Raw genomic sequence first — 71864 nt, 5'->3', positions numbered from 1 at the left:
GAGTCACAGAGGGTGATGGGGGCAGGTGGTGCTGGGTTCTGCCTGAAGTCCACAACCATCTCTACTGTCTTTAGAGCGTTGAGCTCAAGGTTGTTCTGGCTGCACCAGTCCAACAGATGGACTCAGAGTGGTGTCGTCGGCAAACTTCAGAAGCTTGACAGACTGGTGACTGGAGGTGCAGCTGTTGGTGTACAGGGAGAAGAGCAGAGGAGAGAGAACACAGCCTTGGGGGGAACCGGTGCTGATGGTCAGGGAGTCAGAGACGTGCTTCCCCAGCCTCACGCGCTGCTTCCTGTCAGACAGGAAGTCAGTGATCCACCTACAGGTGGAGTCGGGCACACTCAGCTGGGAGAGCTTCTCCTGGAGCAGAACTGGGACGATGGTGTTGAAGGCAGAGCTGAAATCCACAAACAGGATCCTGGCGTAGGTTCCTGTGGAGTCCAGGTGCCGGAGGATGAAGTGAAGGGCTAGGTTGACTGCATCATCTACAGACCTGTTGGCTCTGTAGGCAAACTGCAGGGGGTCCAGGAGGGGGTCGGTGATGTCTTTTAGGTGTGAGAGCACAAGGCGCTCAAAGGACTTCATCACCACAGAGGTCAGGGCGACGTGTCTGAAGTCATTAAGCCCTGTGGTCCTTGGCTTCTTGGGAACAGGGACGATGGTGGAGGACTTGAAGCAGGCTGGCACATGACATGTCTCCAGTGAGGTGTTAAAAATGTCTGTGAAGACTGGAGACAGCTGATCAGCGCAGTGCTTCAGGCTGGCTGGTGAGACAGAATCCGGTCCAGCAGCTTTCCGGGGGTTCTGTCTCCTGAAGAGTTTGTTGACGTCCCTCTCCTGGATGGAAAGAGCCGTCCTCGGCGTGGGTAGGGGGCTGGTGGGGGGGAACTTCAGGGTGGGGGTTGGAGGTGCCAAGGCCCCTCTTGAGGTTGGAGAGATGGGGGTGGTGGATTTTGGCTGCAGCTGTTGGGGGGTGTCGTGGGGGATGGTTGCAGGACTGTCCCTTTGTTTTTCAAAGCGGCATGATGGTACACAGCTGTCCTCACAGAAGCTGATGTAGGAAGTCACAGCCTCTGTGAACTCGTCCAGACTGTTGGTAGTAGTCCTGAACACATCCCAGTCTGTACAGCCTAAACACGCCTGGAGATTCTCCACAGCTTCACTGCTCCACTTCCTTGTCGTCCTCACAACAGGTTTGCAGAGCTTTAGTTTCTGCTTGTATGCAGGAATCAGGTGGACCATGATGTGGTCGGATTGGCCCAGTGCAGCACATGGGACGGCGTGATAGCGTCTCTGATGGTGGTGTAACAGTGATCCAGAATGTTGTCCTCTCTGGTCGGACATTTTATAACATAAAATAAGTTATTTGTAAGGGAAATCTTTGTCATGATCTCTTGAAAAAGTTTCAGTTGAAATGAGACCAGGACTACCAGGTATGTAAAAATAAAGAATAGATCTTTTTTGGGTTTCTGTCACTTTTTCATGAGTGAAACTGTCCTATGTCAGCCATTTTTGGGGTGTTTAACACATTGAAATTAGTGTGGCATGCTTTGGATAACAACACCTGCAGGAAAGAGACATTTAAAGGCAGATTAGTCTTGCAAAAATCCATTGTAAAGCCATTTGAGGTTTGCAAATAAACACGTGTAAGTGGAAGGGCTTGTAACGACAAAAAAAAATCAACTTAAGTCAAAGTGAAAAAAAATTTGTATCTAACTTAAATATTAACCAAAAAGGAGCTGTGAGTGCACCTGCAGCAGCTTAGTTTGTTTTTTGGTTTGTTTTTTTTTTCCAGTGTATGACTTAGATCTACAAAAAGTAACCCTCAGACATGATCACTTTTTGGCAGGTGAAATACCCCCAAATTGTACTTTTGGGGATCTTTTTCAGTGTGGGAGGGTCTGTGCTCAGCAAGTTGTCCTAAATATGACACCCTAAATGAAATAAAGCAATTTTATGCAGGATTTCTTTTCCATGGGTCATAGAATAAGCTGTAATCACTTTTTGTCAGGTGAAATACCCATAAATTGTACTTTTGGAGATTTTTTTCAGTGTGGGCGGGCCTGTGCTCAGCTAGATGTCTTAAATACGATCCCCCTAAATGAAATAAAGCACTTTTAGACAGAAATATTATTCCATGGGTCATAGAATAAGCCATAATCAGTTTTCGGCAGGTGAAATACCCCCAAATTGTACTTTTGGGTATTTTTTTCAGTGTGGGAGTGCCTGTGCTCAGCAAGATGTCTTAAATATGATTCCCCTCAATGAAATTAAGCAATTTTAGACAGAAATAGTGTTTCATGAATAAGAATATAATACATGATCAATTTTTGGCAGGTGAAATAGTCCTATTTGGTCCATTTGGGGACCTTTTTCACTGTGGGAATGATTGTTTGTTGCAGTAAAGTATATTCCCTTTGAATGAAATAAAGTTATTTTAGACAGAAATTACATTTTATGGGTCAGGAAACAAGCCTTGATCACTTGTTGGCAGGTGAAATACCTAGATATTGTCCATGCTGGGCTTTTCTTTAGTGTGGGATGGATTGTGTTCAGCAAAATCAATAAAAATAATCCCTCTGAATGGAATAAAGTTATTATAGGCAGAAATAACATTTCAGTGGTCAGAGAACAAGCCTTGATCAATTTTTGTCAAACAAAATACTGCAATATTTTTCATTTTGTGTATTTTATTTAGTGTGGAATGGGCAGTGTTCAGTAAGATCAGTAAAATATAATTTCTCAGACTGAAGTAGAGCACTTTTAGGTTGAAATTACATTTCAACGGTCAGAGAAAAAGGCCATAATCAATTTTTGGCAGAGGAAAAACACCTAGATTTCTGGCTATTTTGCACAGTGTGCATTCTGAGGTCTGTGAAATTCAGCTCATCAGTAAAATAGTCATTTAAGGCAGAAATTACATTTCATTGGCCACAATAATTTTTTAGCAAAGAAAAACTTCGATTTTTGGGACTTACAGGTCCTTCTCAAAATATTAGCATATTGTGATAAAGTTAATTATTTTCCATAATGTCATGATGAAAAATTAACATTCATATATTTTAGATTCATTGCACACTAACTGAAATATTTCAGGTCTTTTATTGTCTTAATACAGATGATTTTGGCATACAGCACATGAAAACCCAAAATTCCTATCTCACAAAATTAGCATATTATTAAAAGGGTCTCTAAACGAGCTATGAACCTAATCATCTGAATCAACGAGAGAGAATTTAAGTGCACCCTTCCATCAAACATTTTGACAGGTGGGCGGGACTTCCGGTGAGGGCGGGACTTCCGGTGGGGGGCATATGGGCGCCATGTGGTTGCCATGTGGGCAGGGGGGGTGTGTCCAAGGGGCGTAACAGTGGATGTTGATTGGTTGTCGTCATTAGGGGCGATACCTTAAATGAGTCAATTAAAACACAGGGGTGTGTTTAAGGGTGTTACGGGGAAGGCCTTAAATGAGCCAATTAAAACACACAGGGGTGTGTTTAAGGGTGTTATTAATAATCTGTATGTTTTTTCAGGCGTTAATACATCTAAAAAACAAAACAACAAAAAAACATGCATCCTTTTATATTTTTTTAAAGGTATAATCAACTTAATGTTGACCTATCACATGAAATCCTAATAAAGGAACTGTGTAACCTGACAGAATTGTAAGTTAATTTTTGCTTTACAGCAGGACCTATTTGTTGAATATATGAGCCAGTCTAAATCCGTTCAAAATAGAAAAGACCTAAAAAAGTAAATAAAAAAAAATTGTGCTTCACTACATCGATGGAACGAGAAAAACCTTCAGCTTCTGCGTCAACATACTGGAAAAGCAGCTGAAAATAGGTAAGACGAATATCAGATTAACAGAAAAAAAAAAAGAACATCAGTATACTGTTTCCAAGTTACAAATTGACTAGCAATGATGTGTTTGTTTTTGAATCATGAGAGACTCCATTTTAGGAAAAAGGAATGATAATTTAAGTTACCTGTAGCTTTTCTAAAAAAACATTTTTACTTTTTCATCTTAGAGTTACAGGGGGTTACAACTGTTAGGGGCGATGTCAGGAAAGGGGCAGTTACGTCTGTTTCTTAGATAACATATCACCTTTGAACTCAAGAAGGGTTTTGGTCTTAAAAACATAGGCAGCTGAAATAGGTAAGACGAATATCAAATTAACAGAAAAAAAAAGAACATCAGTATACTGTTTCCAAGTTACAAATTGACTAGCAATGATGTGTTTGTTTTTTGAATCATGAGAGACTCCATTTTAGGAAAAAGGAATGATAATTTAAGTTACCTGTAGCTTTTCTAAAAACATTTTACTTTTTCATCTTAGAGTTACAGGGGGTTACAACTGTTAGGGGCGATGTCAGGAAGGGGCAGTTACGTCTGTTTCTTAGATAACATATCACCTTTGAACTCAAGAAGGGTTTTGGTCTTAAAAACATAGTCTTTGCAGTTGAGATAACACTGTCATGTTCTGGTATAAATACTGTGTGTAAATGTTGTTCGGGGGCTCTGTTTCACTGGTTAACCTCAGTGTCAGGGTCTTCAAATGCTGAATGTCATTGAACCATAACACTTGTTACATTGAAAAATACCAGTACTGACAAGAAAAAATGTCGGTAAATATTTCAGGAAACCCGGAAATTGTGGCTTCTACTTCTGATAATTCACAAAAGCACAATGACATCTTTAAACGTAAGTAAGTAAGTAAGTATCATTAAATGCATGTGAATGTTCTCAAATTTTGTTTATATATATTGTTTATATATATATATATATATATATTTTTTTTTTTTTTTTGTTTCTTTGTCATAGAACCCACCGCTGATGACCTTGATGATTTCATCTTGACACAATCAGATTATGGTAAGTAAATGTTAAATGCAATAATATATATATATATATATATATATATATATTATAGTTAACCCTTGACAATGTTTCAATTTATAGATTTGATGAGAGAGGTAAACCCGAATGATCAAGTTGGAGGGTTCAGCGACTGGAATCCACACTCCAAATTAAGAAGGCGAATTATTTCCAAACAAGAAAAACTCCCAACTACATCTGAACTTTCTTCTAACACAGAAATTACGACAGATTCTTTGAATACTCCTCCGCCAATTATCATCATTTCCCCTGAAGACACACCGGATAAGTTACCGGCACCTCCAGAAAGTAAGTCCTAAGAACTAACTGTTTTTCTTTGAGAGTGAATGTATTTTATTTATGTGTTATTAGAGACTTTTGTTTTAAACCTCAGATAAAACTGTTTACAGATTCGACTGAGAGCTCTGTGGAAGACATAGTTGTCGAGCAGGAGCAAGGTAAGGAAATAAAAATTAAATAAAAACAATATATATATATATATGTATTTTAAGCATAGTTCAATAAAAATGTCATATAAACCTGTTTACAGATACATCCAAAGATGCCACATTAAATCCGCCCACCAGAAGGTCGCTTTTCAAAGATCAAGACAGCTTTCAGCAGAACGGCACAGTTTCAGTCCAACAAGAAGTGAAATCTGGAGGTTTTACCGCAAAGAATCGGAGTAAGATTAAAAAAAAAACTTGTGTATTTTAAAAACTATTTTCGTTTTATTTATGAACGCTGTGCTGCGCAGCGTAAGATAACTTTTTATTGTCTTCTGTTTTTACAGAATATTTAACCCCGGCCAAAAGACAGCGACTCTTTGCGCTACAATCCCGAGCAACGCTAGTGAGTGGATTAATGAACGGTACGTTTTAATTCATACATACATACTGAATTAATTTTAATTCCCCTTTTTTTTTTTTTTTTTTTTTTTTTTTTTTTCAGCTTTAATGTGATTATTTTAATATATATATATATATATATATTTATTATCTATTTATTTATTTTTTTTTCTTTATCTTTCCAGAGGCGACGTTGATGGTGGAACAGATTTCATCGAGACCTGGACAGCGCAGGAAGACAGTCTCTACAGCCTCACGGGATCTTCGTAATAAGGCCTCATCGTTAACGCTTCTGGCTGCATGTCAGATTCTGTTAAAGAAGCATTTTGGTGACATCAAGGTGATTTTAAACTGAACTGATCACTGTGTTTTGTTTTTGTTTTTTTTTTTTTGTTTTTTTTCTGTAGGTTAGTTTTTTTTTTATTTTCGTTTCTTATGTTCATAGAAAATGGATAACCAAATCAGACTTGCCCTGGATGAAATAAGAAATTTAGTTAATGAACTTAACGAAATTCCCGTTAATGCAGAAGAAAATAGCACACCGTCTCCACACAGCATTGAGCAAAATGATCCACCTGACACTCATCATAACCCCTCTACGACACACTCCGCAGATCATCACGGGGGTCATTTCAATACGGGAGTAGCGGTTAGTTCTGATCAAGTAATCAGACTTGCCCTGGATGAAATAAGAAATTTAGTTAATGAACTTAACGAAATCCCCGTTAATGCATCTCCTGCTAACAGTGAAAATTTAATAAATGAACATCAGCACGGTGACGTTTTAAACGTAATCAATCAGGCTCTTTCCGATTTGAACAGCGAACCGTCTCCACACAGCAGCAGCATTGAGGAAAATGATCCACCTGACACTCATCATAACCCCTCTACGTCACACTCCGCAGATCATCACGGGGGTAATTTTAATACGGGAGTAGCGGTTAGTTCTGATCAAATAGAGCGAGATCCTCCAGCTGTGGTTGAACGTGAACATTTTAATAACCATGAAATAAGGAGACCTTTTACCATACCGCCGCCCTGTCCAAGTAACGTTCCAGATTTAGCAGCATTCTATACAGACATCATGCGTATTATAATTGAATTAGCCGACGCTGCGAGATCGTTAACCAGACGTAACGACGTTGTGCAGCTGGAATTAGTGGGTGAAAATCTCAATCGTCACATCACATTTACTGTTACAGATGATGGAAATATGATCCTGCCTGCTTTCGAAAACTTCCTCGACGATTTAGTACAATCGAATGCAAATATACCTGTAGATAATAACATGGAATTTGTTCTTCAGGTTGTTAATGACCCAGCAGGAGGTTCTAAGCGTAAAGCTGCAGGAACGTTAGACTGTGAACTGTTTAATAAGAAAATGCGTCATTTGTATATTATAAACAATACCGGTAATCAGTTATGTTTTGCAATCAGCCTCGCACACGTCTCTGATCCTGAGCTCACGGATCATCGTGTTGTAGAACTGGGGAGGAGATGGCAGCATCAGGCAGGCCTTGACGAGCAAACAGCAGTTACTTTTAGTGATATTGGTAAATTTGAAACCATTCTGAAGAGAAAAATTGTAGTGTTTCACAGAACCACGGGCTCTACTGCTCTGTGTAAATTTGAGACAAGTTTCCCTGATCGTTCAAACCCTCTGTTTTTGCTGTTATTTCAAGGTCATTACTATGGGATAAAAAATCTCAAAGGTTTTATGGGGTGCAGATATATTTGTAATTACTGTTACGCCAGCTTTCAGAATGCCAATACACACCATTGTGAAGGTTATTGTCCAGTGTGTCGAACATATACATGTATGCAAGAGATTAGCAATCCTGTAAGCTGTGCAGGCTGTCAAAGAATCTGTCGTAATTCTTCATGTTTCAGCAGACACAGGGAACCGCGCATCAGAAATAGTGCTGAAAGGCCTATCAGTGACTGTGAATTGGTAAAACTGTGTAAAGTATGCAAACGGATATACGTTATTCCAATCAGTAAACCGAATAAACCACACGTGTGTAATGTAAAATGCAGTATTTGCGGTGAAAATGTACCCCCCAGCCTAGACGTTACATGCGATGATCATAAGTGTTACATTCTGCCTTGAAGTGCAATTAATCAGCTTGATGATAAACTGATTTTTTATGATTTCGAATGCCTCGTCAATGAGAGCGGCGTGCATACCCCCTTTCTGGTCTGTGCTAAAACATTGAAAGGTGATGAATGGTACGCTTATGGACTGAATTGCACCCAAAAATTTCTCCTGCATTTCAGGAGGCCAATGTACAAAGGTTACACCTTAATAGCGCACAATGCGCGGGGGTACGATGGTTACCTGATTCTCACAGCAATGCTGCAGTTAGGCATTAAACCACATATCGTCATGGTAGGGAGTAAAGTTCTCTGTTTAACCGACCCTGATTACAGGTTAAAATACATTGATAGCCTGTCCTTCATGTGCATAAAGCTTAGTGCCATGCTGAAAGCGTTAGGTTTTACCGATCAAAGCAAGGGTTTTTTCCCCCACCTATTTTCCTCTGAACAACATCTCCAGTATGTAGGGGCTTTTCCTCCTCCATCCTGCTACGCTGTAGAACGCATGAGTCTTCAAGAACAACAGGTGTTTAGCAGCTGGTACAGAGAAGCGAGCAAAGAGGTCTTTGACTTTAAGAAAGAAGCTATTCGTTATTGTAAAAATGACGTTGAAATTCTTTTTCAAGGATGCTTAAAATTCAGAGACGAGTTCTTTAAGGAGACAAGTGTGGATCCGTTTAAAAGTATCACAATAGCATCAGCCTGCATGAAGGTTTTTGTAACCAATTTCCTTCCTCCTCAAACCTTAGCCATTCCATCACCTCTGGACTACAGACGTAGCAGTAAAACGTTCTCCAGCGCGTCCATTCAATGGCTCGGCTGGATTGCAGACAGCAGAGCCATATTTATCGAGCATGCATTAAATAGGGGTGAAAAGAAAATCGGGCCATATTCAGTGGATGGGTATGCAGAGATTAACGGTGTCAAAGTTGCGTTTGAATTTTATGGCTGTTTTTTCCACGGCTGTAAAAAGTGTTACATGCCTCATGACAAGTGTCCGTTGAGAGGGGTCGCATTTGAACAGTTTTACGCAGCCACTGTTGAGAGAAGCAAGGTGTTACAAACTGTGTACGGCCTTCGTCTCGAAGTCATATGGGAGCATGAGTGGATTGAAATGAAAAAATCAGACCCAGGGGTGATCAGCTTTCTTGAGAAAGTTAATGCACCCGAACCGTTATCCCCCCGGGATGCGCTGTATGGTGGACGCACCTGTCCTATGAAGTTGAGGTACACAGCGGAACCGGATGAAACTGTACACTATGTGGATTACACATCTCTGTACCCTTATGTAAACGCCAACTGCGTTTTTCCCCTCGGACACCCCACCATCATTTACAAAGATTTTGATGACCCCAGCAGCTACTTCGGTATAATCAAAGCTGTGGTCTACCCACCACGTAACCTGTTGTTCCCTGTTTTACCTTACAGAACATCCCAAGGTAAACTTGTGTTCACTCTCTGCCGCTCATGCGCTGAATTAAATTACCAGTCAGGTCCCTGCATGCATAATGATCAAGAAAGAGCTCTGACGGGAGTTTGGGTGAGTGTAGAACTCTGTAAAGCGTTGGAGTGTAGTTATCGTCTTGCTAAAATCACAGAGGTGTGGCATTTTGAAAAGAGAAGTGATACAATCTTTAAAGGTTACATTCATTGCTTTTTAAAGGGTAAGCAGGAGGCTTCAGGCTATCCATCTGATGCAGTGGATCAGGAGAGTAAGTCAAAGTATATAAGCGACTACAAACTGCATCAGGGCATCCAATTAGACCCTGAGAAAATCGAGATGAATCCTGCCAAAAGGCAGGTTGCAAAATTGTGTTTAAACAGTTTTTGGGGGAAATTTGCGCAAAGAAGTGATCTGTCTCAGACAACAGTCATCACTAACCCTGAAGACTTTTTCAGCTTCATGTTCTCGAGTAAATACAGGGTTAACTATTTTCATTTTTTCAACCCTGAAATGTGTGTAGTGCAGTGGAACTACAGCAAACGTGTCATATATCCACCAAGTAAGACAAATAATGTGTTTATAGCAGCATTCACCACCGCTTATGCACGTTTAAAACTTCTCAGCAGCATGGAGAAGTTACAGGACAGATTGATTTATATTGACACGGACAGTTTGATTTATGTGACAAAAAGTGGTGAAACTCCTCTGGAATTGGGGAATTATCTGGGTGATCTTACTGACGAGTTAGATGGTGACAGCATTTCGGAGTTTGCATCGACAGGACCCAAGAGTTATGCATACCAGACCAAAAACCGTAAAAATGTAATGATACGTGCTAAAGGCATCACTCAGACGCATGAATGCAGCGAGAGGGTCAATTTTGACAGCATCAAAGGGCTGGTCGAGGGCTACTTACAGAGGTCAAGTGAGGGTGTCATTGAAATCCCTCAACACACGATCAGGAGGGATAAAAAGAGATTCCGTTTGACAAACGCAACATTTCTTAAAACGTTTCGACTGGTGTATGATAAGAGACGTCTTTTTTCTGACGGGACAACTCTGCCTTTCGGTTATTAGAGTTGAAGAAGAAATAAAATAAAAAGTCACATGGATTTACAGGAGATTGATTTTGATCCTAGATTTAGAGTCCCTTTCTCATGTATGATAGTTGGACCCAGCGGCTGCGGGAAAACTTTCTTTGTAAAAAGTATTTTACAAAACTGTAATCATGTCATGGATATTGTTCCAGAAAATATTGTATGGATTTACACATCTTTTCAACCCATGTATGCTGAATTGCAGAAGATGAATAAAAATATTACCTTTGTGGAAGGATTGCCTCATTCTTTTGAAGATGAAAACCTGTTTCCTCCTGATCAGAATCATCTGATTATTCTAGACGATGTTATTGCTCAAGCCTCAGATGATGAAAACGTGATGAAGGTCTTTACCCAGTTTCGTCACCATCGTAATATGAGTGTTATGATGTTGACTCAGAATGTTTTTCATCAGGGAAAGTTCAGTCGCACTATTAGTTTGAACTGTAATTATATGGTGTTGTTTAAGAACCCGAGAGATAAACTCCAGCTGAATATACTGGCCCGCCAAATGTTTCCATCTCAAAAGGGTCTCTTCTTGGAGAGTTTTGAAGACGCAACGAGAGAAGCTCATGGATATTTAATCATCGATTTTACGCCTACCTGCCCAGAACATTTCAGACTGAGAACGGGGATACTTCCTCAGCAGTGGCCTGCTGTGTACGTACCCAGAACAAAGTAAGTCATCATGTCAGCGCGTATAAAAAGGAATTTACCATTATTCAGAGCTTTGTACCAGGCCTGTCCACAGAAACGTAAAGATATTCTTGCACACTGCTCTCCCGACTTTATTCAGGCTCTGTGCGAGATTGCACTGAATATCCTAAAAGGTAACATTAAACTATCACCCTCTCAACACCGACAATTGAAGAAACAAAGAAATATCATCAGATTGTTGGGTGATAAAAGAACCGGGATAAAAACTAAACAGTTGGCTCTCAAAAAGCAACGAGGTGGTTTTATTCTCCCCATCTTAACGGCTCTTGCTCCCTTGATCGGTGATCTAGTGGGTGGAATCATCAGGAGATAATGTCTCTCAGAACATCGCAGAAGATGTTTCTCATTTCACCTCATCAATTCAAGCGTCTGACCCAGTCAGACACGTCCATCAGACAGACGGCGGAGGAGAATTTGGATGCTGAAATGAGAGCGATATTAAACGAGCCGGGTTTGACTTCTTATGAAAAAATCAAGAGATACGATGCTCTTCTCCAGAGGTATCTGACTTTACTTAAGCAAGGTGTCAAAGAAGAAAAACAGCGGGTCAGTTTAACGCTGCAGCGTGACACAGAGGTTCCTGAACATGAGCGGTCCCAAGAAAAACAAGGCCCAGGGCAGGACGAGGCCCCTAAGGATCAGGTTCTTACGGAAGTACTGAAAAGCCTTCCTAAACACAATCGTAAAAATGCCGAGTACATTTTGAAGAAATTATCCGAAAGAAGTGAGAGTTGGACTTCGCGAGGTGAATTTGTATTTAAAGGGAATGTTATAAAAGGGTCCCACATGATTGATTTGTTGAAAAATCTCATGCTTCCGTTTAAAAAATCTGGAGCATCACAAACCCGAGGATGGTCTGATTTTCTACACTCCATGTCAGAAGTAAACATCCCTATATCTTCAGTCATTAACCCTTATGCTCGTGAAGAATATAGACGTTTCAAAACAGAGGGTACATCGATTGAAAATGGGGGTACACCCCCCAGCGTTAAGCAGAGAAGAAAAAGAAGAAGAAGGCAGATAACTCATTCTCCCTACTGGTCGAGATCTGAGCTGGAAGATCCAAAAAATGCTGATGGGAGATCAAAAAGTCTCTTCGTAAGACGACACTACCACCCCGATGGATTACATTTTCACCATAAACCGTTATAAGAAAATGAAACATGTAGCCTATTTCTTTTATTCAATAAAATATTTATTGATTATATTTTTCAAGTCTAACTTCGTTCTCTACTTCACACACTAACATATGATATCATTACACAAATATTAAATCATAAGAAGAAAAAAAAAACAAACAATGAAAAAAAGAAATAAGACATTATAAATTCCATAACAATCCAGAAACATCTCCAAAGAGCATGTTCCGTGAGTATAAAATGTACAACTTTGATTAATGACACATTTCTGATATTTTTTCACAAAGTTAGATACCATTAAATCATTCTTAATCACATCTCCGGTGTATTTCGACAACACTTGCTGCATTGATAATCCGCACGCTCTATGACATAGATAAAAAATGCAATGGTGACCGCACACAGTGGACAGAGTGTTTTGAAGCTGATTATTATGATACAATATTTTTGAGGATCTGTCTTCTAAAAATGTTACGATGCTTGACGGGTAGAACTCGAAATCCGGAGAGAATCCATAAGAGTCAAAAAAGCTGGATTGACCATTCTCATCCAATGTCAGAGCTAGCCAGTGTTCCCCCGGCATGTGTGAAGGATGTGTATTCACGATAAAGTAGGCCGGTCCTGGGAATTTGTCAGCTAGCAGCGGCAGCTGGTCGCACGGCCACACACCGCAAAACAAATCTCCCAGCAGATGACGCATCAGGCTCTCAATTTCATGATTATTCATGCCTGATTAGATTAATAATAATCCACCAGCACACGCCTCTTTGAATCAATCTCTAAAATAGAATCATAACAAGCGTAGATGATCAGCGTGGTGGTATGAGGCAACGGGTTTCTGAAGCGCATTTCCAATCTTAAATTCCCACTGGAAACTGGAGATAGAGCATCTGTGTCCTCACCCGGGTTAAGATTAAATGCGAATAGAGAGTATCCTTGATTAAATTCCTGACGTGTTATACTCAGCGGAAGATCTTTTAGATGTCGTCCTGTAGCCGTAAACAAGTTGTAATACTCTCTCACTGAATGACCTTGGTTAAAATTTGGCTGGAAGGCTTTAGCAGGAATTTGTCTGCCATCCTTACACAAAGCTAAATATTCCATATCAAAATGATTAAAGTCAAAAGGATTGAGATTGCGTGTTCCTGTAAAAGCATCATGATCCAGTAACGCAATCACCACATACTTGGGAAAGATGCCTAAGAAAAGATTCTCTTGGTTGCATACCCTTGAATTTTCAGGGATAGAATATGTTTTTACATTCACACGTGAAAGTGGATACAGAGCATTTGCTTTCATTAAAGCTGAAGCGTGCCCCAGTCGTACAGCTGGAGAGACAGTAACTTTTTTGATAAAAAGAGATGCTCCTAATATCCTGAGTTTGTAAGTGGAGTCTCTTGCTCCCATGAGACAAAAGGCATCGTTGGCTCTTGTAAGTTTAATTTTAAGGTCAACAGAGTTTAAAAGAAGTCTCTCGCAGAAAAATATGTCGGCATGCAGGGGCCTAGGAGATGTACCTCCCTGGAATTTGCCGTAAAGCCTGCTCTGCTGTTAAGACCTTGGTTAGGGCCGTTAGTTGTAACAATAGAGTTCAGAGCACCTGCAGTGTCTTTATAAAAAAGACCGGAGCTAAACTGGGTTTTTAAAGAATCCTCAGAAAAGTTTAACAATGTCTCAATCATGGCTCTATATGGATGTGTAGCGCTGGATTGTGAAATCAATTGATCTCCGAGAGTGACGTCACACTGACTGAAGATGGTGTTTAACGGGTAGTTGATGAGCCCTACAGGTGCATCATCTGGCAGGTTTGTTCCATCCTCGTTAGTAATTTTCACTCTGAGATGCAACAGCGTATCGTTGAGATCCAGATACTTTTCTCCATCTCCCGGAATGAAAAACTCGATCGGGCCTCCATCGGTGATTGCTGATAAAGGCTGGATCTCGGTGTAAATTTTATCTTCGATCGATAGCTGCGTCATCGGGGCAGAAAATAAGTCCAACTCTGCCAGCGTGCACTCTGATGATTTGTTATGTAAAAGAGCCATTATTTAAATATATCAAAACTTGCGGATGACTTCCTTCCTCTTCGTTTGTCAGCTGCGACTGATCTCCTTTTTCGCGTTTGTCGTTGTTTTTTAACCGTCCTTAAACGATCACCAGGGGGTCTTGTTCTGGGTCTTTTGGATAAAACCATAATTCCTGAACCTTCTTGACCGTCGATGTGTGCAGAACCACTCATTTTACTCACGGCTCTACCGATGACATCCGAAGCGATATTTGATGCAGCCGTTTTAAGATGGGGTTTTGCAATTGCAAATCCTTTTTTAACCAGAGGGGATACGAAGCGGAATAATTTTGAAAATAATGATCCAATTCCGCGTCCGTACATGACCGGGGCCCCATAAAACCCTGGCAGATTACCGCCTGATTGACTTACATAGTAATTTACAAAGCGATTTGGATCATGTCTCAGACTTAGATGTGCCATGTTCTCTCTTGCCTGCTTGATGCAGTGTTGAATGACCAGCGTAATATGAATGATAACCAATCAATCTTAGAGGTTATATACATATCTCTGGAATAGTTTATACAAATAAAATTTATCTCAGGCTACGTTGTGATATCACCGGTCTGAAGTGTAGTCTTATGACGGTCTTTCCATAGACGAAATTTACAGGAACGTTTTGGTCCGATTTAATTTCTATATTGATATTTTCAATATGTCTTCTGGAGACTGGAAGGTAGTGGGCGGGGTTAAACGTCTGAGTAATCATATCACTGAATGTGCCTTGTACTTTGACGGTCCGCAGTAAAGGTGCAAAAGTGTCGCCTACTATTTGTGGGCTGACCACGTCGCTGTAACAGTATAGGTGATAGAAACCAGCCTTTATATCCGCCGGAAATGGAGCCAGTTTTGGTTCAGAAACATGAATCCATTCCCCTGGTTTCACGCCCATCATATAAGCTAGAGTGCTGAAGAAGCGTATTTCATACGGACTATTTGCTTGAAATGCAAATCTCTTTTGAACTTTGCTGAATTTAATGCGTAAACCCGATTTCAATTTTTTGAAAAACATTTCCATCTCTGTCTCGAGTTGAATAACGCTGTTATAGTAGCCACTTCTGATCCTTTGCGTATTGATCTCCACATCACCAACCTTCCTCCATTCAAAGTAGGCATCATAATCCGGTAAATTATGCCATGTATGAGGGTATGAAATCTCGGCTAATGCAACCATCCATTGGCCTTCTAAATCAATATGTTGAGCTAAATTTACACGGAAACTTGAACTGGTATTATTTTTAAACACTTCCATGCTAGCATTAGATGGAAGAGTAACGTAAAAGCCATCATCCTCTACCTGACGGTTCATGATGCTGTGTCAACTGTGAGGTTTACTGCAAACCTTTTTTATACGTTTCGAAGTTCATCAAACTTGATCCAACTGTTGAATTTCTCAGGCCAGTTTTTCCAGCTTACAAAAACCTGTTTGACTCCCTTGACCGTACGTCGTTTTAATATTTTTTCCACTTGATACATCTTGTCGTTAAATATTTTTACTTTTTGAAGTTCCTCAGCGTAAAAGGAACCCTCGATAGGTTCTCCATCCAAATCTTTGAGTTTGTATACAGGAGGAGAACGGGGTATCCGGTCATAGACTGTAAACACTTCATCCGTAAAACTCTGTTCGTATTTTTTGTCAAACACTCCACGGACCTTGGATATTCTGACAAGATCCCCTTGTTTAAACGTTGTCACTGAGTCCTTGCAATATCTGTTGGACTTGACATCATACAGATTCTGAAACACTTGAAAGGCATTTTCTGGGGTCACTTCCATAGGGCTCATTTTAATGCTGGAGTGGTAGGAATGGTTGTAGCTTCTAGCTAGGTTTTGCAGTACATCGACGTACCGCCGGGTATTGTTAGCTGTAAAATATCTCCACATCCTTGTTTTTAATGTGCGGTTAAATCTCTCGACCACTGAAGCTTTTGCTTCACTCGCTGTGGCAAAATGTTCAATACCGTGTTTCTCCATTAAAACTTTAAATTTCTTGTTAAAAAATTCTTTACCGGCATCAGTCTGAAGTTTTTTGGGGATCTGACTTTCTGTAAAAACTGATTCAAATGCCTTTACCACCTCAGCGGCTGTTTTCCTCTTCAAAACTCGTACATACGCCCTTTTTGAAAAGATGTCAATGACTGTTAATAAATAATTATAACCATCATTTTCCATGGCCAGAGCTTGCATGTCACAGAGATCAGCCTGGAACTGCCTCAATGGTCTGGTGACAAAAACTCTGTTTCTCGGGAACTTTATTCTTGCGGGTTTATGTAGAGTATAGGTATCTTCTCCTGATAAAAAATCTTTAACTTTTTCAACCGCAACCTTCTTTCCCGTTTCATCTTGCATAACCCTCCTCAGCCTATCTACACCCCCAAAACTTCCCGGATTTGAAGGGCTATAATATACTTTCTTCATCAGCCGTCTTCCTGCCATCTCTGCCGATTACTTGTTAAATAATGAGAAAAAACACACAGGAGGGTAGATTTATCCTTATTTTTTTTTTATTTTATTTTTTTTATTTAATATAAACAAAAAACAACCAGAAAACAAAATCAGATAAAATGCAGATGAATTCAAACACTACTAGCTTTTTAAACAACACTTTTGGGAAAGGTTACTATGTTCCTACTTTAATTGTATTTAATAGTAAAAAGAAAAAAGAAGAAAAATCATATAATGCAGATTAACTAAAGTACTGGAATACTAAAAAAAAATAAAAAAAAAATGATACAACAACAAGTCATCAAACATGTGAGATCAGTTTGTCAGTCCATAGCACTCTGAAACAGAGTTAAGTTGTTTGAGATGTTTCTCATCGACCATGCGATCATAAACGTGCGCTATTGCACTGTGGATGCCTTGTACCGATTTCAGTTCATATAAAACCGTCTTGGCAATCGTCTTCACTCTGAAGTCATCCGCTTGTATGCTTCGAAGTACCAGAAGATTCTGAATAGCAGGAATGAGTTTGGGGGTTACGAGTCGTCGTACGATGCGTTGAAAGTTGACTTGGTAATAATCCTCCCCCAGTACCTCCAGGCAATGGTGTTGACGCTGGCTTGGGTGGTTCGTTATACATCCATAGCAGGTTTCTCTGAGATAGTTCAAAGAGGTTATGTTGAATAAATGAAGTATCGCTGTTTTCACCGTATTGATGAGGGTGGTTGAGAACCAACCATCAATTTCGTCCTCCTGGTTACTCTCATCCTCTGCTGAAGGCTGAGGGTCCTCCATCGGTTCCAGGGTTTGTGTAGGGGCTTCGGTAGAGGGTGAGTAGCCGGTGGCTACCTCCTCCTCCACGACCACCTTCATGTCTTCAGGCAGGACATTCGCGTCTACAGACTCAGCCATGAATAGCGGTGATGGTGAGCAGAGGTCTGGAGAAAGCGGTAGATATTTCATGTTGTATCCTGTAGGTGATGCAGGACTGTAGTGGTTTTCTGAGAATGAGGATGTTGAGGTGGATGGTGAGAAGAGGTCAGGGGAAGGCGGATGATATGAAGCTTTCATCGTGCTCAGGAGAGAAGTGGATCTCTGCTCGGTGGTTGTAGAGATCCCTGTATGGTGTCGGTCCACTCATTCTCATGATACGATTCTCAGTGTCTGTGAGCTTGCAGTTATCCCCCCCGTATATATATCATAGGAAGGGGCGTGTCCTCAGAAGAGGGTTCGTTCTAAACGTAAAACAGGAAACGTCAGCGTTTTTTTCACTGACATGACATCGATCCAACTTCGTGACTTTTGGAAAAGGTCGGAAAGACGATGTCCAATTTCACTCATCTTCTCTGCCCAAGCTTCAAACGGCAGAGCCAGCATTGTCTTGAATACGCCGCAGTCCTGATTGAAAGCCTCCAACACAAACAGATCTGAGGGACTCGTCCGGTTGTTCCTGCGTCTGCTTGCCCGAAAAGACCAGCGGCCATTTGCTGTGGTTTTTGACCCCCACACTGCGCTAAAGAGAGGTTCTCTCTCAGCTATTTCAACATCGGATGGTATATGAAACATTCTCGCCCGTTTTACAGGTCGAGGAGACAGTTCATTTTCTTCTTCTTCTTCTTTCTCCCTCTCCAGCCTTGAGACTGTTTCAGGGCTATCATTAAGGTGCGGGATTGCAAGCTTTAACACAGCCCAGTCGCTGTGGGTGAGTGTACACAGAGCCAGTGATCCATTAAATACCTCGTCTTGATCCAATTGATACAGGCAAAGCTCTCCTATTTCATACATGAAAATATAACCCCAGCTGCCAACCAGGCCATATGGCTCCAAAGACCATTCTTCCTGCAGAGTCTTGAACGGGGGTCTTTGTACCCTGCAGATGTAGTATGTTGATTTCTTAGGAGCATTCAATTCACGGGATGAATACTGGTAGACGGTCACTGGGGTTTCGCACAGAACTGACATACCTCTTGGCCGAACCGAGGTCTGATTTTCAACCATGGTTGTTGAAGTTGATGTTGGATCCTCATCATCGGTAGAGTATGTCACGACGGGAATTCCGATAGGTATCTCCGTTGAGGAAGCATATGATGCAGTTGCTTGTTCATCATCATCATCTTGGCACGCGTTGCGTTTCTCCTCCGCTTGACGATAAACTCTCTTAACTCTAGCCATTGTTGAACGGGTGTTCTTTTTTTTTCCAACGAATGCTGCATGTAAAGTGCAGAGTTTTATCTCTGTATTTAAAGTAAACACTAAGGCACGCCCTATTGTTTTCATTGGGTTATTCAAGGTTTAACGATGCTTACAAACACACCCCTCTATTTTTAATTGGTGCTGATGCCAAACAGTTTCCGATAATACCATATTTGTCTTGTTCTATTTATAACAAACACACCCCTGTGTTTTAATTGACTCATTTAAGGTATTGCCCCTAATGACGACAACCAATCAGCATCCACTGTTACGCCCCCCTTGGACACACCACCTGCTTGACCACGTGACCTCCTGCCCACGTGGCAACCACATGGCGCCCATATGGCCCCCACCGGAAATCCCGCCCTCACCGGAAGTCCCACCCACCTGTCAAAAAGTTTGATGAAAGGGTGTACTTAAATTCTCTCTAACGAGTTAACTCTAAACACCTGCAAAAGATTCCTGAGGCCTTTAAAACTCCCAGCCTGGTTCATCACTCAAAACCCCAATCATGGGTAAGACTGCCGACCTGACTGCTGTCCAGAAGGCCACTATTGACACCCTCAAGCAAGAGGGTAAGACACAGAAAGAAATTTCTGAACGAATAGGCTGTTCCCAGAGTGCTGTATCAAGGCACCTCAGTGGGAAGTCTGTGGGAAGGAAAAAGTGTGGCAGAAAACGCTGCACAACGAGAAGAGGTGACTGGACCCTGAGGAAGATTGTGGAGAAGGGCCGATTCCAGACCTTGGGGGACCTGCGGAAGCAGTGGACCGAGTCTGGAGTAGAAACATCCAGAGCCACCGTGCACAGGCGTGTGCAGGAAATGGGCTACAGGTGCCGCATTCCCCAGGTCAAGCCACTTTTGAACCAGAAACAGCGGCAGAAGCGCCTGACCTGGGCTACAGAGAAGCAGCACTGGACTGTTGAGAACGTTGAGAAACTCAAGACCCAACACTCTGGATGAGCTAAAGGCCGCTATCGAAGCATCCTGGGCCTCCATAATGCATGCCACGCCGCATTGAAGCAGTCATTTCAGCAAAAGGATTCCCGACCAAGTATTGAGTGCATAACTGTACATGATTATTTGAAGGTTGACGTTTTTTGTATTAAAAACACTTTTCTTTTATTGGTCGGCTGAAATGTGCTAATTTTGTGAGATAGGAATTTTGGGTTTCCATGAGCTGTATGCCAAAATCATCCGTATTAAGACAATAAAAGACCTGAAATATTTCAGTTAGTGTGCAATGAATCTAAAATATATTAATGTTAAATTTTCAGTTTCCAGCTGCTGACTTAATACTGTCCAAATAGTGGCAGCTGGAGTGGCTATTTTGCCATTAAGAAGGATATCCTCTTTTGAACTGCAGAGAACTGCAATAAGGGAATCCCTGTCTATTGATGGCTGTCGAGGCATCTAGTTAAAGAACGAAAAGGCTTTGATTAGCATTAATCAAAATATTATTCTGGCCTATATAATCTCCCAAAGCCACAAAACATTGATATTTCAGCATTCTATCACAACTCAAAAACTCAGTTTAAATTGTTCTCTCAAATCTGTAAGCCATTTATGCTGTGTTGTAATTATAGTATGTTTTTATTTTATTTTAAATGTTGAATTTTTTACCACTACTTGTCTTGTGAATTTTCAATTGAAGTATCTGTTCAACTTTAAAAATGTGTCTTAGTTCTGTGGAGTCTACTGATGTGCCTAAACATCGATGACTGAAAATGAATGGAATAGCAGCAAAATGAAGCCTTGCAGAATCTTTGTTTCAACATTTTTTAAAAGTCTGGACTTTTAAAAAACAGTGTTTTATCTAAAACCTAAATATTATTAGCTCACTTACCTTGTACAAGTAGTAAAACGTTTAAATTACGGCCAAAACAAGGTCAGTGGTGGGGGTCAGTACGTGGGTGGAGCCAATCCCTATGACATTGCGTGAGAACTTAGTATATCAAAGTTGCCAAGCGCTTTTAAAAATTCTTACATTTAATGTCAGAAATTAGAAATTAATGCTTGACGCATTTAAAAATGTTATTTAAACAAAAAGTAAATTACTTGGTTATGAACTTTGAGCCAATGACCTACTCGCACTTCCGCTTTTGTCCAGCGTACATGAGCTGAATTAGATTATTAAAACCACAACAGTAACACAGAACAGTTATTGAAATTATAAACATTACATCATAGTGGTCGCAGACCATGTCAGGTTTTGGGCAAGGAATGTGTAGCTGCAGCTGGTGGATTTTTTCCATTTGTGAGAGGATAATATTGAATTACTGTGTAGAAAGATAAATGTATTGGTGACTTAGTAGACATATTTAAAGCAAATTTCTTTGAGACCAAAAAAGTTTCATAATCTTTATTAAAGAATAAAGTGCAAAACACTATAACAAGGCACACATTTTACAACATCGGATAAAAACCCAATTTAACTTGCATGATGAAAGAAAAACACGAAATTAATAACTGCTTGCTTGGTGGTGATGATGTTCAGCGCAGGCCATAGATGTCATCGATTTAAGTCGTCAGTGATCGCCTGAAAGAAAATTATATAGCTTGTACATAAAAGCGGCACAAACAGCATTAAAAAGGTAGACCACTCCGGTTCAATTTGGAGCAAAATGGGGGGATGGTGACGTCATCGGCCGAAATTAAACCTTATAATATCTCAGAAATTAAAACAGCACAAACGAAAATTTTAACGGCACAAACCTGCACAAACGAAGCACTAACCATTCTGTCTATTTGCATGAATTTTTCAAGTGGGTGGGGTGTCAGCTTCACGCAGCTATCATCACTTTACGGCACAACGCCGGCGCGAGCACGCAGCAGCGAGTACACGACGTCAGCCGCGTACGTGCTTGAGCCTGCCCGAAAATGTTCTCCTGTGTTGTTGAATTTCGAAGGAGCGGGGGACTTTGCGGCGGAATAATACAGTTTTTTTGTTGAGGAATACCAAAACAGACCGCATGTTTCGTAGCTGAAGTCCTTCGCGGTTCCATTTCTTGGCGAAGGCTGTGATTTTTGGGCCTCTCCGAGGGAAAGTTTAAGCGATCCTTTTTTCTCCTGGAGTGATGTCGAATCCCGGGAGTCGGAGAAACGGGTCCAGCATCAAAATCCGACTGACAGGTAAAACCAAATGAGCCAGAGAGAAAACGCTTACAGTGCATCTTTTAACAAGAGCTAAACTATCTTGTACACAAGTTTCCATTGTAATATCCTGATGTAATTAAACCAAACAAGTTTCTGCGGGGCTCTTGGTCTGTTCTTTACCCAAACATCCGGTTTTTGTGAGAACAGCAGTTAAAGCCTAGCCTGTTAGCAAAAATGCTACAAAAATCACCGACAGGACAGTCAAGATGCTGTCTATTGTTGTGTTTTATAGCTCAGACTCGCTTCTGTTTGCCTGTTTACAGGTTATTAGAGACAGCGTCTGCTGAAAGCCTCTTCATAAACTTTATTTACCGCTGACAGTCGCCTATAAGTATTAGCCCGCTGGTGTTAGCATTTAGAAACACTGTAGTTACTGCTGACCGCTAAAGCTGGTTAGCTACATCCATTTTGAGGGGGTTAACCACCAACAGGACCCGTCGCTTTTACCTAATGCGACAAATTAAAAGCATATAAAGCCAATGTTTCTCTGCATCCTCTCTGAAATCGATTTATGTGCAGATATGACATGCTAGCCTAGATAATACCAGTGTGTATCGATTGGCGTTTGGCTGCTGTGCTGTGTCAGCTGCAGTTAGACTCGTTGAACTTATCCCGACCTGGGGAAGTTGGACACCCTTGCTCTCCGGGCTTCACGTACTCAGCCCACCAAAGATATGTTTTCAGTTTCTGGGTCAGGATTTTCCTCGCAGGGATCGTAGTGTGTCTATTTCTCCCACTTCCTTACGTGGATAGAGCATGAACAATGGTTTTCTCTGGAGCTTAATGTAACGCCACTAGGCATCGGGGGGCCTCTATTTAAATGGAAATGACCTTCCTTTTAGTGACTATTTGTATGCTGATGACTTTAAAACGGGACTAACATAACTTGCTTTACTTTGTTTGAGTTGCGAGTGTGTGATGGTAAAGAATGTTCAAGCTAAATCTGGGGAGGTCACCTGTCTAGAAACGTTCCCCATCACCTTTATTTATTTATTGTCGCTTTTTGCTGAACTGGATTTCAAGCAAGTAGAGAGAAAGTCAATGAGCTAAAGCAGGAGTGATCTTTATTTCAGATTTTACTCAACTCTAAAGTGTCTTTAGGTAATCTCTTTAACTGCGCAATGGGCCAGGTTCCTGCCGCCTTTTGTTAATGTGGAAACTATGTTTTTTGGCCTGGTCGCAATCATGACAATTCTGCTGAACTATGATGTAATTACTGGTTAGAGCTACACAGTATCCCTGTGTGCTATGGATACAGCATTCAGTAAGACTAGTTTATTTCATCTGAAGTGAAATGATTGTATGTAAATGATTTATTTGGTGACTCTGGGTCAAATCGCTCCTTCGCCAGTTAGTGCCCTTGTAGTAACACTTTTCTTTCTTTTTTTATTATCATTTTGTACCTGTAAGCCATCTGTTTTCCACAAATATTCTAAAAGTATTACTTATTAGATTTGTCTCTAGCTAGTTGCGTTTTGTTTTTTTTAACTATGGAGATGAATTTGTTTCCCAACCTGTTTCCATTTATTTTAATTCTGATTTCCTGTTTGGGTTTGTTGATGTATGAAATATAACCGAATATAACCCCTGCCCTGATCAAACCAAAAGAACTCAACACACACACAACCACATTTTCTTACACTAGACCTTCAGGAGATGCTACTAAAATACGTTTAAAGACTTTTGATCTTAAATTCGTGTTATTTTTTTATTAAAGACATTGGGTGGGAGACATCCTCCTGGCGCTTATGAGTTGACACCTGGTCGATCCAGAATGTCCTGCAGCAAACAGCTCTTTTATTGTACAAAAAACGGTTTGGTATGAACCCAGCAAAACAACAAAGGCTCCTACGCCTGTATTTAGCCAGTTAGATGAGCTTTCACTGCTCTAGATGTCCAAACCTCATATAGATTTAAGTGAGTGAAATGCTAAAGCACACAGTCTTAATGACATTGTAATGAGGTAGATTGCATCTCCTGTAATTGTCTTAATTTGTGATTGTATTTCATTAAAATGTTGCACTGATTGTCCACTATTAGCCAATGTGCACAGACCTCTGTACAATAATAACCAACTCAGGCTTGCTGTAATTTTGAGTATGAAATGCTCATGACTGGGTTGAGATTTTCATGGTATAAATAACTAAGTTGAAATAAAACCCTGTCACGGTGTGCACGAAAAAGTAGATGCAAAACTGTTTATCTTTATCTTGTTGTCATTTCTTTTTTCCAAAATAGACAAAACAACAATTATTTCCGTTGCTGCTAAAATTATATAACAAATGGATTATTACAGTTATAAACATGGTATCTGTAGAGTTTATTTATCATTATTTTGATTCTGACACATAAGCCAAAATATAAAATAAAGCACTCATTGAATTTAGTGGTGTTTAATGCTGACTGTGTTACTCTAAGCCAGCGATAACTCCAGTCACCCCAACACTTTTCCCTGGCATCTCATTAAAAGAATTTAAACTGTAGTAATGGTAAGGTTTTAGCAGCCTTAATAATATAACTTTTTAAAACGTCGGTATTCCTTAAACCCAGAAATAAATCCACACCTACTTACAACTATGCAAAATGTGGCTAATTGAATTAAATGGTCCATTGAAGCAAAGCATTGTTCTAATCAAGTTATTTCGGGTGCTCTAATTGTTTCGACTTTACTCCATTCAAAGAACTTCAGGAAGATCCAAATAGATCTGATCAGAAAGGAGAGACTCAGATGATTTACAACAACAACAAAAATCAGAGAAAGTGTGTGTTTCTAAAACACTTTGCTCATTATTTCAACATGGATGCAGAGGTTATTACCCCCCAAGTGTTGCAGCCCCCTCAGGTATGACTGGAATCCTAATTGGGTGAGGAATGTGCATTGAGCCAATGGGCCGACTATGCTGCTGGCCAGCTCTGTTTAGTCTGACAGACTGAACGATTGTTTGGCCTACATCAGAGAAGCCTGTGTGTCTGTGACAGGGAGTCTGACTCTGGGTCACACTTCAGAGCGCCCTCACAGTGTTTATGCAGGCTTTTATTTAGCTAGGCAAAATGTAGTTGTTGTATTTGATGGGTTCTGTATAATACCCCATCTGTATTGTGATTAAGCCTTAAATTAGTGGTTTCACAAAGATTTTCCCAAAGAGGTCGGCACGAGAACATAAGAGTGTGCAGCATTAACTCCTGGCTGGTTTCCAAACTCCTGCAGCTAGCTCTTAAATAAAGCACAGACGGCCAATGGAGACAGCAAACATGCTGTTTTCCTCATGTTCTAGTCAACAATAAAATTTCCGTAAATATCTCAAAATGATTGACCAATATCAAAAACACATGTTGCACCATTAGAATCCAAAACAAAAGTAAATAGTTAACTTCCTGTAGAAATGTCTGACTCAAAGGTCCAGCTAGTTTCTCTCAATTCGACAAAATGAGAGTGCAAACGTGATGATTCAAAATGTTTTTATTTCCCTTCTTTTGTTTTATATTATTGAAAAAGGCTTTATATAACTACAATATAGTGTACACAGGACAGCACTTTAGGTGTGCATGGTCAAAACTGAGGAATGAACCATTTCCAGGAAATTAAGCCATCTTAGCCTAGGCTGCGTTCAAACTTGTTAATCACTAACTGTTAGGTGGGTGCTGTTGTCAGACAACAAACCATTCATGCTGCAAATGGCCAACATTTTCAGTTGTTTGTTACTGTTATTATCTGAGCTGGTATTTGGAGCCTGGAATTACCAGCATTACTTCCTTTGGTTGTGCATCTCTGAATGAATTAGGAATTTCACTGTAGACTTCCTGATTTCATGTAGCCGTCACATGATCAAGATCTCCAGTCAGGAGCTTCTAGACATGCTGTCAGCACTATAGAGTTACTGATCCCCACATGGGCCTAAACCATGCCTGATAATGCATTCATTACAAACTGGACTGCTAAAGCTGGTTTAGATGAGGTTATATTATAGTGTTGTTGCAGGTTATTGAATATCATTACACAGTACCGCTGCATTTTAGATTGCATCTTTAAGACCTTTCTGTCAAATAATTTAGATGAATAATAATGTTAAGTACTAAATTAATAAGACATAAAAAATGCAAGGGAGTTAGGTGAAAAATTAGGACCGGTTCTGATGAAAGGAGAAGGAATGTGGCAAACTATGGAGCCAACAGCATTGGACGGTTTTTTTCTCTCTATTGCCAATCAATAAATAGATAAACAACCATGATCTCACCAGAAACTATTATAATTTTGCCATAATATTATAGCTGTAGTGAGACATTACTTGCAGTTGTAATTCTGCACAATTCTGCACTTTTTATACAAGTGTGGAGGTGCACTGTGAAATCATTGGGTGACTGGAATCTGACAGTTTCCAACTTTATGATCAGCCTAAACTTCAGTAAGAAACTCGAAAGTCCTATTTTTTTCTCATTAGTGAATGCATCATACCTAACAGATCAAGGTAACAACACTCTTTGTTGTAAAGGTTCTTACTGACGACCAAGACTTAAAGTTGGCTATTTTCAGTAAGTTGTTAAAAATGAAGTCAGAGGAAGCATAAAGGGGTCTGTAAAGGGCATGTTAATACAGGTAGCTGTTCAACAGCTGCCTGTATCAAATATAAATACGACGTGGAATGAGTCGGAAAAAAATATATAATAAAAATAAAATCGGTTATCAGCCTTAACAGCAATATAAATATTGGAGATCAATATCAGCCTGATTTTTCACATCGATGCATCCCTGGTTTTATATTATTGTTGTTGAACATAAGTCAGAATCATCTCAAACATCTGGCTAAAGCTAACTTACTTTGCATTAGATGCTAGGCTGCTGAAATCAGAGGACTACTGCTGTTGTTTTCTTTTGCATGAAGGACAAAAACATCTTCAAACAGTTTTCCTGTCACTGTTATAAGAACAAGTATACAGATTTAAAAACTGGTTCTCCAAGGCAGATGAAATGTCTCAGTTTTGACTGTCCAGGTGTTCTAACTTCATTTTAGAACAGAAATACCATCGGCACGGTTCTTTTTTGTTAATTATTTTACGTGCTAGGACATTTTCTGCTGCATATTAGCAGAGGGTTTCTTGAGTTGTGTTCAAACAGCGAGAGAGTGACAGGAAGAAGGCTGAAGAGTGAAAGGAGGATTAAAGAAAAATACCTTAAAACTGTGGTGTGCAAACTTTACACCGCACGAGCCGTAATAAAAACTAATGGGTATGCTTTATATACATTTGTAGAAACTTGACGTCTTACCATGAGTCCAGAAGCATTTTTTTTTTTTTGCTTTCGAGTAAAATCTGTAAATTACCATTAAATAAACAAAACAAAAAAAAAACAATACATGAGTGATGAGACTTGTTGTACCAAACATTTTCTATTTGAAGAAGATTCTGGTTTGTCCTTGAATGTCTCGGTTTAAAAATAAATTTAAATTTGTTCTCCATCTGCACCAACTGCTTGTGCTGGTGGCCCAAAACTGGACCGTTCATAAATTGTGGTAATGAGCCTCACATCATCATGTTAGGGGGAGGCCCTCACTGTGGACAACACTGTCTTAAAGGGGAACCAAAGTGCGTGATCGTAGGAAGGAATAAAAATGTGTAGGATGTGTAAAATACGCAATGATATTCAAAATGGAGAGTTTGCAATAAAGACATCAATACTGTGACACTTTTTCTTTACTGAATATTTTATTTAGCGTTGCCTGAAGTTGTTTGGAAGACAAAACCTTGGTTCACGTGTTCACACATTTTTCTTTTATTGATATAATTTACACCACCACAAAGGAAAGGAACGGGCTTATTAATATGCTTCACATGCAAGTGAATGCCTGCTCCATCATCTCATAATAGTTCCAGCACACAGTAAACATTAGTTGGTTTATTAAAGAACACGAAATGCAAATGTCATATTTGTGCCTTAGTTACATTTCTGTTGTTTTAGGAAGGGAAACTCTAAAAAAGGATGTTGGAAGTAACAGCTATCATTATTAGAATAGAGCAATGCTGTATTTCTGATGCATGTCATGAACATTGTGTGTACATATATTATGCCTTTATTTGTTATTAAAAGGTGTTTGTTCTGTCCTGGCGGGGGTCTCGATGGCTAATTGTATTAGAAACTGACATTAAGACCTCACAACCCGGTACTGAACAATCTCCTTCTTCATCTGCTCCCAGACCTGTTTTCTCTGCTCCTTACTCTAACTTTAAAGCCAATAATGCCAGGAAGTAAACTGGCAGTGGGGAAATTGGGCACCGGCTGAATTGTCTATGTCCTGGCCATCCGTTACCTTGGCAGCATGGGAAATGTCCTGAGACGCTGTGAAGGGGCCCATCACACATTCAGCACCACTGAGGAGGTGGTCATGAAGCGCATAAAAGCAGGGTGTGAATCTTCTGTTTCTGGGGAGGGAGCGGAAGATTAGAAGTGCAGCTAGCCCAGCGTGACAGAGGAAGAAGGGTCTCCCTGTACGGTCTGAATAAAAGAAAGGTCAGAGATCACACTCTCAGTTCTTTTCCCCTCTCTCTCCTTCATGGCGTCTGCCGAAAAGATGAAATTTCTGTGTGGAATGCGTGAGTCAGATGGGGGAGCTTTGAAAGAGGTTGACTGGGGAACAGGGAAGGATATCCTGTAAGCATTCTCCATGGGTTGATCACAGGAAGTAGGACCCGGCTGAGCCAGACATATGCTCGCCACCAGTCACCACATCCTAAACCACCGACTCCCTTACTCACTGCCTGGATGGCTGACTGGGGGGAAAAAGCTTGGCAGGTTTTAAATCAGCCTGAGAGGATGGTTTCAGGGATCAGTCCTATTAATCAGTAACAGACACAAGCAGCCGGCTTCATTCACTGATCTTAGCTTGGATACCATCCCCAGTCAGGGGTAATAGTAGTGTCTCAGAATTTAAAAGAAAATCATGTGGTTGGTTTTATTTAGAACAGAATTCTTTTCAATTAAATCCAACTTACTGTTTATTAAAGTTGCATAACTATGATATAATGTTATATGTTAAACCTTTTGTCGTTTTGCTCTTTATAGAATAGCATAAATATTTTAGGCTGATATAGGCTGATATAAGTTAATTAGCAGGGCCATCTGCTCCAGTACCCAGCCTGCAGTTAGAACTGTTAGCAGACTGTAGATTAAAGCAGTGTCACTTTAATAAAAGTGAGGGAAGGTGCTCCTTTGTTTACACACCATGGCTCTCTGTTTTTGTGACCAGAACTATTTTTAAATAAGTGGTCATCTTTCAGCCACCTGACCAGCAATGTGCAGCATTATGTTAAAGCTTTGGTGTAGCTTGTCCAATTATTTCAGTTAGAATAGAATATTGTTATCTATAACATTTTTTTCATTATTTTGATTATGATTTACATATTTGTAAGTAAAACTATAGACTGACGTTTTCTCTAGCATCCTATTAAAAGGAGTTTAAACCTTTGGAACGTTATTATGTTTCATTTGAACTCTTTGTTAACTGCAAACTAGAAGCAGGTTTGTAAACATATTTTGATGATTATAACATACTGTATGTTAGTGGAGTAGGAAGTGTAATACAGCAGCCAATAACAGAGAAGATCAACTTCTACCTACCTAATAGGTTAGCACACAGCTAAAATTGGCTGTAGTTCAGTAGTGTTTTCTACACCTAAGCCAAATTAAAGTGACGCTGTCATCCTCGCACTCCATAAACAACACATGCTTGCCTTCAGTCTGACAAAGTTCTGATCAGTTCGAGCTGTTCTGGTTGCAGCGGGCAGCCTCGTCTCAGCAGTAGCATTTATTTCCCTGCTCACGCAGTTCTTAGCTCATCACTATTCTCTGGCATTCATATTTTATCTTCGACTACATTCGTCCTCCTCAGAGTGTTTATTATGCACCAGAATTTATTAAAGCTGCCTACACACTAAGATTAGCCTCTTGTTTATGCGTTGTTCATTGTTTTTTCTTTTTTTTCTTTTGCAGTATTATGTGCCAAGAACCTAGCCAAGAAAGACTTCTTTCGTAAGTATTGTTGCATTTTCCATAGATCTACTGTTAATTATGATTCATGCACACAGAGCTGTGTTTTTGTGCTTGTGGGAGCATCTCTGTTTACTGAAATGTGTTCAAACGTTGTGCGTACAGGCCTACCGGATCCTTTTGCTAAGGTGGTGGTAGACGGATCGGGTCAATGCCACTCCACAGACACAGTAAAGAGCACACTGGACCCCAAGTGGAATCAGCACTATGACCTGTAAGCCTGTAATCCCTTATGCCTGAATTTCAGGCTGTGTTAGAAGACACAGAGTGTATCTAAAGACATCTAATGGGTTCCCTGTTTTTGCAGCTACATTGGAAAGACTGACTCAATCACCATCAGCATATGGAACCACAAGAAGATCCATAAACGTCAGGGAGCAGGTTTTTTGGGCTGCATACGACTGCTTTCCAATGCCATCAGCAGGCTAAAAGACACAGGATGTAATTTAGATTCTTTTTTTAAATCCAGTTCAGCCTTTTAATTTTAATTAATTATGTTTTTATCTGATGTGTGATTTTGTACTTTCTCCTCCAGACCAGCGTCTAGATCTATGCAAGCTGAACCCCTCTGACAGTGATGCAGTAAGGGGGCAGATTGTAGGTAAGGATGAACACACTGATAACCTATCTCTGTCAGCCCTTGGTGTTTTTCTTTGCAAATTCTCAGCTGCAGGAATGTTGTGTGGGTCGGTACCAAACTTTTTTATTCATATGTTTTTTGTTTCTTTGGTATGAAAGGTACAGTTTGATTGTTTCTGTCCTGCCACTTAGGGAGTTTTTCAGCTGTTATTTATCTTGTTTGTAGTGAGCTTACAGACGCGGGACCGCATTGGTAGCGGTGGTCCTGTAGTGGACTGCAGAGGACTGTTGGAAAACGATGGGTGAGCGCGCCTCCAGTTCTTCATGATATAACGCGCTAACTTAAAGTACATCTTTTTGCCTGTGTGGTAACAGTTCAATCTGACTTCAGAGCTTTGAGTAAAACTACTCTGTTTGTATTTTACGGCTTCACATACTTAGGCCTGTTTTTGAGGGGTGTTTCAGTGAAGAGCCGCTGCCATACTCCGACCCCACCGGCGCTGCGGGGGGCGGGAACTGCCGGTTGGACTCACCAGGTCAGGAGAACCGCCTGCAGACTCAGCGAATCAGGGGGCAGGACTCCAGAGGTCATGGCCACACCCCTCAGAACAGGCCTCATGGGCATCAGCCGCCTGATTTGCCAGAGGGTTATGGTCAGTTATGGAAAAAATATAATCACCCGTTTAAATCAAATATGGAACATTTAAAAAGTTCATGAATGACATGTTTTGTTATTGTAACAGAACAACGAACAACTGTGCAAGGCCAGGTGTACTTCCTCCACACACAGACAGGGGTCAGCACCTGGCACGACCCTCGGATACCACGGTAAGATTACCTACCACCGCGATTGAATCCAAACACAACTGGAACATACAAAAGATCTGACAAATGTAGCATTTAACCAAAACCGTTTCTGTGCTGCTATTATGTTTAATTGTGTTTAATAAAAATCAGCTTTTCTGTTTGAAAGAATGGGTTGTTAAACATTAAATGGATAAAAAGGCTGAATTTAGTCTTGGCTTTGTTTTATTTCATTGCTTTCAGTTCAGTTAACGGGGAAAAACCCTGCAACTTTAATCAGGGTTTCCAAGCAGCACTGAAGTCTGAATGAGTATAGAAAAAAAAAACCTGAGCATAAAATGTATTCCTTATTCAGTTAGAAAAAAGGTAAAGATCTGAATTTCTAAAAATAACTAGTTTTTCTTGTTGTTTTATATTTAAATGGTGTCCTTCATCTTTGATTTTCATCTCGACTTGAGTTTTTATCAAAGTCAGAGACTGTTTTGATTTTAAAGTTTCTGACTGATAGCCCATAAATAAAGGCTCACTCAATATTAAACAAGGGACCGTTTCACTACTTTTTAGGCCTCTGGGCCCTGTTAGATCCTGGGTAAATCTGGTCTGGTTTAAATATCAAGCAAAACTGGTAAAATCTTCCATATTTACAACAGATTAAAGGCAGCGAAGATACCAAACTGCACATTTAAAGAATCTGGGTCCTGCAGATACAAATTCCCTACTAGGTGAATGTTTCTGTTCAAATGTCTTGAATGTTATAAAACCTGATGGAAAAAAACTTCGAGTCAGAAAAGGAAACCTGTGTCTCTGCTTCTGGAGTAGGGATCTGGCCAGTGTGAGCTGCGAGGAACTCGGTCCGCTGCCGGTGGGCTGGGAGGTCCGAAGCACTGTGTCCGGCCGCATCTACTTTGTGGACCACAACAACCGGACCACACAGTTTACAGACCCACGTCTACACAACATCATCAGGTGTGTGATCTGGAAATACTCCTGTTTTTTCCAAACTGTATCCTGAGCCAACCTCAGGGTGGCATCTACAACAGGTCCTTATTAAGTGGATTTAAGTCCGATTTTGACATAATCTAATCTGGCACTGGTGTACAGCTAAAACCAGTCTGGATCTGAAGGTGACCTACTAACACTCATCAGTTCTGTTAGCACTGCTGAGAGATGTGGTTTACCGAAACGTTGGCTTACAGAAGTTTTAGCTGCACGGCGTCTAATCCTGGCTGTCTCTCATGGCCTTCTGCCATCTCACCGAGCTCCTGCTTCTTCCCACCTTCCAGCCACCAATCCCAAGTGAAGGAAACGCCCCAGGCCCCACCGATGGATGTTGGGGTTGATGAGGGGGGAGGCGGAGGGGTGAGCGGCGGAGGAGACGGAGATGTAGCGGTGCGCTACGAGCGAGACCTGGTGCATAAGTTGAAGCTGCTCCGCCACGAGCTGTCGCTGCAGCAGCCTCAAGCAGGACACTGTCGCATCGAGGTGTCTCGCGAAGAGATCTTTGAGGTAAGCAAGTTTAACGTTCCAACAGGAATACATACATGGCAGATAAATATATATTAAAAACAGCTTGCATTTGGACACATTCTTCAGTAAAATACATTAAAAAGTACAATGTATGTTTCTAACACCTTTTTGCCATTAAAGTTGAAATAAAGTATTTTTAACCTCCTCTCATAAAGTAAAACTGATTTATTCTCGCCAGATGAATCAGTCTCTTCTAAACAGTGAAAATTAAGCCACAGTAGAAAGATTATTCAACTTTATGGTCGACAGTGTATAGTGGATAGAACATGCAGCAGTGCCATTCATAGAGATCATCCTGTTAAAAGGAGCCTTTTTTAAAGTGAAGCACATATAATGTAAACTCAGTTATGAGCGCCGTGTTTAAAACAGAGCACTAGGACGCAGTAAAAACTCGTGCTCCAACAGTGATAAAATGTCAGATTAGCAGCAGAACAACAATCTGTTTCCGATCTTCCTGAAGTTTCTTTTGAAATCTCCCATCACAGAGTTTAAACTAAGGTGGAGTTAATGTATCTCACTCACAGTGTTTTGTTTAACTCAGCTGATTAGGATTGTGAAGCGTTCACAAGCACCGCTTGTTGTTTAAAACCGTTTCAATAGTGGTGAGATTAGGGCATCTGTTTGCAGGGGTACTGGGATAAATACTTTTATTTATGTGATAAAATTGTTTCTGTGCAAGGAAGTTTAAAAAAACGAACTGGATGAGACATTGAAAACGGTGTGGCTCTGATTTGGCTTTAAGGTTCGAAAGTAAAACAGTTCTTTTCTAAACCATTTAAAAACTGGCTCCAGTAACAGCCCTGGCTAAGAACTGGAACCTCTGTGGTGAAAAAGCCCAATAGGTTCATATTTTGCTGTAATTACAGATGCAAGTCTTTTAGGATATGTCTTTACCAGCTTTGCACATCTAGAAACTCTTCTTTACAAAATGTCTCAAACTCAGGAAGATTAGATGGACTGCTTCTCTGCATTAATCCTCAAATCTTGCCATAGATTCTTAGTTGAATTTAAATCTGGCCTTTGACTTGACCACTCTAGCATGACTATGCTTTGATCTAAACCATTCTATCGTAGCTCTCTGACTGTATGTTTAGGGTCCTTTTCGTGTTGGAAAGTGAACCTCCGCCCCAGTCTCAGGTCTTTTGCAGCCTCTAACAGATCATCTTCCAGGATTGCTCCGTGTTCAGGTCTATCCATCATCCTATCAATCTGACCAGCTTCCATGTGACTGCTCAAGAAAAGCATCCCCAGATCATGATGCTTCCACCTCCATGTTTCACAGTGGGAACGGGGTGTTCATGGTGATGTGCACTGTTAGTTTTCCACACAAAGTTTGGTCTTGATTTCACCTCACAAGATCTCCTTCTTTAACAGGTTTGCTGTGTCCTCTTGTGGCAAACTCCAAACTGGACTTCTTCTGGCTTTCTTGTTGCCATTCTTAGACGTTTGAGGAGTGCACAACCAATACTTGTCCTGTCGATGGATTCTCCCACCTGACCTGTGGATCTCTGCACCTCCTCCAGAGTTACCATGGGCATATTTGCTGCTCACTCCTTGGCAGCTTGTCAGTTTAGGCGGACAGAGATGTTTAAATAGGTTTGCAAGTGTGCCATAATTGTTGCAGAGTTCAGATTGCTCAGAGCTCTGTGAGATGTTCAAAGCTTTGGATATTGTTTTATAACTTAATTCTCTGTGCTCTCCCTGACCTGTCTTCATGATGCTGTTCATTCTCTCATGTTCTCTGACAAGCTTCACAGAACAGCTGGATAAATACGAAGGTTAAATGATGCCCAAGTGAACTCTGGGTACTATTAAGGGACTTTTAAAGACCGTGCAACAGTTGGATGTTGTGTATCGGTTGTATTATTTATTCAGGTTTGTGTGTGATGTACGTCTGTATGCTGTGTTCACAGGAGTCGTATCGACAGATCATGAAGATGAGGCCGAAGGACCTGAAGAAACGGCTGATGGTGAAGTTCAGAGGAGAGGAGGGCCTTGATTACGGAGGAGTGGCCAGGTGATTATTTTTTTATACTTTTTTTAAAATTATTTTCCTCAGTGACATGCCTCAGCTCAGCAAACAGAGAGAATCAGACATTGGCTCTTCATCTTCTATAATCTCCATCCTGATGTCATATTTTATTAAAAAAGACCGCTCTGAAGTAAAATTAGTTTGGGTGAAATGATAAGAATGTGAACCCAGTGTTCAACTTTCTTACAGAAGTACCAATCATAACTTTTCAGGTTATATAGTGTGTAAAAGAAGCAGCAGATCCTTCCAGTTCGCAAATTACTAATTAAATGTGTGTGTGAAAAAATGTATGTCCCCATTGTAGCTTTGAATAGAATAGAATAAAATGTTCCTTCATTTGTCTTCGTTTGTGGAAATTTCAGCGTAACAGCAACAAATGGACAGTAGATGTAGATACACCCATATAAAGACTAAGCAATAATAACTGGTTTTGTTGTATCTTTAAATCATTTATCATGTTATGAATGTTGATTTTACTGCAGTCATTTAATACTGCTTAACATTGTCTTCAGGGAGTGGCTGTATCTGCTGTGTCATGAAATGTTGAACCCCTACTACGGGCTCTTCCAGTATTCCACCGACAACATCTATACACTACAGATCAACCCCGATTCCTCCATCAACCCTGTGAGTTTACGCCACTAACAGCCGCTTTATGTCGGTGGTAATAATTGGATCCAGAACTTGTGTCGTCTCTGTCTCTCTTTCTTAGGACCACTTGTCCTATTTTCACTTTGTGGGCCGTGTGATGGGCCTGGCGGTTTTCCACAGTCACTACATCAACGGCAGCTTCACGCTGCCCTTCTACAAGCAGCTGCTTGGAAAACCCATCCAGCTCAATGACCTGGAGACCACGGACCCTGAGTTGCACAAGAGCCTTGTCTGGATATTGTGAGAACATTGCACTCTGCACAAAGATCAGCTCAGTCTAACATTAGAGAGCCTTTAAGTTACTTCCTTTATTTTACTCTATATTTTACAGTCCAGTGTTTCTCTTTTTATTGTTGTTCGTGCAGAGACAATGACATCACTTCAGTCCTGGATCACACATTTTGTGTGGAGCACAATGCCTTCGGGAAGTTCTCCCAACATGAACTCAAACCTAACGGCAGAAATATTCCCGTCACAGAGGAGAACAAGAAGGAATATGTTAGGTGAGAACAGATTTGGTTCTTCTTAAGTTGTTGATGCTTAGGAATGCTTTCCGGTGTGGTGTGCTATACTTATTTTGCTCCTGTTAACGGTGTGTTACAGACTTTATGTGAACTGGAGGTTCATGCGTGGGATCGAAGCCCAGTTTCTGGCTCTTCAAAAAGGATTCAGTGAGTTGATCCCACAGCACCTCCTCAAACCGTTTGACCACAAAGAACTTGAGGTACATATCTCTGAACAATAAACCATTATTTGAGCCAAACAAACTTATGTTTGCATTGGATCATCATTTCTTCATCGGGCTCGGCACATGAAACCCTGTTCTTTCGATCTCTGCAGTTAATAATCGGTGGACTCGGAAAGATAGACCTGGCAGACTGGAAGGCCAACACCCGCCTGAAACACTGCACCGGTGAGAGCAATGTGGTGCGGTGGTTCTGGCAAGCCGTGGAGGCCTTCAGCGAAGAGAGGAGAGGGCGCCTCCTGCAGTTTGTCACTGGCTCCACTCGAGTTCCCCTGCAGGGGTTTAAAGCGCTGCAGGGTGGGTCATGGACTGGTTCAGAGCCTCCACACATCATCAGCACACACCTTTCATCACTTGTGTTTAATATTAACATCTGATCATTTATTGCCAATAAGTAATAATAATGTAGTTTTGATTCATACAGCACTTTGTTTATATAAGGAAAACACAAACAGGTGACTAGCATATAAACCCTGAAATACACATAGAGTTTAGAAGCAGCTTCAGAGGTTCTGAGAAATGGACCCATAGTTGATTAATTTCACAGCTTAACACTTACTTACAGGTGAAACGTAGCTGGTAGTTAGGTTTTATTAAATGGGAAAAGTTGGTTGGAAACAAGATATGTAGTGCCTTTAAAAAGTATTCACACCCCTTGAGCTTCTTCACATTTTTGCCAAGTTACAAACATCATGTATTTTATTGGGGCTTTATCTGATGAAATGACAAGCCACACATAATGGTGATATAAAAGCCAATGATACTTGGTTTTTAACATGTTTTACGAATAAAAGTCTGAAATCCTGTGCAACTAATTGACCTTCAGAAGTTACTAAATAAAGTTTACCTGTATGTAATTTAAGCTCGGCATAAATCCAGCTGGTTTGTGAAGGCCTGAGAGGTTTAATGAAGAACAAACAAACTGCATCATGGAGACCAAGGAACACCTCAGACAGGTCGTGGAGAGGGTTATGGAGAAGTTTATAAGGAGCTCTGGGCTTTATGCCCTACTGTCTTAAACTGTGTGCAATGATCATGTGACCAAGCCATGTAGACAAGAGATTACCAATATTACAGCAACTACTAGAAAAATTGTATAACAAGCATAAAAGGTAACAAAAGTATATACCCACAAAATATAGAGTAAAGCCCCCCTCACCACTGACGAGAGAAAAAAGTCATCATCAGGTGGGGACTATGCAGAATAACAGTGTAGCTTTTACTGAATCTAAAAGTGCTCCACAGTAGACAGAGACAGGACATTTACAGAAAGCCAAGGCTTCACTTCACCTGGAACGCATAATCCCAACTGTGAAACATGGTGGTGGCAGCACCATACTGTGGGGATGCTTTTGTTTACCCTGGACAGAGAAGTTGGTCAGAGTTGATGGGGGAGATGACTAGATATGGTACAGTCCTGGAAAACCTGTTAGAGGCTGCAAAATACTTTAGACTGGGGCAGAGGTTCACCTTCCAGCAGGACAACAACCCTCAACATGCAGCGGGAGCTACAGTAGAATGGTATATTCATGTGTTAGAATGGCCCAGTCAAAGTCTAGACTTAAATCCAATTTATAATCTGCAGCAAAACTCTGTGAAAGAGACTTAAAAATAAATGGAATAATAACAATAATAAAACATTGGGCTCCCAGATGCTCTCCATCCAATCTCACTGAGACTGAGCTACGTTGCAGAGAACAATGGACAGAAGTGTTAGCTGGTTAAGAAATCCTCCAGAAGACTTGCAGCTTTAACTGCAGTGAAAGGTTTTCTACAAAGTACCGACACAGGAAGGCTGAATAGAAATACACACACAATACTTCACACATTTTTATTTGTAAAACATTTTGAAAACCATATAACATTTTCAGTCCACTTTCCAATCAGGTGCTACTTTGTGTTGGTCTTCCACATAAAACATGTTGAAGTTGGACTAAGCACTGTGTTTTTATACTGGGACAGACAACTGGACATCTGTGGAAGTTTTTTTTCTGTTTTTAAAATGACAGGCAATCTGTTTCCCATTGTAGAGCAGTGATAACTAGAATGTATGTGTGTAAGGCTCTACAGGTTCTGCAGGACCGAGGCTCTTCACCATCCACTTGATAGACGCCAACACAGAGAACCTACCGAAAGCTCACACGTGGTAAGGAGATACAAATACCCCCTGGTTTATTTTACAACTACACTCTGACAAAGTTGGTCACTAATAAATCGTTTCTGTCTCCAGCTTTAACAGGATAGACATCCCTCCCTATGAGTCTTATGAGAAACTTTACGAGAAACTGCTGACAGCTGTGGAGGAGACCTGCGGCTTTGCCGTAGAGTGATGAATCCACCACAAGGACAAGATACACACAGTCACACTTGCTTGCACTTGCACACCAACTATATGACATTTTACATATATGCACACACACACAAACTGAACTTCAAGTATACTCCGAGTATACAGAACAGCCAAGCATTACAGTAATACACCGTCTCTTGCCACCTCTGCACCGCCGAACCGCCTGCGGTCAAACGAGGAAGCACAGCAGGAGGAAGGAGGGGGGGCAAACAAAAGAGCATTTTAAAAATTTTTCAAATATTTTCAAGAAGCATTTTTATCCTTCAGTTTTAACAAGCTATGATGTCACTCTTGAAAATGTGTAACCACGGCAAATTCAACTCGAGTCGTGCTCAAGTCTTCGGGCACAATCAGCCAATTGCTTATGAGCCTGCAGATGTTGAATCCAGGTGTGGAGAACAAGGTGGGGAGCGATTGTTTTTCTCAGTAACAAGCTGATTGATCAACTAGTATTCATGCTTCATGTTTAACCACTGTTGCGTGTCTTTGTGTCTCGGTCTGCATGTGAGAGAGAGTGGGATTTTTGTATGCGTGTTGTGTGTGTGTATGCATGTGTGTCAAGCATGGCACTCAGTTTCGCTGTAAAGATGATCAAATGAGCCTGGTTCTTCATTTGACAACTTTTGTCTCTTACTTTTGTACCTGCGACCACTCTGATCCTCTCTGATGTTTTATTATTTATTACTAAATGATTACTGACCAAGCTGCTATATGCTCTGCAATGAGCCCTCACTAATTTCTTAATCGCAGCTCAAACCTACTGGAGCTGAAGGGTCAATTCTCATGCAATTCAAGTCATCCACAAAGTGGATTTTACTGAGTTTTGTTACTTTTAACATTCATGTTACTGTGGAGAAAAACTCTTGTCGGTGTGTGAAAAGTGTTGGTGTTTTAAAACACCAAGTTACATTTGTTGAAGTGTAAAGAAGTTGCTATTTCCAGCCGTAAATTGAGAAATAAAACTAATCAGAACTTGCTAATATATCCAAGAGTAAATCCAGGATGTTTTTGCTTATTATTAATGAAAATGAGCCTCAAGATGCAAAGCAGAAGAAGAAGCCACTTAATTTGTAACGACTGTGTTTAAAAAAAAAAATCCCTCAAAGCTTTGCCTACGTGTTTTATCGCCCATTTTGCCATAAACATGATTTTCTCCCTGTAGCCCGAATGTTAGGAAAACTATTCATCATCTTTAAGACTACAACGAATGAATCGCTTTTCAACCATTAAAGCTCCATAGAAGAGAATAAAATCAAACTGTATTGAGCAAGAAACATGTGGGGGAGGGGGGAGTTCTGTTGTAGATTGAAGACTGTTAAGCAGTATTATTTCAATCTGCGTTTTCTATGGTCTAATTTCACTGTGTAATGGATGCAAAAGTATTGTAACTTACAATGTACTAAACATTTATGAAAAAAAACAATGTAAATAAGATTATATTAAAAGAAATTAAATTGAAAATACAATCCTGAGTCTGTGTCACCATTTCTCTGCAAATAGCTGTTTCACTATTCAAAACAGTTTATAATTATGTGTTTAATGGTTTCAAGGATTGTTTTAGTAACAATTCAGAGAAAAAAAGGTTAGAATATTCTATCTACAATTTGATATTTGCCTGCAGACGTGCTACTACCCCCTGAACTTTGCCAAGTTTTGTGATGTTCATCAAAGTGTGATATGCAAGTCAAGATAAGTTTTATAATCATCAAGAGGTAATTTGTTTGCTAGCCAGCAGAAAGAGTAAAAAATGCAAAAGCAATTGACAGAATTACAATAATAACAATATACAGGATAAAAAGCAAGCTTCTACAGCAGGAGTCTCCCATCTCCTCAAGAACTACTGCATAATAACTGTTAGATGCCTCCTTGCTCCACCTCAATCAAATAAATGGTTCCTTACCAGGTGTCTGCAGAACCTGATGACATGCTCCAGAAGAAATTCTGCTTTGAATCTGTTTGATTCAAGGTTTGTTGGAGCAGGGAATGTCATAGGACCAGAGCTCTGCTTCTTTCTGGCCTATTGAGGAGGTTGACACTAGCAGGGACAAATTAACATTTGCACCTTTTTGTATTCTAATTTAGTTTTTAGGATGTGAGCAGATGGGTGCAACCTGTAATAATGACTAATGGTGGAGGGGGGGGCTCTTCAAGATTGATCCCTTTTCTTTGGGTTTTTATGTGTCCTATCGCAGCGTTTTCAGCACACCATATGGAGCAGATGGTTGCCTACATGTACCAGGGCAGTTTTGCTCTACAAAAAGGGTATCTCAAGACAGAATCTTAACTGCGTGATTTACTATTAATTACAGATTTAGTCCAGCATCAGAGTACGCAAGCCACGTTGATGTTATAGCAATCTGTGTTTGTATGACCTTCAACCATTCATGTGTTGGTACGTGGGTGAATGTGTGTTGGTAGGCATATTTGTAGAAACAAGTTTTTGCTGTGTAGACCCGGCTCCGGAAGGCTGCAGCAGTCCCAGGAAGCCAGACATACGGCCTTCACAGAAGTACAGGGGTTGGACAATGAAACTGAAACACCTGTCATTTTAGTGTGGGAGGTCTCATGGCTAAATTGGACCAGCCTGGTAGCCAGTCTTCATTGATTGCACATTGTACCAGTAAGACCAGAGTGTGAAGGTTCAATTAGCAGGGTTAGAGCACAGTTTGCTCAAAATATTGAAATGCACACAACATTATGGGTGACATACCAGAGTTCAAAAGAGGACAAATTGTTGGTGCACGTCTTGCTGGTGCATCTGTGACCAAGACAGCAAGTCTTTGTGATGTATCAAGAGCCACAGTATCCAGGGTAATGTCAGCATACTACCAAGAAGGACGAACCACATCCAACAGGATTAACTGTGGACGCAAGAGGAAGCTGTCTGAAAGGGATGTTTGGGTGCTAACCTGGATTGTATCCAAAAAACATAAAACCACGGCTGCCCAAATCACCGCAGAATTAAATGTGCACCTCAACTCTCCTGTTTCCACCAGAACTGTCCGTCAGGAGCTCCACAGGGTTAATATACACGGCCGGGCTGCTATAGCCAAACCTTTGGTCACTCATGCCAATGCCAAACATCGGTTTCAATGGTGTAAGGAGCGCAAATCTTGGGCTGTGGACAATGTGAAACATGTATTGTTCTCTGATGAGTCCACCTTTACTGTTTTCCCCACATCCAGGAGAGTTACGGTGTGGAGAAGCCCCAAAGAAGTGTACCACCCAGACTGTTGCATGCCCAGAGTGAAGCATGGGGGTGGATCAGTGATGGTTTGGGCTGCCATATCATGGCATTCCCTTGGCCCAATACTTGTGCTAGATGGACGCGTCACTGCCAAGGACTACCGAACCATTCTTGAGGACCATGTGCATCCAATGGTTCAAACATTGTATCCTGAAGGTGGTGCCGTGTATCAGGATGACAATGCACCAATACACACAGCAAGACTGGTGAAAGATTGATTTGATGAACATGAAAGTGAAGTTGAACATCTCCCATGGCCTGCACAGTCACCAGATCTAAATATTATTGAGCCACTTTGGGGTGTTTTGGAGGAGCGAGTCAGGAAACGTTTTCCTCCACCAGTATCACGTAGTGACCTGGCCACTATCCTGCAAGAAGAATGGCTTAAAATCCCTCTGACCACTGTGCAGGACTTGTATATGTCATTCCCAAGACGAATTGATGCTGTATTGGCCGCAAAAGGAGGCCCTACACCATACTAATAAATTATTGTGGTTTAAAACCAGGCGTTTCAGTTTCATTGTCCAACCCCTGTAGGTGGCCAATAAGGCAAAGGAGCAGCCGCCCTCAGGTCAAAGAGGCACAGAGCAAGACGCAGGGCACCGAGCCCCCCGGACCCAGCCACGCAGGGCAAGCCTGGGACTGGTCTCCCTGGCCCTCAGAGGTTTGTTAGTGAACAATCAGTATTATCAAGTTTAATAATCACAGCGGGCAGGTCAGGGAGGAAGTTACGGAGTCATTTAATTGGTAAATGGCCTGCATTAGTATAGTGCTTCATCAAGTCCCCAGAGACCCCAAAGCGTTTTACACCACAATTAATCATCCACCCATTTATCCACACTTTCGCACACTGACAGTGGTAGGCTACATTGTAGCCACAGCTGCCCTGGGGCAGACTGACAGAAGTGAGGCTGCCATACACAGGTGCCACCAGGCCCTCTGACCTCCATCAGCAGGCAAAGTGGGTGAAGTGTTTTGCCCAAGGACACAACAACTGAGACAGACAGAGCAGGGGTTCAAACCATCAGGACGAACCCCTACCACTGTTTAAAGCAGGATTACATTGATGATGATGCTGTTAACTTAGGTCTACACTTCATCCTGCAACACCTCGACCACCCAGGGACGTACGCCAGGATCCTGTTCGTAGACTTCAGCTCGGCCTTCAACACCATCATACCAGACATCCTCCACCAGAAGCTCACCCAGCTCAACGTCCCAGCCTCCACCTGTCAGTGGATCAACAGCTTCCTGACAGACCGACAGCAGCAGGTGAGACTGGGGAGCATCTTCTCCTGAACCAGATCAATAAGTACTGGTGCCCCCCAGGGTGTGTTCTCTCCCCACTCCTCTTCTCCCTGTACACAAATGACTGCACCTCATTGGACTCGTCCGTGAAACTCCTGAAGTTTGCAGATGACACCACTGTCATTGGACTGATCCAGGACGGTGATGAGTCTGCATACAGACAGCAGGTGGATCGGTTGGTACACTGGTGCAGTCAGAACTACCTGGAACTCAACCCACTCAAGACTGTGGAAATGGTGGTGGACTTTCGGAGAACACCACCCCCATACACCCCCCTCACCATCCTCAACAACACTGTATCGGCCGTGGACCACTTCAGGTTCTTAGGAACCACCATCTCTGATCACCTGAGATGGTTTTCACACATAGACACTGTTCGAAAGAAGGCCCAACAGAGACTGTACTTCCTGAGGCAACTCAAGAAGTTCAATCTTCAACAGGAGCTGTTGGTCATCTTCTACACTGCCATCATTCAATCTGTCCTGTCTTCATCCATCTCAGTGTGGTTTGGATCATCCACAAAACAGGACAGGTCCAGACTGCAACGAATAATCAGGACTGCAGAGAGAATCATCAGGGCTGACCTTCCCTCCATTCAGGACTTATACAGGTCTAAGGTCAGGAAAAGAGCTGCTAAAATCTCTGCAGACCCCACACACCCTGCACATAAACTGTTTAGAGTTTTACCTTCAGGCCGTCGCTACAGAGCCCTGTTCACTTAAACCAGCCGCCACAGAGACAGTTTCTTCCTCCAGGCTGTTTCTCTGATGAACATTCAATAGAGTACAGAACAACAGCATACAGATGTTGCAAATGCACCTTTTCTATTAGATATGTGTATATTGTACATTGTAAATTGTAAATTTGTATATTCTGTAATGCAAAAACAGAACAAAAGAGCAAAGTGTACTGGAGTCAAATTCCTTGTTTGTATGTACGAACTTGGCAATAAAGCTGATTCTGATTCTGATTCTGAAAAGCTTTCAACACCTGGCTGAACACTGCTCAGTTCATCATCTGAAAATAGAGAGCATATGACACTATTGCATTACTACCAGTAAGGGCTGTCCACCTAAAATTAAAAGGTAGAACAAGGAGAGCAGTGAAGGAATCTTTCTGCAAGATAACTAACAGTCATGCACTCCACAATTCTGGGCGTTGTTGCAGAATGCCAAGAAAGAAAGACATGTACAGGACAGAGCCAACATGTGAAAAGGGTACTCTAGGTAAATTAGTCCAAAACTGAACTTTTTGCCTTACACGTAAAATGCTGTTTGTGGTGGAAAACTAAGGCTAAAATTTAAAAGGTTCAAGGGAAATGAAAACTTTGCAAGCCACTGATCAATGATCAACTTTTTGCAATTAGAAAATGTTTACTTGTGTTTGTTACCTTTTTATATCCTTCTCAGTTTCGTGTTTTGATATGTACTTATTCAATTTACCCAGGTGAAAAGGAAACAAAGTCTTTGAAATTAGGAAACATTACACTTTTGCTTTATTTTCCCTTTCTGAAGCCATTCTGTTTTAGTTGTAACGATCATTCCCCCAAGGACTACATTTCCCAAAATCCACTAGCTGTACGTAGGCGAAAGGCATCTTACGTTGTGATAGCTCTTGTTTTGGCAGTTTCTTTTCGTTAAAGCTACGGATATTGAGCCTGTCAAGGAGACAAACCACTAGGCATTTTCGTGGTTATCCACGACGAAGCTGCGGTATTTTACCTTTTTATTTGTTTTGTTTTTAATACCTGGATTTTATAGTATGTGTGACTGATTTGAAGCGCTGTTAAAAATCTTGACTTCTGTCAGCTAACTAGTTACCCTTCTAGCTAGTTAGCCAGGCATGCTAATACACATTCAGCAACGCCATCGAGAGAGCGGAAAAAATTGACGATCAGCGACATATTTGTTTTTAAAATCCTCCGTCTGACCTTTCTTTGTGCTGTAGCTGCGTCGGACCCGGTGTCAGGGCGATTAACCCAGCGCAGCTGCTCGGAGCAACTATAGCAACACTGTCAGCTTCTGCTGTTAGCGAGTAATGTTTAATTACACGTGAGATTTAGATTGATTTAAAACATATTTGGTCGGGTGCTGGACGAGCATAGCCGCACCGACGGGGCAAAGCTAACAGAAATGTACGGAAATGTTAATCATGGATTAGGTACGTAAAGGATCAACTTTCAGATTAACTGAACATTTTTTACATGATTGGGGGATTTTTTTTTCTGTTTTCCGAAGCTTTCCGATTGTTAAGATGTGCTTCGGTGGTTATTTTCTTCATGTTCTTCTATTTTAAGCAGTTGATCATGCCATACCTGAGCCCTCACGTCACTGCGTGACATAAATATTACGAGAACAAATAGTTTATTTAAAAATGAAACCAGTTGGTGGATCCTAGGGAGCATGGCTTATCTTACTTTCCGCTATTTTCAGTGTAAAAAGGCAGGGACCTGGATTTCTGACTCAACCTGAATGAGTTTAGATAAACAGCATGGATGCTGGAGTGAGGAATGTCTGACCCTTCATGATGGAAGCTGTGTGTTTGTAGATGCGTCTGACTGGGCAGTGACTGTCAGTGTGAGCTGATTCAGGGAGCTGGTTAGTGCTGTTTCACCATGGCAGATGGAAATGATGACGACGTCATCCTCCTGGCCAGCTTCAACGTGCACCGTAGCCAAGGTGAGATGCAGCACTTCCGGTGTCTAATGTGGTGCCTTGCAAAAGGGATCAAATCTCCTTGAACTTTTCCACATTTTGGGACATTACAGCAAGAAACTTCAATGTGTATTATTTTTAGTTCTGCATGCTTGCACGCATTTATTTGTGGAGCTCAATTTTCAAGTCTTGCCACAGATTGTTAATTAGAGACATATGTCTTGACTTTGACTAGGCCGTTCTAGCAAACAAGCTCCGGCTGTACGTTTTCTAACATTGGTGCACAAACCTTTTCCCATGTGGGCAAAAATCATCAAGTTGAAATACTATTGGGCTACAAAAATAACATTTGTTTCTAGGATTAGGAAACTAAACATGAAAGAAGGAAGTGGTGTAATTTTTGTTGAAAAAGTGTTTGGAAATCATTGAAAATCCAAGATATTAGACATTTTAAAAGAAAGACATATTTCTTACTTTTAGGGCTGTCTGTTCTATATTCTTTGTCTAGAAAAGGTAACAGGATATGGATCACTAATTCTTCTGAAGAGCTTGCTCTATTAAGCCGAGTTAACTGATTGGGTGGCCCTATTTGCGATGAAATGAAAATGAAAGCAATAAACAGGGTCACAGTAACTTTGTGTGATACCTAACACTGTCCATTTTAAAAAGGTTTTAATTTGTCAGTGAAAATCTCGTCCTTAAAAGTAAACGTGTACATCTGCTGATGGGCCAAATTTGTACCATTGATCTGTGGTCAGGGGCCGCACAAAACCATGGCCAGGGCCCCAAATGGCCTACGGGCCGCTCTTTGGACTTCCCTTCTCAGGGTTTCTTCCTGAATTTTGCACAGCATTTATCTCTATTAGTTCTGACCTGCTTCCCTTTCTATTCTGATGAAAGTATCCACTCTGCATGATAATGCCACCACCAGTGGGGATGGTGTGTTCTCTGCGATGTCGCAAGTCCGTTTTCTGCCACACAAACATTGCTTTTGGAAAATATTTGTGTCCTTACAGCTTTTTTTTAATGTTTTGCCATTACAAAATGCAGTTTTTAAATCAAGATTTATTTTAGTAAAGGAATAAAGGTATCCATACCAACCTGGCCCTGTGTGAAAAAGTTTTGGTTTCTTTGTTAAAACTGTGAGTAACTCTGTTTAGTAATTAGAGGACATCTGAAGGGAAATTAGTTGGACCAGATTTTATCAAGGGGTATCAGAGTACATGGGGGGTAAATACTAATACACACCAGAATTTCAGTTTCCTTTTGTAAAACATGGAGCTAAGCGTTTCCTTCTACTTCTCAATCCTGCACCACTCTGTGTGGGTCTATCACGGAGAATCCCGCTAATTTGCATTGGAGCCTTTGGGTGTAATAGGTCAAAATGTGAGGAAGATGAACTCGCTGTACATGAGTAGCTATGCATCTTCAGCAAATGTATGTAGATCTATACATTTAGTTCAAGTTTCTGAAGAATTTTGTGTTCATGTTTCGAAATCTATGGCTGTACATCACCTTACTGTCTTTCAGTTTATTAATTATCGCTCAATTCCCTGACCTAATATGATCAAGGCAGTGCACTACATATCCCATATTGTTTAGTACTCTACGGTTTGCATCCTTACTGGTGAACCAGTAAGGAGCATGTTGTGAACCAGCGTGTTGTTCTGTTTGTGCAGGCTCTCGTGCGGGTCAGAAGGAGCTCATCACCATTTCAGATGACTCAGATGAGGAGCCTGTGACTTTTTTACCCGGCAGTCCTGTTTTAGTCCCCGATGATGCAGATGATGACGACATCAGTATATTAGAGGTGATTGAAATACCATTCAGACCTATTTTAATCTTTCTCTCACTTTTTTTGACAAATTTTAGAATGTTTCAGCGTATGTAGCATTTTAAATTTGTTATATTTATTATTTTCTTCCAGCTACCAACTCCTGCACGACGAAATATAATTCGCCAAGCAGCCAAATGGAGCGGGATTTCATGCAACGTTGGAGGTGAAAGCAGCACCATTGCTACTGCTGGGGACTCTGGCTCTGTTCCCTCTACCTCCAGAGACACCAGGATAAACCAACCAGCCATACCCACAGGGACTGCAGCGCCCCCTGTCCCATCTTCGCATGCACAGCCTCAACCAAAGCATCACACGTACACGCGGCATCGGGACACCACGTCAGCTCGTTCTGCCTCCACAACTGCCATTGCCATGCCATCCGGAACAGCCGCAATCGTTCAGGTTCAGCCGAGCACATCTGGACCGTCGCAGCCCCCCGCAGGCTCCTCGGCGCATTTACCGGAGCGTCAGGCAACCACCTCTGCCAGTGCAACACGACACACCAGTGCAGTTGCGGTGGTTGCAACATCTTCCACTGCTAAGCCTCTAGAAACGCCGAGTACAAGTGGACGACCAGTAACAGAAAGTACTCAGGCCAGGGCTTCATTGGCACACGTTCAATCTCACGCATGGAAACAGCCTCAGCCTGGTACGTCTACACCGATCCAGGCCAGTGGAGCCACATCTACACAGCTCCAGCTCATCCAGGTCAGGATGGTTCTTCCACAGCAGCCAAGCATCCAGGCTTCTGCTTTAATAACCCAGCCTCAGCTGCAGCATAGGCCCACGAACCTGGTGCAGCCCCTGTCGCACAATCAAATGCAGGGCAATCTCATTCAGATTGAGCCGCAACCCCTGGCCCAGGCCCCCGCCCAGCCCGCAGCTCGGCCCGCTCAGACACCTCAGGTCATACCAGTCATCCCACCCGCGGTTTTAATCGCAGCTGCCCCAGAGAGATTAGGTCCTCCCGAGGCAGGTCACCGGATTATCCTGGGGAGCCAGGTGCCTGTGGAGGCTGTTCCCAATCCCCCGCTGCAGGCCTTTGCTGTGGCTCTGTCTGCCCACGGCCACAATATCAGGCAGCCTAACCCCCCAGTGCCCCACAATAGAGGAGAGGCCAGGCTCATTTTAGCACCAAATCCCGAACAAGTAAATCCAGCCCCTGCTCTGGTGGCAGTACCCCCTGCACCCGAGGCCATTCCACAAATAGAGGACGCCAGACCCGGACCCTCGGCACCACAGGAAAGACCAGATCAGCAGCCACATGTTAGAGCCCTCATCACTGGTGTTGTGAGTATCATATACACACACACACACACACACACACTTACTTTACTCATTTCCATCTCTATTAACCATTTCCTACCAAGATATATTACCATGCAAAAGTATTCATACCTCTAGTAGTTTTGTCTCATAACAACCAGAAACTTCTGAGGGTTTTATTGTCCCAGACCAACACAAAGAAATGCATATTTAAGAGGTGGAAGGAGAATGATGCATTGCTTTCAACGTTTTTCACAAATAAAACAGAAATTTTACTCAGCTCCTTTTATTCTGATACTTCTAAATAAAATCCAGTACAACCATGTGCTTTTAGAAAACGCTAAATTAGTCAATAGAGCATAACTGTGCATCATCACTACACATCATCCTGGACAAACCATCCCCACTGCAAAACATGGTGGCTGTATCATCCTGCAGGCATGCTGCCCATCCAGCCAGAACAGCGAAATGGTTTAGATTAGATATGCACAATATATCGAATCCAAGGAATGTTTGGATGCAATATTTAATTGGATTTTGTTAATCAAGTGTCAGTCACTCATGGTCCAAGTATCGATGCCATGTCCAGTTGGGTGGGCACTAATCATGCCCTGATGTGTGTCTTTAGCAGCAGAGAAGCTGAAGCTCACAGAGAGCGTTGGGTAAAGAGTGATGGGTGTCAGGAAACTGTGGAGTAAATTTCAGCTTTTGCTAAGTCTGGTTCAAAGCATCTCTTCTTATTGTGAGACAAATGTTTTCTGTACACGGTCCCTGACTAATAAATAACAAACTAAACTAACTGTTGTCGACATCCCATTTTTAGCCACATTATCACAAATAAATATCTTCCTGATGTTGTGCTGTGTTAAAATGGTCGAGATTGACAGCTTGTGGCCAGATTTGAACAGTGATGTTCTCAGACGGTCTCTGTCCAAAGAAGATTTTGCAGAGATGACTGGGTAAATATTGGCTGGTAGAGACATGCGTGTTCCTGCTGAAGAAATACATGCCCACAGCTGCCAACTGTGAAGCGGTCGGTTGACCCCTCTGGGTTGGGGGTCAGTTTCTGCCTCATGTGGAGGAGTTTAAGGATCTTGGTGTCTTGTTCATGAGTGATGGTAGGTAGAACGGGAGACGGACAGACGGATTAGGGTTCTGTCTGTAGTAATGCGGCAGCTGCTCCGGTTGGTTAAAGTAAAGAGAGAGACGATCCAAACAGCAAAGCTCTTGCTTTGCCGGCTTGTCTACGGTTCAACCCTCACCTGAAACAAGCTTCCTCTGAAGGGAGGTTGGACACGTCCTTGGAGATATGGTGAGGAATACTGTCATCTGAGAGGGGCTGAAACTAGACCCGCTGCTTCTCCGCATCAGAAGGAGTCAGATGAGGTTGTTCGAGCAAATGATTAGGATTGTTCCTGGGCACCTCCTTTTGCAGGTTTTCCGGGCACGTCCAACTGGGAGTAGACCCTGGGGAAGACTCAGAACATGCTGGAGGGACTATATATGTCCCATCTGGCCTAGGAATGCTTTGGGATGTGAGAGGATGTAGCTGGGGAGAGCGATATTTGGGTTTCCCTAAACTCGGATAAGCAGAAGACAGTGGATGGATAAATGAAATTTGTGCATTATTTTACTCCTACTTCACATATCTGCATTACTTTGAGTAGATCTATCACATAAAATCCCCAACAAAATACAATGAGGTTTGTGGTTGTAGCATGGCACACAGGCATGAATACTTTTGCAGAACATCGTAAATAAGTATTTAAATCAGTCACCTCAAGTTACACTTTTATACCTATTTCTGTTTTTATGTGTTCTCCAGCTGGATCTATTCCCAGATGTCCAAGAAGCGTATGTAGCAGAACTGATCCTAAGGAATAATGTGAAAGACTTGAATGTGTAAGAAGCATTTATTGTGTTAATGTAGAAATGATGAATGTGCTTTCATGTTTTATGAAAAAATTGCCGCTGCATTTCTTTCCCCAGTCTCTGTCCCCCTGGTGTGAATGTATTAAAGCTCCCTGTGTTCTGCTCTCCAGGATCTGTAACCTGCTGCTGGAGAATCCAGAGTATCCGAGGAGGGAGACAGCTGCAGCCGCTGCAGTTCCCACCAGTATCCTACTGGAGTCAGGGGACACCCAGGCAGAGGTGGGTGGAGCAGCACGTGAAATCTGAACCCCTCGTTATAAACCGGTTGATGGACCAAATCTGCTGTTTCATGACATTGAGAACTACAAATCTTAAAATGTACAAATCTGGAAAATGTTTGGTTTCATTTAGAAAAACCATTGATGTACCACCCACACTTCACCCATCTCCTAAATATATCACTTGGACCTTAGAGGACCTCTGGCACTCTTTGTCGCAGATGTTTGACCTTTTAATCTCAGAAAGCTTTTTTTTCTGATAAAGGCTTTTTTTGTCTTACACACAACTGACTTTACAATGTCAGAGAATATCCTAGTTTTAAAATCATAAACTTCTTTCTTGGAAATCTACGATTTTTTACATTAGAAAATATCCAAGTTTTTTCTCATAAAAATGTGAAATGAATCTAGAATTTCTTTGGCAGAAACCTACTCCTCTGTGTTCACATAATTGTTTTTTCTTTGATCTACAATGACCCTAATGCTGCGTCAGAAATACACACAGGAATGTTTTATTACTAAAAGGAAATATTTCTCTTGATCTGCGTTCTACCAAACATCTTGTCCTTTAGGGGGCTCCATTTATTAAAATAAACTAGACTTGAATCCCAGTTGAGTGGACTGTTTCAGTGTAGGTCCTTGTTAAAAAGTCCTTTCAGAGCACTGAAAGGACAAGCCAGCAGTGTGGATGTAGACATTGTTCTGCGTCGCATATTGTAGGCTTTAAGAATGCAGTTTTTGCAGTTAATTTTAGCTCTTATAAATGTTCATTGTTGTTGAACCTATGAGCTCTGCTGTTGTTCAGATGTCACAAATCTGAGAATAAAAGACTTATGTGTTTATGCTTCCAGGTGACTGAGGACCTCTTTGATTATGCCAGGCTGAGCACAGTAGGGCCCGAGGTAATCATGCAGGCTGCTGACCTGCTGATGGCGGACTTCAGGATGCTCAGCTGTCAGGACATCAAATGGGCCCTGAACGCCCTGAAGGGACACTATGCAATCACACGCAAGGTATGTCTGCATGCTGTATAACAGCATACATTGCAGAAATTCAGTCTTACTTCTAACTCGCCTTCAGCCTCTTTCATCTGCCTCACATGTTTTTTTGTCTTTTTCAGACCTTATGTGAAGCCCTGAAGAAGTGGCAGGAATCTGGTGACCCATCTGGAAAGAGACGACGGAGCAGGACCTCCTCGGAGCGCTGCTACATTGATTTTCACTTTCAGCACGGTGAAGACAATCTTACTTTTTTTTTCTGCTTGAATCCCCGATTTCCTCTTCACTTCCGTAGTTGTTCTACTTGATGTGTGTGTTGTTTTTTTTTCCAACCTGCTGATCCGTTGTGCAGGATAGTGTACATTCTTGCATTGAAAAACAGGTTCTCTAGCTGACAAGCGCTCTGTTTGCCCTCCAGGGTCCTTCAAGTTGGACAGAAGGATGTATTTTTTGGAGAACGACCGACGCTACTGCAGGACGTACAACAACTTGGAAAGTTCTGTGCAGAAGGAGCTGTCATTCTATCAGCGGAAGGCCAAGGAATGGGCCGAGGTACACATACTGTCTTCTGTTTTCTGGACCATTACTGGTACAAGCATTAAATCACCTCCCAAACAACTTAGTGATGTTTCCTATTAAATCTGCAGCACTTGAATACAACACAGGAACAAGATGACAATTTGCTGTGTTACTAAGTTAATAAGTTGAATATTAGTTTTCTCCTATAGCAATTCTTCCTGGCATTCAAGTAGATGGTTTAACCTCAGATTTATTGCAAGTCCATCAAGATGTTCCACATGGTTCAGTTCTCGGCCCATTATTTTTTTCTGTATGTAAATATCCAAGCACAGAGCAGTTTACCTAATTGTTTTACTGTTATGCTGATGGCATTAAAATGTACTGCTCTGCACCTCTCACCAAGGTTTTTGGGTATCTCCAATATGCCTGTGAGAAAGTGCAAGAAGGCCTCTGTTGCCTTCAAATAAGCCCAAGGTTATTCATACTTCTGGCAGATTTAGAGAAAACCAAAAGATAATGACACTATGTAAAAGGAGGATCATTTTAGAAAACTAGATCTGATCTGTTTTTACTTGTATATTATTAAAAAATGGCCCAGCCAACATTATTTACCCACTTTGCAGTAATCAGTGGAAAAATCTTTATCGACATTACAGCATTCAGCCCCTTCTTATAATTTCTGGACAGCTTTCCACTGATATTTTAATGACTGAGCTCCAAGTGTTTGGGGTTGAAAGGCCTCCTTACCATCACCATAATCTCTAGCTCCCTCCACAGATTCTCTGTCAGATTCGAGTCAGGACTCTGGGTGGGCCGCTCCAAATTTTAGATTGCTTCCATTCAATAAAAACCTTGTTGATCAAATGAACTTTTAACTGTGTCTTAACTGTACAACTTTCTTTAAATACAGAAAAAATACATTTATATTTTTCACTACTAAGTGAAAAGCAAGGCCAACAAGGTTCAATTCTTGCCCCAATATTTATGCTTATTTCACTTAAATTTCCTGCTCATACTCATGCACTGTCAAAATAGTGGATGAGTATGAGCAGCAAATTAACCAGCCTCAGCTGGTTAAATAAAGGGAGTGAACGAATGAGTGACTGAACTAAAGTGCCTCTGCTAACAAAAATGTATTTCTATCTCCAGCATGAAGACTTCCTCCTTGCTCTGCAGGTCAATGAAGATGAATATAAGAAGGTATGAAGCACGTTGGTGAAGCTAGACTGATTCATTCACTGCAACCAAGAGCTTCAATGGACTAAGCAGTTTCTGGTTGCTTTACTGTGGTTATTGTGTGTTACAAACATTGTATAGTATAGTATACAGGACACTACGTGTTGAATTTTCCGTTACTTTGAAACCCCAAACTCAGGAGAGATGTTCTCAGAGTCAGGATGCATGTTGAAGCAAGATTACTTTCATCCCCTCTCTTTTACACTTTCCAAATGTCCTAAAACAGGAAAATACACCCAATCAAATACTTAGTTAGTACCAAGCTGGCTAATTGTCTTCTTTCTTGCATCCCGTGCATGGCCCTCAGTCCAACAAGTTTAATTGTTCTCTCCAAATGCCAGTGTGTGTGTGTGTGTGTGTGTGTGTGATGGACTGGCGACCTGTTCAAGGTGTACCCCTTGATTGCCCCCATACAGGTTTCTTCTGTTTTTGCTTTTTTTCACATCAAACAAATGTTTATATTGGATAAAGAGAACTAGAGTAAATAAAAAAGCAGTTTTCAAATGAAAATTTAATTCATTAAAGGAGAAAAGCTATACATATGGACTAAAATGGCACTATGTGAAAAAATAATTGCCTCCTTTGTTAATTCATGAATTAACTGTGATAAAACTACATTTTTTAGAAATCTGAGCTCAACTCCACAAACCAAACCCCAGGTCTGATTGTTACCTGACCTACAGATAAAATAAATAATTTAAATAGAACCTCATTGACAGCTGAAAGATTTCACAAAGCAACACATCATCAAAACATAATTCAAAAACTGTAGAAAAACAGTGTTAGACATCTGTTATTCTGGAAAGGATTACAAAGACATTCGTAACCAAAGTGAGAACCATTATCCACAACTGGAGATGACATGAAGCAGTGGTGAACCTTTACAGGAGAGGCCAGTCAACCAAAATTACTCCAAGAGCACAGCACCAATTATAAAAACATATCCAGCATGACATCTAATGCATCGCAGATTTTACGTGCCTCGGTTAAGGTCAGAGTTTATAGTTCAACATTCAAAAAGAGAGATTGGACAAAGTGGCTTCCACAGTTCCTTGTCCAAAATCACCGCTGACCAAAAGGAAAACCAAACCCTGTCTCACATTTACCAAAATCATCTTGATGATCTTCAAGAATTTAGGGAAATATTATTTAAGGAAGGTGTGGTTCATGTTACATCTGACCTGAAACTGAAAGCATTTCAGAAACACACCAGCACACTGACAGTCAAACACCGTGGTGGTAGTGTGAGGCTTTGGTACTGCTTTGCTTCCTCAGGACCTGGATCACTTGCCATAATTAATTCTGTTCTCTACCATAAAACCTTGCAGGAGAAGGTCCCGCCATCACTACAGGACCTTAAGCCCAGTCACACTTTGGTTCTGCAGCAAGAAAATGACCCGAAACACAGTAGCAAGGCCACCCCTGACTCAAAAAGACCAAAATAAGGAGTTTTGGAGTGGCTTAGCCAAGTTCTGGACTTAAAGCCAATTGAGATACTGTAGTATGACCTTAAACTCGCCGTTCATGCTTGAATTCTCCGAGGTGGTTGAATTAAAAGATTTCTACAAAGCAGAGTGGGTCAAAATTATCAGTGGTGATGTTAAAGACTTATTGCCAGTTATTACAAACTCCTGATGTCACGTGTTGCTTTTGAGGGCCGTGCAACTAGTTATTAGGTTTAGGGCGCACTTGTTTACACAGATCAAGGTTGGTTTAGATCACTTTTTTTCTCTTAATGAAGAAAATCATCATTTGAAAACTGCTTTTTCCCACCACTGCATATATGATAGGAAGAAGGGTGTAAGCAGGGGTGGATGGGTAAATCAGACGCAGAAACAGAACGAGGTTAAGTGTTGCAGTGTAGGTGGAGATCAGTAGTCCCTTGGTGGGTTTCAGGCCTGTTTAGCTGGTCCTTGAGGCTCCGATGTAGATTAGGCTCTGTGACCTCCTCTGCTGCCAGAGGTGGCCCACTGGCTTCCAAACCTTTTTTCACCTCCATTACCACCCACTAACAGGATTATAAAGCCACATGAGGCCTGCCTTAAGTTTGTTTAAAGTCAAAATATTTGCTCCTTTTTCATTGTAAAGTGTTTGGAAATTAGAACAAAGGTTTTGTTTAGGAAGAACGTTTAATTTCTTCCCTTTCCTCCTGTCTGAGCGCTGAAATCATGCTTGTGTTTGGTTACTGGCTCACCCAAACCACAGGAGCCAGCTCTTAGTCCTGCTCAACGTTGTTTGGTACCAGTTGGAATAAAAAATTGAATTAAAAAGAAAATTTGATCTAAGATATTTCCTCCTGTAGATTATTGTTGTTCTGATCAGGATGTAGCCTGTGTTGGTTGCGGGGTAAACATTGATTATTCTCTCTGCAGGACGGTCAACTGATCGAGTGTGGCTGCTGCTTCGGAGAGTTTGCCTTTGAGAAGATGACACAGTGCTCCGACGGACACCTGTTCTGCAAAGAGTGCCTGCTTAAATACGCTCAGGAGGCAGTGTTTGGCTCCGGAAAGGTACAACCCAAGGATTTTTCTCCGGTTGCAACAAGACATGAATGTTGTTCCAGTTGCCAGGCAACATCTCCTGTCCCACAGTTTCACAGGTTCAGCGTATTTTATTGGGATTTGTGTGATGGACCAAAACAAAATAGTGCTTTATTAAGTGACCATGCTTGTTGTCCAAACTTTTTTACCAATAGTGCATTTTTATTCAGCCCCCTTTACTTTGATACCCCTAAAAACAAATCCAGTACAACTTTCAGATGTCAACTCCAGCTGTTCTGTGAAGACCTCAGAGGTTGTAGAGAACATCAGCACCATGGAGACCAAGGATTAGAGCAGGCAGGTCAGGGAGAAAGTTGTGGAGAAGTTTACACTACAAAGGGCTGGGCAAGAAGAGCATTGTTCGGCCAATGGTAGCTCAAGAGGAGCTGCAGAGACCCCCAGCTTAGGTGGGAGAATCTGTCAACAAAAGAACTAATAGTTAGGCATTTATTAAATAGTGAGAAGAAGAACGCCTTTCTTAATTGAAAGCCACAAGAAATCCCAGTTTTGTTTTCTACAGGTGATGGAAGGAACATGGTCAACATGTGGAAGAAGGGGCTCTGATCAGAGGGGGCTAAAGCTGAACTTTGTAGCACAAATACACAATCTGTAGTGGAAAACTAACTGTAGATCCCTGTGAACACACCATGCCCCATGGTGAAACATGGTAGTGATGGAATCATGCTGTGGGGATCTCCTCAGCAGTGACGGGGATCTTGATTGGCTGATGGATGGAGCTAGAAACAGGGCGGTCCTAAAATAAAACATGTTAGAGCTTAATTGCAAAGAGAAAGGAGCTGATAGAGACATACCGCGAAGCACTCAGCATGCCACACTTTTCAGAGTTTTGTTGGGTGAAAATCATGAAAACCATCTTTTCTTTGTCATTCCTCTTCACTTTGATCCATCACGTAAAATCTCAGTGAAATCTATTCAAGTTTGTGGTTCTTATTCACCAAAAGAGGTGTAAATACTTGTGGAAGGCTCTGTAGCCGTTCACATTCTTCTAAAAGGATAGTGGCTCATTTTTTTACTCAGTAAAGGTGATGTGTTACAGTACATGGTAGATAAAATGCAGCTTTGTGACAGATCTTGTTTTTATTTGGCCAACATGAACTATCTTTGTAACAACAAGCGTCTGTGTTGGTGTTGCAGTCGGAGCTGAGCTGCATGGAGGACGGCTGTCCGTGCTCGTACCCCATGTGTGAGCTGCAGAAGGTCCTTCCTGATAATATTCTGTGTAGATACAACGAGAGGCAAGCCGAGGAGGCGGTGGCAGCCACATGTGCTGATGAATTAGTTAGGTGAGTGTTTGTTCTGATGGTGCTTTCACGACTTAGCCCCACATGACCACAAGGGAAGGAGCTGCAACAAATGTGTTTCTTTTCACCTCCTGACACGTCCTTCTGACTTTCGCAGGTGTCCGTTTTGTAACTTTCCAGCCCTGTTGGACAAAGACATGTCTTTGTTTAGCTGCCCCAACCCTCGCTGCCGCAAGGTCAGTCCCGCTCTTCGATTCAGTTCCTCGCCTCTGCCGCTTTTATTCTGCTGACTTTTCCTTTTAAAACTCCGTTGTCTCATATAAATCTAATCAGCTCCGATACTAGCTGTCATAAATTAAACTGCTTTCCCTTCAGCATAAATCTCATCAGTGCCTCTTGAACTTGCATCTAATCAAAGTGAGAGAGATTGATGAGCAACTTTCTGGAGGAGATAAACGGCTCCTTCTGGCGAGGTCGTCTCCTGTCTCTTCCTCCCTGTTTTATCTCTCCGGTGAGGCTATCGCAGGAATTCCAGTCAAAAATGTTTGGGAGAAATACTCAAACGTACAAATATGCAGCCGGTTCTCATTCATACAACATAGTCACTCCCCTGATGTTTTGCTTTTGGTAAGTCCCTGGCTCAGAAGAAGTTACTTCTACTCACATCCAAAATTGATTAGATCCAAATACACACTCTTATCTCTATTGTTGAATAAGAGTAGATAATTTGTGTCTATCCCAGAAATGTGTACTTTTGTCATGTGGCTTTGTGTTAAAGGAACTAGGCATCATTCAACTAATACCTACTTGTTTTAGATGGAATAAAGGACATAAGAGTTTGTCTTTTTTCAAATAATTAACTTATGCTGATGTCTTTGTGAAAATATTCATACCTCTTTCCAGAGCAAAAAGGAATGGGTAGATATTCTAATCTAGGCATGCAAAGCTAGTAGAAACATATCCCCAAAGACCCACAGCCGGTTTTACAAGGTACTGCCATCTGGTATCACGGGTAGTTTCCACAGAAACTTTCCCAGGGAATTTAAAGGAGAAACTGAAAATGTGCTTTCGGTCTCATTATTAGTTTCCTTTTCGTTTTTTCTGCTTTGCCAGATGGGACCTTTTAGATGAAGCTATGGATGTTTTCAGAGCAGTAATCAGACCCTCTCTGAACAAGTAATTAATTTCAGAGCTATGTAACTTTCTGTAATTGACCTCTAGGTGGAGCCAGAGGTTCACAGAGGATCCTGGATAGTTGTTTTCCTGTACAGAGACTGGCTCATGACCCAGAACAGAAGTTCAGCAAATTCTGGGTTCTTTGGGTCCGATCCATTGCTGATTTGCATGTTTTAATAGTTAGCTCATAGAGGATCGTATGCTTGAACTGTTGTTTTTACGATCCTTCCTGGTAGCAAGCTTTTCGCTACTGAAATATGCTTCTTCTTTTATTATGTGTAAAAACATCAGGGTGTGTTTTGTTGTTTGCTACACACACACACACACACCTGGATACAGTTAAACAGATGCAGGGGCCTGTTCCAGTCAAGCCATTAGTCAGATGTTGCCCCACAGCCCTCCAGATACCTCCAGGGAGGTGTTTCATTATGTAACCAACACTCTTCCCATAAGCCCGCCCACTTTAACTCCATCCAGCTGCCCCCATTGGCTAGCTGCACCGTCCACCTCCCTTTTGCTGGTTTCTTACTGGTTAGAAAGAGTGCTAGCATAATTTCAAATGCTTCAGCTCTGTTTTGGCCCAGATTCTGTCACCCGCGGCCTAGAGAACTCTCTGTCTGAGACGCATGTATGTGTGCGTGTAGAACAGCGGATGTTAATGTGACCCACATGCGTCTGGCCTGTATTTGCTTACAGAACACAAAGGAATCTAAGATCTGGACGGCCTTGCTAGGTATCTACCTCTAGCTCTTGAACCTATCCACATTTTGACACGTTACAACCACATGTTCCAGTGTATTTTATTGGGATGTTGTGATAGACCAACACAAAGTAGTGCATAATTGACTGAAATGGTGGCAAAATGACACATGGATAGGTTAAAAAGTTCAGTTTTTGTTCTTTTAGCTTATGGCTCTTTCTGTCTGTGCCTCTTCAAAAGGTGCACATTTTTTTTCCAAGGCAGTATGATTCTCTTCTGGGGGGGGGCTTCTCTTCAGCCACCTCACAATTAAAAACTTACTTCTGTACAGACTTGATGCAGCCACCCCCACATCCAAAAGCTCAGCAAACAGCCTGCACTGCCTTATAAGGCCTGCTGCAGCACTAGAGTGCATGGATAGGAGGAGAGAAAATATATGAATGGGAGTAGGGAGGGCAGTTCCCAAAGAGAAAAAAGGCACCAGAGACAAGTTAGAGCGAGGTGTAAAACGGATGGATATGAAAAGGTGGGGTTATTAAAGTACATGTTTCCTTTTGTTCATAAGGAGTGTAAGACCTCTGACACACCTTAGCCTCGTCCAGGTGAAGCATTCTGAGGCAGGCAAAGCCACGCCTCTTTTAAGGTCGGACTCTGACGTCCCCGTCTGTATTTTTAGCCGAGCTATAAGAGTTCAGGTGTCTTCCTGCTTTTCAATCAGTTCTTTAAACAAGTCAGCCGCTTGTCACATGCATGCTTTCACTGTCTCCAGTCTTGTTCCTGTTGCTGCTCTCTATCACAGCTAGGGGGCGATCTTTCTATACTCCGTCTCTGTCTTTTCTCCCCTCTAGATTTTCTGTCTCTCTTTGTTTGATCTGGGTTTTTTCGCCACTTCTCTCTGAAGACTGGTTCCTGTTTTCTTGCTTATTTTGTCTTTAATGTCCTTTAGTGCTTTGTCATCTCTCCTGCTGCAAACGCCAACAATAACTCCTCCGATCCAGTTCCCCATCCTTTGACTGAACTTGCACACACACAGCTGTCTCAGGAAATACTGTGAAAGCAAATAAAAAGCTGCTTTATGCAAACTCTCCTGACATGCATACTCGAACAGCGATTTCAGGATGCACACAGAGGCTGCAGGACATAGAAGGTGTGACTTGTCTTCCCATGCAAAGGTCAGATTAGATTTTGTTTTATAGACATCAGTCACACTGTGCTGCGTCAGCTGTCATGTGCCGCGCTCTTCAATATTAGATGAGCAACTTAAATATTAATGGCAACACCACTTAGCTAAGGGTTAGTGAGGGGAGAGAAATGAACAGATCCGAGCTGAGGTGGGCATGTGCAGCAACGCCGGCCTCCTCGCCCGTCGCTCATCCACCCGCTTGCTCTGACAACACAAAGCAGGATGGAGTTTTGTTCTTGTTTCCTAGGCAACCAAGCAGTCTGCAGCGGCAGACAAGATTTAAAGCAAAAAGCCGCACCTAGGTGTCTGTGTCTGCGCAAATCAGAGTCCCTGCAGTGGCCATAGTAGCAACATACAGAGCAGATGCTGAGGGGTAGCGTTACTCTGATTGCAGTGGTCCTCTCTAATAGGAAGATGTCAGAGAAGATGGATGGATGTGGTGTGCAGGATGCACTTTGGGGTACCAACAGCTGCAGTGACTTACAGAAGGCTACATGTACATTGCCCTTGAACCTTTTCAATTCTTGTCTCTTTATAAGCACAACCTTGTTTGTACTTTATTGGGATTTAATGTGATAGACCATCACAGAGTAGTGCATAACTGTGTGGAAGGAGAAAATATTTAGATTTTATTTTTAAATTGAAAAGTGTGCCGGCCGTTTTTGTTCAGCCCCTTTCACACTGATGCCTCTAAATAATACATAAACCCATTTAAGGGACGTAGCAACCATGTTGAAGAAGATGCCCTGGTCAGATGAGATCAAACTTCAACTCTTTGGCCTACATACAGAAAACGCTATGTGAAACACGGTAGTGGCTGCATCATCCTGTGCGAATGCTTGTCTTCTGCATGGACAGGGAGCTGGTCCAGGTTCATTGGGAAAACAGACAGAGGAAATGTGGAAAAATCTTGGAGGAAAAGCTGTTAGGACCCTAAACCTTCAGCCAGGGCTACAGATGACATGACGCTCCACCCACGAGGAAATGTAACCCAGGGTGAACTAACCTCTGACGACAAGATTGTTGGAAGGGTGGAGATAGTAAAGCTCATGATGATATCTGAGGCATTTTTACCTTATCAGCCAACACTAGGCAAAAAGCCTTTCTAATGAGTCGTACATCAGATGAGTGACGTTATTTCAAGGCATGAAATTCAATTCATACATACTGAAATTCAGTATTAGGAGTCTAGATTTTACATTACAACCTACTAAAACACTTCGTGCAAAGTTGGCGTAATGTTAACTGATCATAGCAAAGCCTAAACTTATGCCACAAGAAGTTGCAACATATATCTACACGCAAACCACCCAAAGCAACTAGTGTTAAGCATTAACCTTTAATTTAACCACTAAGCGTACGATGTAAATATGACACAAAATGTAAGATTTGCTTGCAGTTACCTTTGTACTGATGAACTTGGGGTAGTTCCCATCGATCACTGTTGTTTTCAGCTGATCAAACTCCAGACTTAAATATACTTCACAATCAGTGGCAAGACTTGACATTTGATGTTTACAGACTCTCCCTATCAAGTCGAGTTTTTCACAGAAAAATGGTCAAATAAATTCAGTCTCCCGACTTGCTGCTGTAACTGCAGCTTTTGATTTTACCTCTCAGATTTCTCACCATCCTCGCCTGATTAGTATTTTTTTCTGCTTCTTTAGGAGAGCTGTAGGAAATGTCATGTCCAGTGGAAGCAGCATGTGGGAAAAACCTGTGAGCAGGTCCTGGAGAGAGACGAGATTCGAATGAGAGTGCTGTTGTAAGTGGATCACAGAATCTTCTAAAACATCTGGTTTTTATTGTTGGTATTCTTCTAAAACGAACGTGAATATGGGTATTTAATGGAAAGCACATTTCTCCAGCATTTTAGACACAGTACTGAATATAATCTACCCTGTTTTCCCATTAAGAACATCTGCATTCAGCAGTGCTAGTTAGTTAGGCAAAGTATATCTCATGTGCCGCCCCACTGACAAAAACTTTATTTTTCTGCAGATTTATTTTTTTTTACCCATTTTGACTCTTTGTGCACATTTGGATTCAGGCCCTGTTAGTTTTTCCATCTCCCATCCCTCTCGCAGAAGAGGATGCTGGGTAAACATCTCAGTTTCCCGGACAACACTCCAGGAAGCAGCCGGGCCGGTGGGCCAGCTGCTTCCTCTGAGCCCAGCAGGCTCCGAGGCAGCACTTCCTGTTTTCAGAGCAGCTTCCTTCCTGGTGCTGAGAGACAAAGGAAGAGATCTGGTAGATAAATCAGTTGACATGTGGTTATAACAGGACAAAACTAGACAGAAGAATTCACTCTTGCAGTTTCCCAGAAGCCACGTAGAAGCAAGAAGAAATTTATTATTGGCCTAGATGGCATGAGTGATTTAAAAACAAAAAAATAACACTGACCACCATCCTAGAAACACCATGCGCATGGTAAAACACGGTGGCAGCAGCATCATACTGTGGGGACATTCTTGATCACTCAACAACACAAGTAAAAACCTGAAACGTTCCAGACTAAGTGATCCAAGTATTGTCTTGATCTCGCATCATTGTAGAAAATGTCATATTATGAAATGTGAACCCTGTCCGTTTTCCCCCTGTGCTGCAGTGAGGAGCGCATGACAGCAGCCCGTGTGAGGAAGTGCGTGAAGTGCGGGACGGGGCTGGTGAAGTCAGAGGGCTGCAATCGGATGTCGTGCCGCTGCGGCAGCTTTATGTGCTACCTGTGCCGAGAGCCCATCACGGGCTACAACCACTTCTGCCAGCACGCCCGCTCCCCCGGTGCCCCCTGCCGACACTGTCGCAAGTGCTCGCTCTGGACTGACCCCACGGTGCGTCTCAACACAAAACACTGACATCCTAGCCAGGCTGGTTAAAACATGCCCTGAAATAGTTGCTGTCTTGTAACATTGCGTCAGCTGCAGCACGAAGCCAGCAGAACAGGTCTGGGGTTCTAGTTGCCCCAAACCTTTTTTACCCATCATCTGACTCCTTGTTTACCCACAGTGGCTTGGCTTCAGCATCTCTGGTAACCAGAAGCATCATTTAGCTCCCAGCTGGTGAAGGAGTTGGAGAAGCTCCAGCCACTCTGCAGAAGCTCATGAGCTGGCAAGGAGCTCACCATGACAGCAAAGCCAAAGGAAGGGATTAAAAGTTAGGCCAGTAAAGAGATGCTGAAGGGAGGCAGGTGCCCTCTAACCTCAGGGTTCCCAAACATTTCTACCTGTGACCCCCCCAAATAACAGTACCAGAGATTGGCGACCCCCTAAAGATTTAAAATAATAAAATTTTAATGACATTTAATTATTTGATTTAATCAAAATATATATATTTTATGATTTAATGGGGTACAAGTATTTTAATTGTGCATTTCATAAGGACATGGTTATTTAATAATTAATAATGTATTAAATAAATAATATTTTAATGGCACATTTAATGGTGCATTTATTTATTTCGTGATATATTTATTTATTAGATTTTGGCCCTACGTACACCTCAGGGGTCACATCACGATGATTCTAAAAATCATCTTGCCAAACCCCACTTGGTGTCTGGCGACCCCCCCGGGGGATCTTGACCCCCACTTTGGGAGCCCCTGCTCTAATCAGCAACAAAGATAAGGCAAACAATCACTGAAAATGAAAATTAATGGAAAAATATTTACTGACTTTATTCCCTTTTCTGTTATCTTAAAGTCATATGTATGTCCATCCATCTGCCCACCTTCACTCTTCCAGTCGCTTCTTTGTCTAGGTGCCATTGTAGAAATATATGGTGAGATTTAGTATTTTTTCCTTTTAAAAGTACTAAAAGTTAGAATTTAGTCATGTTTTATGTTGGCATGACAATGTGAAGAAACCCTGACTGTGAGCTCCTGACCTCCTGTTTCATTATTTTTTTATTATTATTACAGCTCCAAAGAACTTCTTAAGTTTAGAGAAATGTTGCAAGTACCACACATGTGATCACAGATCAGCTTTGGGTTTTCCTGCATCAGTTGCTCCTGGTTGGACCTCTGTCACATTTAGAATAAAAAACAAAACTACTAATAGAGGTAAAAGTGTTTTTTTAGCATTCCTGTGACACACAGCTGACGCAGTTCTGTTACTTTACCTTGTTTTGATTTAAAGTAGGGTTGGTCCAGAGCTTTCATAAACCAGTTTCTTTTGTGTGTGTTTCTGCAGCAAGACGATGAGCGAATCATTCAGGAGATCCAGAAGGAAGGTGAAGCTGAGCTGAGTAAGAAGTGTGCAGGTCAGTAAGCCAAAGGTTTTGTTACTGTTTCCCTTAACTTGGTCTCGTCTGTTCTTAAATGTTTCTAAAAGAAAGCAAATCTTTTGCTCCTGGCAGGAAAGATTCAGACTCCCAGGCCTTTTTAATCTAACATACAGGTGCATCTGAATAAATTAGGATATAATCAAAATGTTAATTTATTTTAGTAATTCAGCTCAAAAAGTAAAACTCATTATATCCATTCATTACATTCCACAAAAGCCCAGTGCTGAAGAAACTGGTAACTTGGAGTGCTGTATACAGGTATATTAATAGAAAGTTGAGTGGAAGGAAAAGGTTTAAAAGGAATTTTGAAAATATTTGTCTGTCTGTCAGTCCCTTTTTATTCCATCTATCCGTCTGTGTGCTATCATCCATCCCTCCCTTATCTGTCATCTGTCCATTCATCCATTGCTCCTTTAAAGCTTGATAAGAAACTGAGAGATGTCTTTTGTATTATTAGGCTTATTTCTTGTTTTATTTTCTTCTTCTGTCAGATAATTCGGGGAAGAGGGTTGGCCTGCCATCGGAGGTCACCACCGATGCTAAACGGCCACGAGTGGGTCCCCCCCCAGAAAACCCACCCCAACCGAACGCCCCGCTCCCAGCTCCTCAACCTCCTCAAGCGGTACAAGCCCCCCTGTTCGTCCCTCCACGTGCTCGCTACCACCCGCCAGCCCCCCCACAGGGCCGGATATACCACCAGATCATCATACCTCGGCTGCCCCCGGCACCTTATGTGCCCCCGCTGCAACACCTGCCCCCCCTGAACAATAATAACCAGCACAACCACAACCCGCCCTTCAACCCCCACCACAACATGGACCTGCCCATGCACTATGGACCCCCACCACACTACTACAGACGCTACTAACACTGTGTGGTGAGTGTGCCACTTGTTCAAATGCAAACACTACTTTATAGCCAAGCTTGTCACATTAGAGCTTTCATTTCTGATGAACAAATCCTCTCTTGCATAACAAACACTGAAATCAAAACTGCATTTATGGGGAAATTAGGAGACATCTGCGCTCTTTGCCTTCTGCTAATTGTTGGAGCTCAATATTCAAGAGGATGTTCCCTTTTTTCATCTTTTTCTCTTTACAGACCCAAACAGAACGGATGGACAGCTGAGAATTGAGGCAATTTATGTCTGGTTTATACAGATATTTTGAGTAATAAAAATGTATAAAAGGAAAATAAATCATTGAAACTAGCATTCCTTCTGTATTTTTGTCTAACAGGTGTGTTTTCTAATAAAGTTTTGTTCTCATTGCCTCAATATTCTGCCTTATGCTAGCCTGTGCCTCCGCCCGTCCAGTGCAGGAGAAATGGGCTGACTCATGTTAGCTGAGCCCAGAGGCTGCACACCAATCACGTGACAGAGTGGGGGTGCTCTCCACCAATCGCAGCATCAGCCCAGGCTTTGTGATGTTTCTCAGAGAGAGTTCTCCTTTGTTCAGCCAAGTGTGCTTGATATGAGTGTGACAAATTGCTTGGCCACACGCTGTCTCCTGTTTCAGCATGAAAACTGGGTGTGTTCAGGGTAGTTTTCTGCCTCAATTAGCATTTTACATACCAAATAAGTAAAAAAAATTTTGGCACGACTAATGATTGTCCTGTGAACAGTTTCTCCCACCTTTATGCAGCTCCTCCAGAGATGCCATGAGCTTCACCGTTGCATCCCTGATTCATGCTATCCTTGCCTGGCCCATCAGTTTAGGTGCGTGTCTTCCGCTGACTCCGTTACATAGAGATGGACTCTGTTTACTAACAAGGCAACTTCTGATAGGAATTCATTGAACTGGTATTTCCATAAGCTGTATCAGACTAAATTGGAAATTCCTTTTCTTCCTCATCACAATATCGTGCTGATCTGTCACACAAAATCCCAATCAAAACTACACTCATGTTTATGTTTGCAACAGGATAAAATGTAAACGGGTTCAGGGGGCATGGAGAGTTTGCCAGGACACTGTTAAACTCCATCCTGCGACTTCTCTATTGTTATTTTAAGCCCCTGAGGACACCGCCAGATTTGGAGATAATTAGAGGAGTATCAGCTAATGACTGTTCGTTTAGACAACCAAGGGCCTGCTCAGCTGATGCGATTTGACAAAAATAAAGGAGAATCCTACCAACGTCACTCATACACACCCACAGCTATAAAGATTAAATGCACAGAGGATGGAGTAGGATTGTTCAGAACCTTTATTGAAAATAATGAAAATAAATGTATGCTATGAGTACATTTACCTTCTGGGTGGATTTAAGTTTGCTTTTGATTTCCTTGACAGTTTTATTGTTAACTTTCATTATTTTTCCCTGTTTCTTTTTTTTTTTTTTTTTAATCAAAAAGAGGTTCAACATTGAACCACTTCTAGCCAATCCCACTGGATGTTAAGTTACTTCTCCTTTTCCCTGGTCGAGCCAGGTCCTAATAATGTGAGCTTGTTAGGAGATTGCATTATTCCTTTGAAACTTCTTCAAACTCAAGGTTCTGATGGAAAGACCTCAAGAACTACTGGCTGGATTGGCCTGAAATGTTGTGACATTTGTGAATGTAAAAATAACGTTACTCTGAGTTTAGCCAGCTGGTTGCCTGGGGAACTAAGCAGCTGCACATTCAGTTCAGATTAGTACATTTATATAGTGCAAGATCAAAAACAAATGTCATCTTTAAGGTCCTTTAGAAGACTAATAGGTCCAACTCATGTGCAAATATACAGACTCCATAGTGGTGCAAAGTTAATTCAATTCATTTTAATAATTTCAAATCCAGTCCTAGAGAGTTTTGGATGCTTCCTGTTCCATCACAGTAACAAATGAACGTTTCATTACCAGACCTCTGCAGAACTTGATGACACCCTGGGGACGTTGTTAGGCTATTTGTTTCAAGTGTGTTGGAGCAGGTTTGCATCTAAAAATTGCAGGACTGGCTCTCGAGGACTGGAGGTGGAGACCCCTGGTCTAATCCTATAGTCAGGTTTAGATCCAGCCAAGTTCAGTCCAAATGATAATGCAGTACTGTCAGATTTAGTGGGTCACATTGCCAATTGGTAAAAGCTATCCATCTTATTAAGCCCAGCTGAGTGCTGAACTAGCAGGGCAACAGTGGAGAGGAACCACCCTTTTTTTAACAGCAAGAACCCTCAATGTGGACCTGACTCGTGAGCGACCATCCGCCCCGATCGGCTGGAGATTGAGAAGACGAATAACACAGAAGAAATGCACAAGGTCTACTTTCTATGAAAAAGAGGATATTCATAGATAACGGCACCAAAAAGGCTTTGCTACGGGTTTGTTGGTGTTATATCTTCTAGTTGTCATGAGGTTAAATATGGAGTTGTCCAACATCAAGATTTAATGGTCATATAAAGATTCAGTCATAAAAATATAATTTTAATCATGTGACAAGTAGTCTTAGCAAAATATTTACTTATAATTAAAATATAACACACACTGGTTTATTTCTTTTGAACTGAATTTAATTATTAATTTAACAAAAGACAGATACCCTGTGATACTCGTCCTATTTCTCTATAATATTCACAATCCAGAATTACACATTTATCTATTATTTAAGCATATCTTTAGAAAATTCAGCAGACAAAGATATGCATAAACATTGAAAAAACATATTTCTATTATAAAATTAAATGATGTTAGTACCACCAACCTTTCTGCGCCGCTAGATCTAAAACCAGTTCTCCTATTGCACCAAACGATTGACGGAGGACACAATTTCCATCACTTTGCAGAAAATACTCATTCTTCTGGACATAGTATCAGAATCCTGTACCTTGATTTTAGCCGAGCATCAAATGCATTTATTCCTCGGAGACTGATGGAGAAACCTCTCCTGTTTGGTCCCAAAACTGCTGCTTGTTTCTAGATTCTGAAATTCTGGACTGAGAGACTACAGTCAGTTCACATTTGGACAGACCACCTTCAGCTCGATCACATCGCTCAGCACTAGGGTTCCTCAGGGTTGTGTGCTTGGTCCATTGCTGTTTTCATTGTTAAACACACGAGGGAAACTGGATCTTTAACTATGGAGATGGTACCACACTTGCACGACTTTCATGAGGATGATGACTCCATGTACAGGGAGGAAGCCAAAGAGCTAGAGAGCTGGAACAGAGACAACATTAAGCTAAATCTAGATGAAACTAATGATGTTGAGCACACACCGCTCAGTATCAGCAACTGTGCAGTAGAGAGAGTAGATAGCATTACGTTCCTTGGAGTACAAATATCTGATGACTACTGGGATCCTAAAACAAGCCCAACTGAAAATACACTTTGTAAGAAATCTGAAACAAATATCACCCCCTACCAACATCTCAGCATGGTACTCTAGGTACATGCTAGACAGGAGTGCCCTGCAGAGGATAGTGAAGACAGCTAAAAGTGTTGGTGTCTCTTACCCTTGCTCCAGGATTTGATTCAGGACCGCTGCAGGAACAGGTCTCTGAACATTTCCATACTTCTCCATAAACGTTTAGTTCTGCTGCCCTCAGACAAATTGCAAAGCAGCATCAAAAGCAGAATCACCAGACTGCTACACAGCTTTCTGCCTCAAATTGTTAAAATGTTGACCTCCTGTTACACGGATGCACTTTATGTTATTGCATATCTTACGGCATGGATTTCATCAGTCACATCCGTTTTGTGTTTTGAAGATCCCAGAAAAACGCCGCCGTACAGAATCTTGTTAGATTTGATATGCATTATTTATCTATATAGCTGATTTTGTGTCATGGATTAGACTGATATCACTATATAAATTATGTAAAGTACATCAGAAGATTTTATCTATATCACCAACACCTAACTTGAGCTTTATTTCTCACTGGGGATAAAAACTGGCACCAAAGCATTATCTTACTTGCATTGACATTGAAATGTGTAAGACGAGCTTCCAAAACAGTAACCTTCAGCCCCATTTTTAAACTGCATTCAGAAAAATAAACAGGATTTTCATCGAACCCTGGCTCCAGACCTGATGTTCTCAATGGGTTTTTGATGGCACAGATTAGACCTTTTGTCCTGAAAAACATGAACCAGACATGACCCAGATATCTTCTGAGACACCTGAGATGGACAAAACAGCTCACAAGCTTCCTGCTATTCAGATCCATGGGCCTGCAAGAGGGGTTGTAGCAGGGATTTGTGTTTACAACCAAAGAAGGTGTTTATATCCTGAAGGTCATGTGTTGCTTCCAGGATTGTCAGATCTTTATGGACCAGTTTGAATTTTGCACAATTAAATATCATGGAAACGACTTTGAAGACGTGAAGATTTAGGATAAAGGCTGTGCATTATGCCAGCGATTGTCCTCATAAGGCTAGATGTAGATGAATGTGTGAGTGTGCATACGAAAGCCCTCTGCAGCCTCCTCCTGAGGGACCGCTGGTGTCTGCCAGCATTTGCTCCCCTGATGGTTTTGGCTGCTCCACCTCTGCCGGCTTTGTTTGTGCTTGTTGTTGTTTGTGTGTATCTTTACATGAGAGGATGTAATTATAATTTGCATGTGTTTCTACAGCTGTGACCCCAGATCAGCTGCTCATGCTGCCCAGCTGCTGGGACATGTCTCAGTGATTTATATGTGTTTTTCACAACAAAATGCCTTTCTAATATGGAAGCACAACCTTAAAACTGAGCCAGATATGCCCAGAAACCTCAGGTGTATTAATGCAAGATTGATTTAGAGTAGCTAAGTCTTTACTTTACTCCATAAAGCACAGTTTTAGCTGATTCTTGTAGCTCAGTTGATTATTTCCAAATTAAGAATTAGAAAAGGGCTAAACAACTTTTGTTTGAGATAAACAAGCCAATGGGTGTTAATTATGCAAAGCTGCAAACGAGGCACTTTTGGTTTGTCTTCTGTGAGGCACAGTAACTAGAGATGGTCTTAGAAAAAGGTTGATTTTGTGTCTAGTGAATCATTTCTGTGCTGATTTGGCCATGCGTTTCAGATTTAATGCGTTATAAGATATATTATGCATATATCTTTATGTCCTTAAATATACATTTATATATATATATATATATATATAAATGTATATATACATACATATACAATATGCTGACTCAAATTCCTTGTTTGTATGTACAAACTTGGCAATAAAGCTGATTCTGATTTTGGAGTCTGATTCCTGTCCTCTTTTTATCTAAAAATCAAATCAAATGGTGCCATCAAAACACACACAGTAACAAGGGAACTCCCATTGCGACACACAGGAAACGTTATTCCTGCAGACGTATATGTGAGAGCTTGCAGAAAGTCTTTGATTTACATTAGTGAGTCATCCAGCTATTCATCTTCCACATCTCCTAAAGAGATTACTGACTGACCCACTGACCCGGAGCACGAGCGCCTGGATCTGCCAGTGACTGGGAAACGTGGAGGTAGATTTGATCAGAGCACAGAGCTCTGCAGAGCCACATGGTCTACATGATGGAAGGCAGACGCCCCCTTCTTACTCTGTTGGTGTGAAGGACACACCACTGAAATGGTTTGAGTCCTACTTGTTTCATAGTTTTTCTGTCCAATTTAGACGGTTTTCCTCCACAGAAGCCCCACTTAAATGTGGGGTACTTCAAGGCTCCATTTTTAGAAAATACTCAGATTCATTGTTGTGCAGATGACATCCAGATTTATTTACCTTTGATCATGGAACGAACAAACAAGCTGTGCTGTGA

General features: G+C 41.5%; 2 protein-coding genes across 7 annotated transcripts; both read left to right on the top strand.

The window, feature by feature from the left end:
• The first annotated feature begins 21747 nt into the window (after window positions 1–21747).
• LOC124863406 (E3 ubiquitin-protein ligase SMURF1) lies at window positions 21748–40270 on the top strand. Of its 4 annotated transcripts, none has more exons than XM_047357769.1 (18): window positions 21748–22054; window positions 30060–30098; window positions 30222–30330; window positions 30424–30557; window positions 30652–30717; window positions 30922–30997; window positions 31137–31348; window positions 31439–31523; window positions 32316–32465; window positions 32783–33005; window positions 34940–35043; window positions 35571–35685; window positions 35771–35949; window positions 36075–36212; window positions 36313–36433; window positions 36550–36751; window positions 38525–38600; window positions 38685–40270. In XM_047357769.1, exons 1-18 carry the CDS (start codon window positions 22000–22002, stop codon window positions 38782–38784), a joined length of 2184 nt encoding a protein of 727 aa, XP_047213725.1. In that variant the 5' UTR covers window positions 21748–21999; the 3' UTR covers window positions 38785–40270. The 4 variants fall into 4 exon arrangements, with proteins under 4 accessions (XP_047213725.1, XP_047213723.1, XP_047213726.1 ...); XM_047357767.1 differs by having other exon boundaries at window positions 38516–38600; XM_047357770.1 differs by having other exon boundaries at window positions 21749–22054; window positions 32319–32465.
• A 4674-nt stretch (window positions 40271–44944) lies between these two features.
• LOC124863575 (E3 ubiquitin-protein ligase RNF216-like) lies at window positions 44945–66372 on the top strand. 3 transcript variants are annotated; one of them, XM_047358013.1, is made up of 18 exons: window positions 45150–45519; window positions 45907–46037; window positions 47693–47823; window positions 47941–49140; window positions 50942–51018; window positions 51159–51267; window positions 52118–52279; window positions 52387–52498; window positions 52683–52816; window positions 53933–53983; window positions 56392–56529; window positions 57715–57863; window positions 57979–58057; window positions 62548–62645; window positions 63489–63711; window positions 65068–65137; window positions 65653–66038; window positions 66263–66372. In XM_047358013.1, exons 2-17 carry the CDS (start codon window positions 45974–45976, stop codon window positions 66027–66029), a joined length of 3174 nt encoding a protein of 1057 aa, XP_047213969.1. In that variant the 5' UTR covers window positions 45150–45519; window positions 45907–45973; the 3' UTR covers window positions 66030–66038; window positions 66263–66372. The 3 variants fall into 3 exon arrangements, with proteins under 3 accessions (XP_047213968.1, XP_047213969.1, XP_047213966.1); XM_047358012.1 differs by lacking the exon at window positions 45150–45519 and adding an exon at window positions 44945–45071 and having other exon boundaries at window positions 65653–66372; XM_047358010.1 differs by having other exon boundaries at window positions 45151–45519; window positions 65653–66372.
• The last annotated feature ends 5492 nt before the right edge of the window (window positions 66373–71864 follow it).

This window comes from Girardinichthys multiradiatus, chromosome X (genome assembly GCF_021462225.1).
Source record: "Girardinichthys multiradiatus isolate DD_20200921_A chromosome X, DD_fGirMul_XY1, whole genome shotgun sequence".
Lineage (NCBI taxonomy): Eukaryota > Metazoa > Chordata > Actinopteri > Cyprinodontiformes > Goodeidae > Girardinichthys > Girardinichthys multiradiatus.
Note: the sequence above shows the minus strand (reverse complement) of the source record. Positions and strands in the feature narration are given on the sequence as shown.

Coding starts and splice junctions, on each gene's coding strand:
- LOC124863406 (XM_047357767.1), top strand. CDS start 22,000: ATGTCGAATCCCGGGAGTCGGAGAAACGGGTCCAGCATCAAAATCCGA. Junction 31,349..31,438: donor TGATTTGCCAGAGGGTTATG/GTCAGTTATGGA, acceptor TTATTGTAACAG/AACAACGAACAACTGTGCAA. Junction 36,434..36,549: donor TTGACCACAAAGAACTTGAG/GTACATATCTCT, acceptor CGATCTCTGCAG/TTAATAATCGGTGGACTCGG.
- LOC124863575 (XM_047358012.1), top strand. CDS start 45,974: ATGGCAGATGGAAATGATGACGACGTCATCCTCCTGGCCAGCTTCAAC. Junction 47,824..47,940: donor ACGACATCAGTATATTAGAG/GTGATTGAAATA, acceptor ATTTTCTTCCAG/CTACCAACTCCTGCACGACG. Junction 51,268..52,117: donor CAGGGGACACCCAGGCAGAG/GTGGGTGGAGCA, acceptor TTATGCTTCCAG/GTGACTGAGGACCTCTTTGA.